Source organism: Lonchura striata, chromosome 15 (genome assembly GCF_050655825.1).
Source record: "Lonchura striata isolate lonStrDom1 chromosome 15, ASM5065582v1, whole genome shotgun sequence".
In the NCBI taxonomy this organism is placed as follows: Eukaryota; Metazoa; Chordata; class Aves; order Passeriformes; family Estrildidae; genus Lonchura; species Lonchura striata.
In genome coordinates, this window is record NC_140717.1 from 1,361,723 (window position 1) to 1,431,542 (window position 69,820).

A 69,820-nucleotide genomic window follows, 5' to 3' on the forward strand; every position below is an offset into this window, starting at 1 on the left:
TCTCCCCCTGAGGGGCCCAGCTCTGCCAGCCCCGTGGGCACAGAGGTGACAGCAGAGGCAGCCCCTGCCCTGCCCAGCGCCTCTCTTGCCCCAGGCAGTCCCACGGAGGCCGAGCCGGCAGCTGCTGCCCCGTCCAGAGCTGCTGAGGAGGCAGCAGTGGGGTCAGGGATGGCACTGCAGGACAGCATAGATGACGAGGATTGGGATATGAAATTTTGGCAATTAATTGATGACCTGGAGCCTTTCCTGCTTGGAGACCCTGAGCTGTCCCACGAAGAGGCCTACTGTGCACAATGCACAGAGAAAGATCTGCCCCACGGGGAAGTCACAAGTTATCACCAACTCTTTGAGTGGGAAAAATATTTCGACCAAGACCTGTCCCAGGGAGAAGTCAGAAGCTCCCAAAACCCCTCGGACTGGGAAGACTGCATGGAGCAAGTGCTGTGCGGAGGAGATGTCTTCAGCTGTGAAGAACTTTCAGACTGGGAAGAATACATTGGCCAGAACGTGTCCAGTGGGAATGGCAGCAGACCCTCAGGACACTCCAGCTGGGAAGACGACAGTGACACGGGGCTCGTGCAGGAGAACTGGCCTGAGCACGTGATCTTGGCCAAGCCCTTGTGCCCAGAGGACGATGAGTGGGATGATGTGAGCCTCCTGGAGCTGCCCCCAGAAGACAACAAGGATCAAAAATGGAAAGTTTTTGTGTCAGAGGGGCTCGCAGTGCCCGTCCCTCGGGAGGCCTGGGCTGAGTGCCCGGCACAGGAGCCGTGCAGCCGAGGGCCGGCGCCTGCCCCGCACAGCCCCCCCAGCCCCCGGCCTGCCCGGCTCGGAGCCCAGGCCCTCCGCGGGCAGCCGGCTGCCCCCAGGAAACGTCCCTCCCGCTTCAGGCGGGCGCTGCGGGCGCTGCGGGGGCTGTTCCACTGTCCCTGCCTCAGGCCACGCACTGAGGAGTGAAAGAGACCCGGAGAAAGGTGAAGAAGATGAAGAGAAGGAAGGTGAAGAACAGGAAGAAGATGAAGATCATCGCTCCTGCCAATCCCGCTCCTCTGTGTTGGAGCAGCAGCTGTCCTGTTCAGCTCGAGGGGCTCAGAGATTGCTGCTGCAGCTCCTCCAAACCAGGGAACAGAAAAGCCTTTGGATGGGCCAAGCAAGCCAAGCAAAACCCAACAAGGCAGAGCCACGAATGCCTGGGCAGTGGGGCTTGGAAAATGCCCACCCAAAGAACCCAAAGCTCCCCCATCCCTGCCCCGCACACACCCGGCCCCGGGCTGGAAGGTGCAGCAACCATTTCTGGGGCACAAAGCAGAGGCTCCTGGAACAGACTCTCAGCACAAACCACTCCAGGACAACGGCAAAGACGACAAAGACGACAAAGATGACAAAGACAAAGATGAAGACAAAGACAAAGAAAAAAATGAAGAAGATGAAGACGACCTATCAGATGAAGAAGACGAAGACAGTGAAGAAGATGAAGACAAATAGGATGGAGAAGATAGCAAAGAGGAAGAAGACAAAGATGAAGACTAAAAAGACAAGACAGAGAATGTTTCTTTAAGAATAGATAGAAGAAGTATAATAATAAGAATTTAGAGATACTTAGAAGAAGAGTCATAGGAATAGGAATAAGAATGTCAAAATATGTAGAAAAAGAATAGGAATAGGAATAAGGATTTAAAAATATGTAGAAGAAGAAGAAAAATAAGAATAGAAATAAGAATATAAAAATACATACTAGTAGCAAAGAAGTATAATAAGAGTAGGAAGAAGAAGAAGAAGAAGAAAACTATAAGAAGAATAAGAATTGATATATGAAGAGAAAATTGAAGGAATAAGTAAAACTAGCAAATAATTTATTTTTATTACATATTGTATATTTCTTTCACAGTTATGAAATAAAAACATTAATGTACATTATGTTCTAATCACAATTCATTCTAATGTCCCCACGCTGTTCTCGTGATTGAAGAATCTGTGTGTTTCTAATAAAGTCTGTAGGGCACCAGAGCAGAGTGCCCGGATTCCATGTCCTGTCTCCCCGAGGTGCCGATGGATTGTCCCAGCCCGAGCCACGGAACACCCCGCGAGCAGCGCGGGTTCAGCCCCGGCGGCAGCGGGAGAGTTCCCGGCTGGGCCGGTGGGGCAGGGCTGTCGCTGCTCTCTGCAGGCAAACGGGAGGCGCAGGCTGAGCCCGGCTGGCAGAGAGCTGTGCCGGGCAGCCCTTTGCAGCAGGGCTGTGCAGCCAGCACAGCCAAGGCAGCAGAGCCCCGCTCTGCCGCTGCCCGTGGCCGGGGAGCCGGGCCGGGGCTGTTCCTGCAGCCCTGCCTGCCTCCAGCAGCCCTGGGCCGGGCGGGAGGGGTTCCCCCGCTGCAGCCCCAGCTCAGGCAGCAGCAGCAGCTCTGTGCTGCTCCTGGCACATCCCTGCGGCAGCAGCTGCACGGGGCTGGGCAGCCGCAGAGCCCAAAGCAGCGCAGCAGCAGCGCAGCAGCAGCGCAGCTCTGGGGCTCTGCTGCTGCTGCTGCTGGGCAGCTCCACAGGGCTCAGGGCTGAGCAGCCGTGCCTGGAGCCCGCTCCTGGCTCCTCCAGCCTCGGGGCTGCTCCTCTGCTGCTCCAGGGCAGGGCCTTTCTCCGGGACTGGCTTTTCTTTCTGCTGGGAGTACTCTCACAAACCCCAGGATCCCTGGGGCTGGAAAAGCCCTCCCAGCCCAGGGAGTCCCAGCTGGGCCCCATGCCCACCTTGTCCCCAGCCCAGAGCACTCAGTGCCACCTCCAGGGGACACCTGTAGGGATGGGCACTCCAAAGCTCCCTGGGCAGCCCCTGCCAGGGCCTGAGCACCCTTTCCATGGGGAAATTCCTGCTGCTGTTCCAGCTGAGCCTGCCCTGGCCCAGCCTGAGGCCGTTCCCTCTCCTCTCCCTGTTCCCTGGAGCAGAGCCCGACCACCCGGCTGTCCCCTCCTGTTCCAGGCTACAGAAGGATTGTTCCTTTCCTAGGCGTTCTCCTCCTCGTGTTCTCTGCTTTCCAAAACTAAAAAGGAATCACTGAATGATGACAAATCCCACGCGAATATTTGGGACTGGATGTTGGCCTGTTTCTTGTGTCCACAGGGACAACCAAGTGTCTTCCTCCTCCCGTTCCCAAAATCCAACAGCAGAGAGTCTCTAGGCCAGCATTCTCTCTGTGGGAGCAGCAGTGTCATGGTTTGACATGGAAAAAGAGTTTTATTGGAAAGAAGAGGTCAATTTGGATATTGACCAATTGAAGGTGGACACGCCTCTGAGAACACAGAGGGGTTAAAAGCAGAATTCCCAGGAGAACTCGCTCTCTTTGGTTCTGGTCGGGGTGCAGTGCAGCCTCTCCCCTGCCCGGCCGTGGCTGGGTGGGGAGGGGAAGGCCCATGGCCTGACTGAGGTAGTCTCAAGGGTGGAGGTTGGAACTGGGCTGGCCCCTGCAGATGGAAGGGTGGAGCAAATCTGGGATGACTCCTTTCCCCCCCCAGGGTTTCTCTCCCGAGAGGGAGAGAGAAAGAGACAGCAGCAGTTTTGTCAGCAATTTCACTGTGGGGAAGGAGGAGCAGGGGGAGCCGCAAGGTGCCCAGCTGCCTGTGAGAGTCGGAGAATCTGGACATCGAGCCATCCTGGGAGTCAGGACTTTTAACCCTTCCTTGAGAAATGAAAGCTTTGTGAATTTTTTTTTTCCCCTCCTCAGTTTGAAAGAGAGGAAGAGGGACACCTTGGACCCTGGGATGTTAGAAAGAGAAATTCTAGATGGGAGGGGAACATGGAGTGGCTTTTGGCTGGACTTTTCTGTGTTGGCCACAAACTGAACCAATCTTCTCCTTCAAGAGAGACTGTATTTTAGGAGGATGCCAGAGCAAAGTCAAGAGACCTGCTTCAGCTGGGAAAAGACAGAAGTGGAGTGAACAGAGGAAAATTAGGGGGTTTGTGCTGGTGCACCCTGTCCTTAGAGAAGGAGAGAAGAAGATCTCAGTTCTTGGACTCTCGGCGCCAGAGGAAAATGGTGGGGGACTGTGGTCCCAAAAAATGAAAAACTGAACTGTTGTTTTCTCCCCTCTTGGCAGGGCATACTTGAAAGGAAATATCTTAAAAGCAGTCTGTCCATCCATGCATTGGTGGTGAGAGCACTGTGCATGAAAAGGAGAAGTGTCACCATGGCAAACTTTTTTTTTCCGAGCAGTGCCATGTGTGACATGGAAGCACAGGATGTTCCAGCTGTGTTTCTTTGGGGGTCTGTGGCACAGGAGAGACTCTGTTCCCTCGATGGACGGAGTATCGATTGTCTGGAGGGTGGAAACCTGATTGAGGTCCAGATTGTGTCTCACTGTGGTTTGTTGGAGTTGGGTGGTGGGAGGAGGAATGCTTTGCAAAGTTTTCATTTTGATCTCTGTGTGTGTTTTTTTTCCTTCCTTTCTTTCTTTTATACTAGTAGCTTAATAAAGTTTTTTCCTGTTATTAAGTTTGGCCTGCTTTGCTCTGTTCTCGATTCCATTTCACACCATTCAATTGAGAGATTACATTTTCATGGGTGCACTGGCATTGTGCCTATGTCAAACCATGAAAAGCGGGAAGGAAGTTTGAGGACTTCTGCAGCCCATGAAAGAGGGGAAGGCAGGAATTCTCCTTTCTTTCTGTCTTTTCCACACCAAAGGAGACTCCTGCAGTGGGAAAAGGAATTGTTCATGCTGGAGCTGCCCCGTGGGGCTCCAGCCCACAGGAGAGGCCTGCGGGATATCAGGTGTGCTCCCACCTGCAGGTTGGCACTTCATAGCTGTGCCAGGAGTGGAAAAATTGGAGAGAAAACAGATTGTCCAGAACCACACTTGATCTGTCTCCTCTCGGTCCCTGCACTTGCAGAAGGTGCTGGAAAAATGATGGAGGGCAAGTGTAGGAAATCGGGAGGAACTCTGATTTTACCCCCCGTGTGCTGCCGTGCAGCCTCGGAAAGGAGAGGAGCTTTTGTGCACGGCTGAAGCGTGCGAGTCCTCTGGGAGTTCCACAACCATTCTGAAGCCTTGGACCCAGCTGTTGGTTCTTCCCTGATGCTGCTCAGTTTTTCTACAATGTGCCAAAAATAAAGAAGGTCACAGGAAACAAATTTAAACATTGTAAAAGGCAAGAGCAACAGGTGACAGGACAGTGTAAATTTTTGACAGCCTAGCTTTTAGATTTATTGAATCTTTTGTCAGTAGAGATGTTGCTAACTACTTGTTTACGACTTTTGACACACAGGGACCTCTAATTATGACAGTTTAGTATTTATGATGTCTTTTCAAACCAGTGTACGACAGAACATTGCATACAAAAGCGGTTTTCTATCCCAAGGAGACTGAAACATTCATTTATATCTCCCAAGCAGACTAAAGCCTGTGGGCTTAGTGTCACATCCCACAGAGCTCAGGCCTGGAGCGCTGCTGCCGCGGCCGAGCGCAGCCCCGGGGCCGCTGTGCGGGTGCATTGGAAGGGCACGGACACAATGGCAGCGCCGTGTGTCTTTGTGCTCCAGGTTTGCGCTGCCCGTGCGGGCGGAGCGGGGCTGGCGGGAGCCGCGCTCCCCTCAGAGCCCCTGAGTGCGGCAGCGATGGTGGCGCCGCTCCCTCAGCGCCCGGCCCCGGCCCCGGCGGGCGGGGAGCCCTCGGCAGCGCCCGGCCGGCAGCAGGGAGCGAGCCCCGGCCCGGCCGCTCTGCCCGAGGGGCCGCAGGGGCGAGGGGAGAGCCGCAGGAGCCGCTGCCTCGGGCCCTGCCCCGGGCCGGGGGCAGCGGCCGGGCCCCGGCCCTGCGGCAGCGCAGGAGGCTCTGGCGGTGCCGCTTCTCCAGCTCGGCCCGGTGCCCGGGCACGGCCCCGGCCTCGGGGCTGCCCCTGCCCCGCTCGGCTGCCCGTGCCCTGCCCAGCCGCCGAGGCCGCGCTCGCTGCCCCCGGGTGCCGCTGCTGCGGGCAGGGCCGAGCCCCGGGGCCCGGGCACAGCCCTGAGGGACACCCCTGCTCCCCGGGCTGCCGCGGCTCCTGGAGCTGCTGCCCACGAGCCCCCGGCACGGCCGTGCGGCCAATTCCTCGTGCCCTGGGCAGTGCAGCCCGCACGGCCAGGGCTCGGCACTGCGGGGCTGGGCTGCCGTGGGCCAGCGGGGCCAAAGTCTCGCAGGGCTCGGGGCACAGCAGGGCCCGCCAGGACACCGCTCCGGGGATGCTCCCGGCCAGCTCCTGCCCGAGCCCCCGGAACCCGGGCTGGCTCTGTGCGCTCCGGCAGCCACCACGGGAACGGCCAACAGCCGGGGACTGGGCTTTGCCCACAGCTGAACCTGCAGAGCTGCAAGCTCTGCCCTGCACGCTGTTACAGCTACGGCAGGGACCAGGCCAGGGAGGAAGGAGGAGCCTCTTTGCCTTCAGCTTCCGCGGGGAAAGTTTATTCAAAGTGCAGGGAGCAGGATAAAAAAGTGCCCCTCACCCTCATTTGCAAGGGGTTTTGAAAGGAACAGGGTCTATGCTTTTATCAGTGTTCAGCTCTTTATTAAAAATTCAGCTCGGCAGGGGGGGTGTTGTAGCTTCTTCCAGTAGCCAAAGGGTAAGAAAGCGTGCTGAGTCTGTCCCTGGAGTCTCTGTGGCACAGTGGTAGCCAGAGGTGAAGAGGTGTCCAGTCTGTATCTGAAGTCCGGATCAGCATATCGTCCTCTCTCCTTTCCTCCTGGCACACTGGTAGCTGAAGGGTGGGGAGATGTGCAGAGCCTGCTGCCGAGGTCCAGCAGCAGCTATCCCTCTCCTTCCCTCCTGGTAAGACCAGGAAGAGTGTCTGTTTTCCTTGTGCCTGCTTCCCACAGCCCAGTACAGTCTGGTCCTCTGCAGGTTATGGTGACAGGTCAAACACAGATCTCCTACCTACACACCCATCTAGTCCCCTCTACTGTGCCCCTCTTATTCATTTTGGGGTGTTTTTCATCCCCAAAACCCCCTCCCATGATTCCACTGGGTTATTTTGCATCCCAGTCCTAGTTTGGGTGAGGGTGTAGGTGATTCCTAGGAGCAATTAGGTAATTAAAATTTCAATGTCCGTACATAGTTTAAGCCAAGTGTCATGGCCAGGCTGTTTTCTTCATAACACAGAGAGCAGGATAAAAAAGAGCCCTCCCCATTATTTGCAAGGGGTTTTGCTCACATCCAAGTCAGGCGGTGGGCACAAACAGTGAAGCAACAGGGAATCCTCAGGGCAGGAGTGAGGGGATTACATCAACACTGTGGGACCATCAGGATCAGGGGAGCAGAGGGAAAGGCACAGGGGCCAATGGGGCAACATGGATTAGGGGATTTCCAAGTGGGGGTTTCAATCAGGGGTTGGCCTTGGGGCTGAGTGGCAGGGAACATTCAGGAAAAAGGGGCAGGCTTGCCTGGACAGGCAGGGAAGGGACTGGGACAAAGGGAGGGGAATAACTTGGGGAACACCTATAATGGGAGTGTACAACTTAGGGAAAAAAAACAACTTGAGGAAAACATGGGCTGTCAACAGAATGTGACACTTAACAATAACTTAATGAAATAAACATAAACTGCAACAGGTTCCTGTCTGCTCCACTGCCGTTGGGGTGCCAGGGCTGGCCCTTTGTGATACGGCACATGGTGTCATGGCCCTTTGTGATGTGGGCCATGATGGTGGCCAGAGACCCTTGTGACATCAGGGAGCCCCACCCGGGCTGAGGGTCTCCAAGGGGCGCAGAGCCCTGGGGTGCCCAGTCCCAGGAGAGCCGCTCTCTGAGGAGGACGCAGCTCCCTGGCTCTGTCTGCGCCAGACGCCGACAGCGACAGCGGCCGACAGCGACAGACAGAGACAGCAGAGAGGAGAAAGCCAACTCCACCTCCCGGTCCCACAGCACCTTGCCCAGCTGGCTGGAAGCCACCAGCGAGCAGTGGTCAGGGGCAGTGGGCAGCTCAGTCCTGCCACTATCAGAGACTGAGGAGGAGGAGGAGAAACTTTTCACCAAAATGGACCGAGAGCTTTCCCAGAGGGAAGATGTGCAAGAGAACCGCCCAAGAGGAGTTCCAGGAGTCCAAGAAATGTCCCGGAGGGGAGCCAGGAGCAGCCAAGAGCTGTACCAAGGCCAGGTACGTGTGGGAGTTTGGGAAGTTTCTCAGTACAGAGGGGGGACACACCAAGACCTCAATGAATGGGAAGAAACCATCAGAGCTCAGGAGCTGTCCCAGTGGGTGGAGGACAGTGAGATGTACCAAGAGGGGTGGGAGAGGGAAGAACGTGTGACAACCCAAGAGATTTCCCAGTGGGAAATAGATGTGAGTGGGCGGCAGGAGATGGGATGGGGAGAAGACGAGAGATGCCACCAGGGCTGTCCCTGCAGAGAGATCTGAGTGTCCCAGAGGATTCCCAAGGGGATGATGTCCAAGACATGTCCTGGAGGGAAGGTGAGAGGTACCAAGACCTCTCAGCATGAGGAACAAGCTGTACACTCCCACATGTCCCAATGGGAAGACAGGAGAGAGCTGGAATTGTCCCAAGTGGGAGACAGCAGTGGCAGGGAGCTGTGCCAAGGACCAGGGCTGCAGCCCAAGAGCTGCCCCGGTGGGACGATGTGAGTGAGCGAAAGCTGTCCCAAAGGGAGGAAGATGTGAGCAGGCAGGAGCTGTCCCAATGGGGACACAACATCAGCTCTGAGATCTGGGACAGACCCTTGTGCCCAGGAAGGGACGAGGAGCCTCAGCCTTGTCCCCCAGAGGGGCCCAGCTCTGCCGGCCCCGTGGGCACAGAGGTGGCAGCAGAGGCAGTCCCTGCCCTGACCAGCGCCTCTCCTTCCCTGCAGAGTCCCACGGAGGCCGAGCCGGCAGCTGCTGCCCCGGCGGGAGCTGCTGAGGAGGAGGAGGAGCCCCCTGAGCCTGTTGTCCCTCAGGCAGAAAAGGCAGCGGAGCCTCCTGCCCCCAGGGAGGAGCTGCCATCAGCAGGGACACAGAGCTCGGTCCCTGCCCCTCCCAGCGCCCCGGGCTGCAGCCAGGCTCTGCTGGACTTGGCCTGGAGCATCAGCGGTAGGATCCTGAGCTGGGCACTGCTGCACATCCAGGGATGGAGGCAGCAGGAACAGAGGCAGCTGGGGGAAATGGAGGATCCAGCAGGGGCAGCAAGAGGCCCGGCAGAGAGGGCAGAGAGCCCGGTGCCTGCCCCACACAGCCCCCCCAGCCCCTCGTCTGCCCAGCTGGGAGCCCTGGACCCTGGGCAGGAGCCGGAGTGGTCACTGTTGGCGCTGCAAGGGCCAGTGCTGTCACAGCAATACAGCCTGGAGTCCTTGGCTTCGTACTGTGTCTGGGAATCTGACACTGAGGAAGAGAGCCCAGTGTCTGCCCCACACAGTCTCCCTGGCCCCTCATCTGCCCCGCTGGGAGCCCTGAACCCTGGGCAGGAGCCGGAGTGGTCAGTGTTGGCACTGCAAGGGCCAGTGCTGGCACAGCAATACAGCCTGGAGTCCTTGGCTTCGTACTGTGTCTGGAAATCCGATAGTGAGGAAGAGAGCCCAGTGCCTGCCCCACACAGTCTCCCTGGCCCCTCATCTGCCCCGCTGGGAGCCCTGACCCCCATGGAGGAGCCGGAGTGGTCAGTGTTGGCACTGCAAGGGCCAGTGCTGGCAAAGCAATACAGCCTGGAGTCCTTGGCCTCATACTGTGTCTGGAAATCTGATAATGAGGAAGAGGAAGGAGAAATAGAGCCAGAGCTGTCCCAGGGGACATTCTGTCTTGCCCAAAAGCTGTCCCAGGAGGAGGACAAGGTGAGCTCCAACTCTGGGGAGAAGCCTGTGGGCCCATTGAAGGAGGAGGACACCCAGCCTTCTCCCCCTGAGGGGCCCAGCTCTGCCAGCACCATGGGCACAGAGGTGACAGCAGAGGCAGCCCCTGCCCTGCCCAGCGCCTCTCTTGCCCCAGGCAGTCCCACGGAGGCCGAGCCGGCAGCTGCTGCCCCGTCCAGAGCTGCTGAGGAGGCAGCAGTGGGGTCAGGGATGGCACTGCAGGACAGCATAGATGACGAGGATTGGGATATGAAATTTTGGCAATTCATGGATGACCTGGAGCCTTTCCTGCTTGGAGACCCTGAGCTGTCCCACGAAGAGGCCTACTGTGCACAATGCACAGAGAAAGATCTGCCCCACGGGGAAGTCACAAGTTATCACCAACTCTTTGACTGGGAAAAATATTTCGACCAAGACCTGTCCCAGGGAGAAGTCAGAAGCTCCCAAAACCCCTCAGACTGGGAAGACTGCATGGAGCAAGTGCTGTGCGGAGGAGATGTCTTCAGCTGTGAAGAACTTTCAGACTGGGAAGAATACATTGGCCAGAACGTGTCCAGAGGGAATGGCAGCAGACCCTCAGGACACTCCAGCTGGGAAGACGATAGTGACACGGGGCTCGTGCAGGAGAACTGGCCTGAGCACGTGATCTTGGCCAAGCCCTTGTGCCCAGAGGACGATGAGTGGGATGATGTGAGCCTCCTGGAGCTGCCCCCAGAAGACAACAAGGATCAAAAATGGAAAGTTTTTGTGTCAGAGGGGCTCGCAGTGCCCGTCCCTCGGGAGGCCTGGGCTGAGTGCCTGGCACAGGAGCCGTGCAGCCGAGGGCCGGCGCCTGCCCCGCACAGCCCCCCCAGCCCCCGGCCTGCCCGGCTGGGAGCCCAGGCCCTCCGCGGGCAGCCGGCTGCCCCCAGGAAACGTCCCTCCCGCTTCAGGCGGGCGCTGCGGGCGCTGCGGGGGCTGTTCCACTGTCCCTGCCTCAGGCCACGCACTGAGGAGTGAAAGAGACCCGGAGAAAGGTGAAGAAGATTAAGAGAAGGAAGGTGAAGAACAGGAAGAAGATGAAGATCATCGCTCCTGCCAATCCCGCTCCTCTGTGTTGGAGCAGCAGCTGTCCTGTTCGGCTTGAGGGGCTCAGAGATTGCTGCTGCAGCTCCTCCAAACCAGGGAACAGAAAAGCCTTTGGATGGGCCAAGCAAGCCAAGCAAAACCCAACCAGGCAGAGCCACGAATGCCTGGGCAGTGGGGCTTGGAAAATGCCCACCCAAAGAGCCCAAAGCTCCCCCATCCCTGCCCCGCACACACCCGGCCCCGGGCTGGAAGGTGCAGCAACCATTTCTGGGGCACAACGCAGAGGCTCCTGGAACAGACTCTCAGCACAAACCGCTCCAGGACAATGGCAAAGAAAAGATAAAGACAAAGATGAAGACAAAGACACAGAAAAAAAATGAAGATGAAGACGACCTATCAGATGAAGAAGACAAAGACAGTGAAGAAGATGAAGACAAATAGGATGGAGAAGATAGCAAAGAGGAAGAAGACAAAGATGAAGACTAAAAAGACAAGACAGAGAATGTTTCTTTAAGAATAGATAGAAGAAGTATAGTAATAAGAATTTAGAGATACTTAGAAGAAGAGTCATAGGAATAGGAATAAGAATTTCAAAATATGTAGAAGAAGAATAGGAATAGGAATAAGGATTTAAAAATATGTAGAAGAAGAAGAAAAATAAGAATAGAAATAAGAATATAAAAATACATAGAAGTAGCAAAGAAGTATAATAAGAGTAGGAAGAAGAAGAAGAAGAAGAAAACTATAAGAAGAATAAGAATTGATATATGAAGAGAAAATTGAAGGAATAAGTAAAACTAGCAAATAATTTATTTTTATTACATATTGTATATTTCTTTCACAGTTATGAAATAAAAACATTAATGTACATTATGTTCTAATCACAATTCACTCTAATGTCCCCACGCTGTTCCCGTGATTGAAGAATCTGTGTGTTTCTAATAAAGTCTGTAGGGCACCAGAGCAGAGTGCCTGGATTCCATGTCCTGTCTCCCCGAGGTGCTGATGGATTGTCCCAGCCCGAGCCACGGAGCGCCCCGCGAGCAGCGCGGGCTCAGCCCCGGCGGCAGCGGGAGAGTTCCCGGCCGGGCCGGTGGGGCAGGGCTGTCGCTGCTCTCTGCAGGCAAACGGGAGGCGCAGGCTGAGCCCGGCTGGCAGAGAGCTGTGCCGGGCAGCCCTTTGCAGCAGGGCTGTGCGGCCAGCACAGCCAAGGCAGCAGAGCCCCGCTCTGCCGCTGCCCGTGGCCGGGGAGCCGGGCCGGGGCTGTTCCTGCAGCCCTGCCTGCCTCCAGCAGCCCCGGGCCGGGCGGGAGGGGTTCCCCCGCTGCAGCCCCAGCTCAGGCAGCAGCAGCAGCTCTGTGCTGCTCCTGGCACATCCCTGCGGCAGCAGCTGCACGGGGCTGGGCAGCCGTAGAGCCCAAAGCAGCGCAGCAGCAGCACAGCAGCAGCGCAGCTCTGGGGCTCTGCTGCTGCTGCTGCTGCTGGGCAGCCCCACAGGGCTCAGGGCTGAGCAGCCGTGCCTGGAGCCCGCTCCTGGCTCCTCCAGCCTCGGGGCTGCTCCTCTGCTGCTCCAGGGCAGGGCCTTTCTCCGGGACTGGATTTTCTCTCTGCTGGGAGAACTCTCACAAACCCCAGGATCCCTGGGGCTGGAAAAGTCCTCCCAGCCCAGGGAGTCCCAGCTGGGCCCCATGCCCACCTTGTCCCCAGCCCAGAGCACTCAGTGCCACCTCCAGGGGACACCTGTAGGGATGGGCACTGCAAAGCTCCCTGGGCAGCCCCTGCCAGGGCCTGAGCACCCTTTCCATGGGGAAATTGCTGCTGCTGTCCCAGCTGAGCCTGCCCTGGCCCAGCCTGAGGCCGCTCCCTCTTCTCCTCTCCCTCTTCCCTGGAGCAGAGCCCGACCCCCCGGCTGTCCCCTCCTGGCAGGGTCTACAGAAGGATTGTTCCTTTCCTAGGCCCTCTCCTCCTGTTCTCTGCTTTACAAAACTAAAAAGGAATCACTGAATGATGGCAAATCCCACACGAATATTTGGGACTGGATGCTGGCTCATTTCTTGTGTCCACAGGGACAACCAAGTCTCCCTGCTCCCGTGCCCAAAATCCGACAGCAGAGAGTCTCTAGGCCAGCATTCTCTCTGTGGCAGCAGAAAGGAAGTTTGAGGACATCTGCACCTCATGAGAGAGGGGAAGGCAAGAATTCTCCTTTCTTTCTGTCTTTTCCACACCAAAGGAGACTCCTGCAATGGGAAAAGGAATTGTTCATGGTGGTGCTGCCCCGTGGGGCTCCAGCCCACAGGAGAGGCCTGCGGGATATCAGGTGTGCTCCCACCTGCAGGTTGGCACTTCATAGCTGTGCCAGGAGTGGAAAAATTGGAGAGAAAACAGATTGTCCGGAACCACACTTGATCTGTCTCCTCTCGCTCCCTGCACTTGGAGAAGGTGCTGGATAAATGATGGAGGGCAAGTGTAGGAAATCAGGAGGAACTCTGATTTTACTCCCCGTGTGCTGCCGTGCAGCCTCGGAAAGGAGAGGAGCTTTTGTGCACGGCTGAAGCGTGCGAGTCCTCCGGGAGTTCCACAACCATTCTGAAGCCTTGGACCCAGCTGTTGGTTCTTCCCTGATGCTGCTCAGTTTTGCTTCAGTGTGCCCAAAATAAAGAAGATCACAGGAAACAAATTTAAAAGTTCAAAAAGATGAGAGCAACAAATGACAAAATTGTTAAGTTTTTCTAACATATTTTTTTGTCTGCCTCTCTGAGATCCTTCCCCTGGTAGGGGATATACAGTTGTTCTTGCTTGAGATCTGAGTACTGAGCTCAGCTTTGAGACACTTTGTCCCTGGGGCGTTTTCTCTGGGGCTGAATCCTATTTCCATGGTCAGACAGGCTGGTGGGAGGATCTGTTTGTGACCTTAACCAAGGAGGATGGAGGGAGAGAGAGGAGTATCCACAGTGCTGAGGACGGGGAGGACTTGAAGGGTGGGAGGCACCGAGGGGATGCTGCTGGGAATCCTCCGGTGACGGTGGAGGATCAAGGGGAACAGGGCAGCTGCAGGTCTGGCTGCCTCTTCCACCTCTTATGCTGTGCTTTAGGAGATCAGAAATCATTTGGAGCTGAAGCAGGAGCTGGAGGAAGATCCTTCTGGAGGACTCCTTTTGTGTGGGCAAACAGCAGAGTCTGACACGGTAAGGGAAAAGAATTCCACTGAGACGTCCCTCTCCAGTCTTTCTTCCAGCATCAGGAGTCCTTGAAGTTCTCTTTTTCTCCAGCAGCTCTGTCCCTCTCTCCAGCCTTCCCTCCTGGTCCAGCTTACTGACCAAATTTCCTCTCTTCCAGCATGCTTTTGCTTGGCTTTGCAAAAAACATCCTTAGTGTCCTCCCTGGGAGGTGGAATGGGAAAGTGAATTTTCCCCAAAGGGCTGGAGGCACTGCTCACTCTCACTGTCTTCCCAGCTGGGAACTTTAATTCATTCTTCTTTAGAAACTTCACAGAATTGTGAGATTATGGGCAGGGTGGGATGGGGGGGAGGGGGTGTGGGTGTGGATTGCTTTTAAAACCACTTTCCTTTTTATTGATAACTGTTGTACCATACTGGAGCCTCGCAGAGAGCATTGGTGCCCTTGTTAGAGACAGAACAGTTGTAACACATCTTCATATTCACAGCCACTTCCAGAGATTATTTCTCAGGCAGTGACAAAGGACAAAGCCTGACACTCTGGATTGTTACCCAACAAAAAGGCTAAGAAAAGTCTTTTGCAAGGAAATCAGTCTGTCCCTGGTAGAGCATGAAGCATGTGTTCTGTGTTTGTACTCCTAGAGCACAATAGCTTAAATTTAAAAGCAAATAACCCCCAAAACTCTGCAGTTCCAGGAGCTGGGCTCTGAGAATTCCTGACTTTGTACTTGGGCAATTCAAGAGCGATGAAACAGAGAGAGTTAAATTGGATTTTTTTGTGAGCTAAGGCGGTGTAATCCTGTCTCAGGAGCTCCAAGCACAATTCTAGCTGTATCACAGCTCTATGAACATCTTGCCTGGAATATTCTCCCTCAGTGTCACCATTTAGCTCCCATTTGCCTTCGGAAGCTGCACAATGAATTAAACCCAGGGGCTGTGATTCCTCAGGAGAAGGCAGCAGCACTTGCTGGTGTCTGTGGTACCTTTAATTTATGATCTCTCTCCTGGCTGGGGACTGGTTTCTCCATTAACACCCCTCTTAAAGGTCACATTCGGAGATGCATTTTTCTCTCTGACATTTGTCCACATGCAGCATATAGGGAGAAATTAAGTTTGCAGATGTGACCTATGATAACATTTCTGAAATAAATCCAAACTAATCTGCCACAAAATATTGCTGAGGAACTGCTTGAAATGTCAGTGTGCCAGTGAGATGAACAGTTGTCTTTTATTGAATGTGCTGCTCTGCTGAAGTGTCCTCCAAGCAATTGCCCGTGGATAAAATCTGTCCTAAAATCTGCCTTTGCCATTTATTGCCAAGCATGATTGCACTCTTAAAAGCTTCTAGACCAATCACAGCATTCAGAATGAAATATGTTTATATTAAATATGAAAAGAAGATCAACAATTACATTTTTATTTTTGCACATCTATTTATTATATAGTTATTCATTATATAGACATTCATTGCTTAGTTCTGTCTTATATATTTTATTATCACTTGTTTATTAGATATAAATTTCTTTATTTTTGTTCAGAAATAAATACATATATAACATATAAAATATATTAAAATATATTTTTAGAGCATTTGTATGACACTTTTATTCCTGTCCTGCGCAGTTGTACAAAGGACCCGATGAAACTTACTCAATTATTTCATATCTGTGTGTGCTTAAGAGATGAAATCTTGACTCTGCTGGAACAAGTGGGGACAATTCCCATTTGTTGTGTGCATTTCAACCAGATGTGACTGATGTGACCGATGTTTGAAGGAGCTGGGGCTGTTCAGCCTGGAGAAGAGGTGTCACCCTAATTCTTAAGATTTTCTAAAGCCTTCTGAGTTTACATTCTGTTGGAGATCTTTCCCACACAATTTCTATAAACAAGATATTGTTTTGCATTCCTTTATGGGGGTGTAGAAACTTGATGTACTAGCGGTTTGTCCAATGTCTTTGGACAGGTGGCTCATTCACTCTCCAATCCAATGTCACCTTTGGGAAAGTATAAAAGTTGGAGTCAGGGAATAAACTTTCTTCTTTACCTTGCAAATAGCAGGTGGCTCACATTGTGCTTTCACGTGTCCTATAGTGACAAAGAGGAAGCTCAGAGGTGCCCTCATTGCTCTCTACACTCCCTGAAGGGAGGTTCAGACAGGAGAGGTTGGTCTCTCCCACCAGGCAGCACTGACAGAACAAGAGGACACAGCCCCAGCTACTTCAGGGAAGGTGCAGGTTGGATATTAGGGAAAAATTTTCACTGAAAGAATAATAAAGCACTGGAATTGTCTTCCCAGGGAGGTGGTGGAATCACCATCTTTGGATGTGTTTAAAAAAAAGACTGGACATGGCACTTGGTGCTATAGTCTGGTTGAGGTGTTAGGCATGGGTTGGACTTGATGATCTTAGAGGTCTCTTCCAGCCTCATTATTCTAGGATTCTGTGATTCTCTGATTCTGTGACTCTGGAATTCTGGGATTCTGTGACTCTGGGATTCTGTGATTCTGTGACTCTAGGATTCTGGGACTCTGGGATTCTGGGATTCTGTGTCCATCCAGTGGCACCGCTGGCACAACCACCGTGTCCCGTGGCTACGAGCACCTTTGTGCCACAAACGGGGTTAAAATCACCTGGAACCTGCAGCAGTGGGTGGGATGTCTCTGTCTGGGCTCCCTGGTGAGGCAGTGGTGCTGCTGTGCTCCGCAGGGCCATGGCTGAGCGGGTGCTGGTGATTGGCAGCAGGGGCAGGGAGCACGCCCTGGCCTGGAAGTTGGCCCAGTCCCCACACGTCAAACACGTGTTTGTGGCTCCAGGAAACGCAGGCACAGCTGACAACGGGAAAATCTCCAATTCAGGTAAAAAGAAGGGGGTGAAATCCCAGAACAAGCAATCAGCACTGCAGCAGCTGGGACAAACCAGCTGTGCCAGAGCCCAGCACATCCCTCTGGCTGCCCTGGCTGGCTCCAGACCCTGGCACGGGGCTTGGAGACCCTGGCACAAAGTCAAAAATACTTGTGGCTTCAATTTTAGCCCATGGAAAAGGTTGCCAAGTTTATATGAGGAATTATAAGCCACAAGGGTTTGAGCAGTGTGATATTTGGATTAACACAGGGTGGAAAAGTAGAAATTTGGGGTTTTTAGAATGTAATTCAGGGGGTCAAGATGGAGGAATTTGGGCATGTCCTGACCTTCTTCTCCTTCTTCTTGCCCTCCATGTCTTGGTGTGATGGTGGCACTTTTCTGTTGGTTTAAGGTAGAGACACACTGTCCAACATAAATGATCGGCATTGGCACAATATTGTAAATATAGTACAGTAATTTTGAATATATAATATAAACTCCACCTGAGGCGAGAGGCAGATGGCCATGGCTTCCTTTCTAGACAGACTTGGGCAGGTCAGAGAAAGAATGTTACAGATAAGGAAAAGTAACCTTGAGAACTCGACCCTACACATTTCAGACTCCTCCTTTGGCTGCATGAGCTGGGAAACGAGGATTTGACACTCCTGGGGTCCCAACAGGCTGCCCCCGAGACAACTGGGCAGGTACCAGTTGCTGTCTTTTACTGGTGCCACAGATGATTGAGGGCACAGATTCCTTCTTCATTTTGTGCTTTGTTTCTGAATTTCAGAGCTGCCTCCTAAAACACCCTGCCCTGTTTGTTTTTAGCCTTGCTGCCTAAGCTAGCGAGGCTACTGCATTTCCACACCTCATCTCTTCCACGTTTGTGCTTGAATTCTGTGACCAGTTCCAGTGAAACTTAACCCAGAAGCAGAGGGCTCAAAGCTCTTAAATCTGAACAGAAACATCTCTGTGTCTGCCCAGGCTGCTCAGCGAAATTTAGCTGCACTATCCAATGCTTTAAGTGAATCTTTACTCAGCTGTTGAAATTGAGTTTCTTTCCCAATCTAAAAAATAAAATTGTTATTGTTAAAATTGTTATTGTTATGATAAGCCTCTTTTTTGTGATGTTGAATTGTTATTGTTCTGATAAGCAGCTTTTAAAAATATATCTTGATTACATACGGCAAGTAAAAGAGATTTAATCAGTTAGCAGATATGTATTAAAAACAGTAAATTGTGCAAATTGGAGCTGTTCCCGGGTCCTTTTGGACTCTGCTATTATTACATTGATATTCTACTTTGCCCTTAGTGGGCTGCTTCATGATTTTAATCACACTCTTAGGAGGATGGAAAAAAGACATTTTCATCTCCTGCCCCTTATTTAGGCTTTACAGCCATCAGTTAATTATTTTTCCTTTCCAGCTGTATTAGTGAGCAATCACACTATCGTTACCCAGTTCTGCAAAGACCACAACATTGGGCTTGTGGTAGTCGGCCCAGAAGCTCTTTTGGCAGCTGGTAAGTTAATAAAATAATTCAATAAACCTAATTTGACAGAAAAAATAAATAAACGGTATGATAATATTATAATATAGTAAATGAACGTAACATAATAATATCAAAGAATATATTAGGTTGAATTAAAATGGGGGGGTAACTTAATAAAATCATTCAATAAACCTAATTTGATAGAAAAAAGAAATAAATGCTATGATAATATAATCGTAACATAATAATATCAAAGAATATAATTAGGTTGAATTAAAATGGGGGGGGGGGGGTAACTGTGGGAGTGCTCAGGAAAGCACAGAGATAAAGAGCCCTAAAACCAGAGGCTGAGACGGGTCAGTGGATATTCAGAACCTCATTTGGAGGGTGAATGAATTACCTGAGAGTGGATATTCAGAACCTCATTTGGAGGGTGAATGAATTACCTGAGAGTGGATATTCAGAACCTCATTTGGAGGGTGAATGAATTACCTGGGTGGATATTCAGAACCTCATTTGGAGGGTGAATGAATTACCTGAGACAAAGGGAGGAGGAACACAGGGATGAAGGGAATCCCCTTTTGCCGCCCGGCTCCCCAAGAGCCCCCTTGGTGCTTGTGCTGTTCTGTGGCTCAGGGATCGTGGATGACCTGAGGGCAGCAGGAGTTCGGTGCTTCGGGCCCTGGGCCAGGGCAGCCCAGCTGGCCTCGGACAGCAGCTCCAGCAAAGCCTTCCTGGAGCGCCACGGGATCGCCACGGCGCGCTGGAGAGCCTTCAGCACGCCCCAGGAGGCCTGCAGGTTCATCACCAGGTACCCCTGCTCCTCTGCCTCCTACCTGAGCTTCCCACGGGGCTCGGGAGCTCCTCAGCTCTTGCCCTCCTGCAGCAGGTGTGGGTTAATCAGCTCTGTAATTAGAGACAGCTGATGGAGATGCAGGTGTGGAGCCAGCTGGGAGAGCTGGGGATGTTCAACCTGGAGAGGAGAAGCTCCAGGCAGAGCTCAGAGCCCTGCCAGGGCCTGGAGGGGCTCCAGGAGAGCTGCGGAGGGACTGGGGACAAGGATGGAGGGACAGGAGCCAGGGAATGGCTCCCACTGCCAGAGGGTAGGGCTGGGTGGGAGATTGGGAATTGGGAATTGTTCCCTGGCAGGGTGGGCAGGGCTGGGATGGAATTCCCACATTCCCCTGGATCCCTGGCAGTGCCCAAGGCCAGGTTGGACACTGGGCCTGGCACAGTGGGAGGTATCCCTGACATGGCAGGGCTGGCACTGGGTGGGCTTTGAGGTGTCTCCAACCCAACCCTTCCATGATTTCACAATTCTGTGAACTGCAGCAGGTTGATTTTTCTGTTCTGAATTCCCAGCTTTTCTTTTCCACCTGCTCCTTAAGGATACTCAATAAGTCATTTATAGACAAAAAATTGTCATAAAGAAAATATTTCAACGAATCTTTCAGTTAGTTAAGGGCTAAGAATGATTTCTACCCAGACAGATGCCAGCAAAACATTCTCTGAGGATGATTTGGAAGGTTTTGGTCAGATATCCATAACTAAAGGAGAACAGTCCCATTTCCTTGCCTGTGGGTTGCGTTCCCAGACTCCCTGTCCTTGCTGCCAAGTGCTCCATGTGGGATAAACTCATGGAACCTGTGGGGTTTTTTTTAATAAAACCCTTTTTATAAAGGTTGGGAATAAAACCAACTTTTTCACTGGTTTTGCTCTGTAAGAACACCCAGTTTATGTTGCTGCCACACAGAGACAAGGCCGACACCTTCTCTGTCAGCAAGTGCAAGGCTCCAAAGGGAAAACTGTCCCAGGTGTGCACAGCAAGATGGGGAGAAGGGGTGGGAGCTTGGGTGGTATAAACTGGGTTGAGGTTTAACCTAACAGAAATCATAGTGTGGAAAGGAGAGTGAAGTGTTCTTTCAGGAAAAAGGAAATTCAGCCCTTCAAAAAATGTTTTATTTGGCTGCTCACAAGCCAGAGGGTGAGTGGGTGAAGTTAAAATCCATTTATTACCAGGGTGATGCTTTGTTCTTTTTTAACTTCTGGATTTAGTTTGTGTTTTGGAGTAAGTGGGGAAACTCTGGAGGTACAGTGGGAGTGTGGGGGGGTTCCAGGAGCAGAGTGGTGCCTTCCCTGGATTCCCTGGATGCAGCAGGGATGTCTGACCTCTCTTCCCTTAAAGCACAGACTTCCCTGCCCGGGTGGTGCGGGCGCGGGGGCCAGCGGCCAGGAAAGAAGTGACCATTGCAGCCAGCAAGGAGGAGGCCTGCAGAGCTGTCCAGGAGATTATGCAGGTGGGAAAATCCTTAATTAATCCCTGCCAGTCCAAATCTTGGTGCTCTGTACTCTGGGAGTGTGTAATTCCTGCTGCAGGGGGCAAGAATTTCTGGGAGAAATTGGTTGTTCCACTCAAGAGTTTCCCTGGGTCTCGGATTCCACCTGTGTTATCCAGGCAGGGCTGGGAGATTTTGTGACTGAACTTCTGTTCCAGCCTCAGATGCCATTTCTCTGCCCCTCCAAATTGTAATTTTTCCTTGTCTCCCAGGCCTGATAAGGAATATTTCAGTGTTGCCTCCTTACGTCCAAATGAAATTCCATTGGCTTTCCCCACTGGCCTTCAAGCAAGCTGGCACTCCTCATACACATTGGTTTTTTGTTTGTTAAAAGAAAATTAAGAGAGTATTTAGGCAGTGGATTTATATCTGTTCACTGGAGGTTTCTTTTGTTTTGTTCTGTCTTTTACAGGACAGAATGTTTGGAGAGATGGTTGTTATTGAAGAACTTCTTCAAGGGGAAGAACTTTCTGTAGGTATTGATGGTGTGATGTGCTTTTATATTTTGGCATTATTGCTGTGCTTCTGTATAAACATACAAGTTTATTGTTTAAATTTTGTTTGTTTTATTTGCACCTTGAGAAATGTATACCTATTGCATATATATAGCATGCAATCTAAGCCGTGTCATGCTAACCAATGCATGTTGTCAGTAGATCTTTCTTCTACATTAATAATGACATTGCAGTGGTTATTTTAGGGGGGAAATGTGGGGTTTTTTCCCATAAAGTGACCTGAAAGTTTTTTTTATGGAATCTGCCTTGGTTATTTTTTGTTACATCAGTAACTTTGTGCTAATATTTAGTGCCTCTTTTAGGCTATTCACATGCCAGAGGACAGGCATGTGTCCATGCGACTCAAAATGTGATTCATCAAAAAGGAATTGTAATGAGAGCCGCCTTTTCTCTTGGTAATTTAAACATGAGAAAGGAACAATGAGAAAGAAACCTTCAGGTCAATGGGCTTGCAGCAGAATAAATGGATCCTATTGGATCTAAATGGATTCTGAGAAATTCTTTACTCAGAGCATAAAGGGCACAGGGTGCCCAGAGCAGCTGGGACTGCCCTGGATCCCTGGCAGTGCCCAGGGCCGGGTTGGATTTGGGGCTGGAGCAGCCTGGGACAGTGGGTGGTGTCCCTGCCCATGGCAGTGGTGGCACTGGGTGGGATTTAATATCCTTTGCAGTCTGGGCTTCTGCAATTTCTACATTTTCCAGCAGAACTGAGCCTCGCCCCGTGCCCAGGGTGTTGTCACCGCTGTGTCTGTGTCTCTCCCCGCAGTGCTCCTGCTTCACCGACGGTGTCACCGTGGCCTCCATGCCCCCGGCCCAGCCCCACAAGCGGCTGCTGGACGGGGAGCAGGGCCCCACCACGGCAGGGATGGGAGCCTTGTGCCCCGTGCCTCAGGTACAGCCCCTGCAGCTGCCCCTGGATCCCTGCAGCTGCCCCTGGATCCCTGCAGCTGCCCCTGGATCCCTGCAGCTGCCCCTGGATCCCTGCAGCTGCCCCTGGATCCCTGCTCCTGCAGCTGCCCCTGGATCCCTGCAGCTGCCCCTGGATCCCTGCAGCTGCCCCATCCCTCCTGCTGCCCCATCCCTCCTGCTGCCCCATCCCTCCTGCTGCCCCATCCCTCCTGCTGCCCCATTCCTGCTCCTGCCCCTGGATCCCTGCTCCTGCCCCTGAATCCCTGTTCCTGCCCCATCCCTGCTGCTGCCCCAGCCCTGCCTCGTGGCTTTCCTCTGGTTGTCAGGTTCCAGAAGCTCTCCTAGAGCAAATCAGGAGTGCAATCCTCCAGCACGTCGTGGACAGCTTGAGACAAGAAGGAGCAGCCTATGTAGGTGAGTGAGCAGCTGAAAACCAAGGTAAGCCCCTATCCAGGCCACTTCCATGGTCAGAGGCTACTTCTCAATGCCAGATGGTATTTGATTTAAAAAAACAACCCAGCAGCAGCTCATTTTTCATGCAGTGTTAAGCCCCACTCGTTTGGTTCACAGCTCTTTGGGAGAGTACTTTGGCCTCGTTTCCTTAAAACACCACGATTTTATGAAATTTTTTTTTAATAAAACAGATTTATTTGCAGTTCAGGGCAGAACATATACTTCAGTCCTGCAGTACTGCTCACTCCTACATACAACAATGTCCATTTTCTCCAGATCTTTATCCAGAGGCTGTTTTAGGAAAGGCAGGTGCCCACAGGTGTCATTTGATGCCAAGGGCTGCTGTTGACACTGAAGAGATCTCAGACCTCCAAAGAGTTGGGCTCCCACCCACATCTTCAGCTTCTGCTTTTTGGGGCCTTTTTTACAATGCCTGAGTAAGAGTGGAGTGGGAGTTGAGTAAGGATGGAGTTGGGTGCACGATGTCAGAGAACTTTGTGGCGTTTAAACTGTGGTGCCCTGCTCCTCTGGTGGCTGCTTGTCACCTTTATGGATATTTGGGAATTCTTATGGCTTGCAGAACTCTTGCCCCTAACGCCTTCTGATTTGCAGAATGCTCCAAAATATTTATTTTAACAGAGTTCTTGAAAGAAAGAAAGGAATGTTTAATTTCATTTGCTTGGCTTTGTGTCCAGGTGTGCTGCAAACAGGTTTGATGCTGACCAAAGAGGGGGTGAAGGTTTTAAACTTTAAATGCCAGTTTGGGGACCCCCAGTGTCAGGTGAGTGGAACACACTGGAAAATTAAAGATGCTACATTCTTTTACCTCTTACTGTTGTAGTTTATTTCTAGGGAAAGATCAGGATGTGAACATCTGAGGTAACTTAACATTTTGTCAGCTCCTGTGAGCTTTTTTATTAGTTTAAAAAATCTGTTCCTCAGATTTTGTTTTTTCTGGCTAGAATCAGAATGGGAGGGGCCTAAATTAATGTTCCTTCTACAGAAGCCCACACCTTATGTTTCTAAATTTATGACTGGTGCCAAAAGATGCTGCAAATTAAATTAAAACCCAGAGTTTCCAACTCTACTGGCTTGGCACATACAGATTGTATTCCATCAACTGAATTTTCCCTAAGGTGAATTTCAACAAGCAAGCAAAATAAAAATTAACTTACATCACTCTGAAAACTTTTCTACAGGTAATTCTCCCTCTGCTTAAAAATTATTTGTATGAAGTGATTCAAGCAACAATTGATGGCAGACTCTGCAGCTGCATGCCAGCCTGGCTGGAGAACAGAACTGCTGTGTGTGTGGTCATGGCCAGCCCAGGATACCCAGGAGACTCTGACAAGGGCATGGAGGTAACAGGTAACTCTGGGGGCTTGTTAATTATTTAATTACTCACAGGGCTCCAGAGTCTGGGCAAGGTGGGCATTGGGATATTCTGTATTTATGTAGGTATTCAATATTAACTTAGATATTAGAGATAGGTATTCAGTATTCATGTAGGTATTAGAATAGATTTTCTATATAGATACATTAGCTATAGATAGTCAATATTCATTTGGATATTTGATATTAAATATTCATATATATTATACATATGTATTCAATATTTATATGAATATTTGATAGAGGTATTCAATATTAATATAGATATTTGATATAAATGTTTGGTATTTGCATAGGTATCCAATATCTATGCATATGTTAGATACAGATACTCAATTATCATATGGATGTTTGACACTGATATTCAATCTTCATACAGCTATTAGAAATATATATTCAATATCCATATATATATTCAACATAGATATTCAGGATTCTACAGGTATATTCAATATTCATTTAGATGTCAATAGCATTTGGATATTGGATACAGATATTCAGGATTCATACAGGTATGCAATATCCACTTAGATATCAATATCCATTTGGATATTGAATAAAGATATTCAGGATTCATGCAGGTATTCAATATTCTTTTAGATGTCAGTACCATTTGGATTTTGGATATAGAAATTCAAGATTCATGCAGGTATTCAATATCCATTTGGATATTGGATATAGATATTCAGGAGTCATGCAGGTATTCAATATCCATTTGGATATTGGATATAGATATTCAGGAGTCATGCAGGTATTCAATATCCATTTGATATTGGATATTGATATTCAGGATTCATACAGATATTCAATATTCATTTAGATGTTAATACCATTTGGATGCTGGATATAGATATTGAGGGTTCATGCAGGTACTCAATATCCATTTCGATATTAGAATAGATATTCAGGATTCATGCAGGTACTCAATATCCATTTGGATGTTGGATATGGAAATTCAGGATTCCTGCAGGTACTCAATATCCATTTGATATTGGATCTAGAAATTCAGGATTCCTGCAGGTACTCAATATCCATTTGATATTGGATCTAGAAATTCGGGATTCCTGCAGGTACTCAATGTCCATTTTCTCTGTTCAGTACTCCTGGTTCAGGATCTCCTGAGATATTTGCAATGTTTACAAGCAGAGGGAACTCTTGCAGAACCATTTCCTGCCCTCTCAGCTCCTGCCCTGCCAGTCCCACCCTCTCCTGGTCTCAGCTCCTGGCCAGGGCTCCTGAATTTTGGCAGCAATTTTTGGCATTTTCTCTCTGGGAACCCTCCATGAACCAGGGACAAGGCTGTGCACTGGTGCTTTGTCCCTGGCAGGGTTTCTGACATCAAATAAATAGAATTCAATCCATTCTTTTATTATTCCTTTATTTATTATAATCTTCTAGTATTTATTTTATTAATTATAATGATATCATTATAATTATTATTATTTATTGAATTCTTATATTATTATTCCGTTATTATCTTCCACTTCTGAGTTTCATGGGGTTTATTAGTTTTTATTCTCTTTTTCACACTGAATCACATATTTTTGGATGATGCTTCCAGGGTGGGATTGTTGGGGTGTCCTGTGCAGGGTCAGGGGTGGGACTGGGTGATCCCTGTGTGTGCTTCCAGCTCAGGATATTCTGTGATTCTCTCCTTTTAATGGCTTGGCAAACGTTCTGTTCTGTAGTATTCCTTAAAACAGGATGCAAAGGGATTGGATTGCAGCAGGGCCAGGGGGGAGAATCCCCTGAGCCTGTAGCAAGGAGAAAACTGTGCTTGGTTCTCATTTCCCCAGGCGATGGCAGCAGTTCCTCCTCTTCTCTTCCCTCAAAATAGGAATCTAAAAAACCCCAAACCTTGAACAGTTTTGCTTCCCTGTGTCTGAGCAGCCACCTGTGAGTGTTTGTGGAGCACCAGCTCCAGGTGTTGTAGGGAATTGTGTGGAGGGGGCAGGATGGAATAGTTGGGGAGAGCAGAGGTAACATCAGCACTGAAGGTGGAATGTCAGGGAGAGGGGAGAATCCAGGCAGGAAATGGCTGTGGATTGTGATTTCCTGCAGGAAAACCCTGCACAAATCACCCACAGCTCCCAGAGAGAGCACAGCTTTCCTGGCACAGGGCAGGGATATGTGTGGTGGCTCCTGCATCCCATATTTCTGTCCCTATGGGATTTCTTGCTTTACTTTCGGGGCGTCCCAGATGTGGACATGTAGGAGAGGGCCCAGAGGAGGCTCCAGGATGAGCAGAGGGATGGAGCAGCTCTGCTGGCAGGAAAGGCTGGCACAGCTGGGATTGTTCACCTGCACAGGAGAAGCTTTGGGCTGAGCTCAGGGTGGCCTGGCAGGGCCTGGAGGAGCCCCAGGAAAGCTGGAGAGAGACAATTTCCAGGGATGGAGGGACAGGACACAGGGAATGGCTCCCACTGCCAGAGGGCAGGGCTGGATGGGAGATTGGGAATTGGGAATTGTTCCCTGGCAGGGTGGGCAGGGCTGGGATGGAATTCCCAGAGTAGCTGTGGCTGCCTCTGGATCCCTGGCAGTGCCCCAGGCCAGGCTGGACACTGGGGCTGGAGCAGCCTGGGGCAGTGGAAGGTGTCCCAGCCATGGCAGGGGTGGCACTGGACGGGCTGTGAGGTTCTTCCCAGTCCAAACCAGTCTGGAATTCCTTGATGCCTTAGTGCATGGCTCAGAAGGGGATTCCTGGGGTCTGTGCAGTGGGATGTCTTTCACTGGTGATGAAGGTTCTCAGAAAAAAGCAAAGGTGAAAATTTCTGTTGTTCCTTGACTGAATACAAGACTTCAATTTTCAGTGTTTGGTCCACAGAAGGGAAAGGATCTGGGGAAAGGTCTGGAAAATACATCCTGGAAGGAGCAGCTGAGGGAGCTGGGAGGTATCAGCTGGAGATGAGGAGGCTCAGGAAGGACCTCACTGCTCTGCACAGTCCCTGACAGGAGGGGCAGTGAGGGGGTCGGGCTCTGCTGCCGTGTCCCAAGGGAAAGGAGAAGAGGAAATGGCCTCAAATGGCACCAGGGGAGGCTCAGGTTGGAGATTGGGAAAGGGAATTTCCCTTCAGGAGGCGTGAGACCTTGGGATGAGCTCCCAGGGAGGTTTGGAGTCACTGTCTGTGGGAGTGCTCAGGAGGAGCCTGGGTGTAGCCCCTGGGGACAGGGTTTGGGTGATGCTGGTGGGGCTGGGGTGCAATTGGATGACCCTGAAGGGCTCTTCCCACCTTAATTCAGGACTGTCAGCAGAGAATGCAATTCAGAAGCCTCAGAGGATCCCCTTTGTTTTTGCAGGGCTTCTGCAAGCCAAGGAGCTGGGGCTGCAGGTGTTCCACGGGGCCACAGCGCTGAAGGATGGCCGGGTGGTGACAAGTGGTGGCAGAGTCCTGTCCATCACTGCTGTCAGGCAGGACCTGATGGAAGCTCTGGGAGAAGCCAACAGAGGCGTGGCCACCATCCACTTCCAGGGGGCCACCTTCAGGAGGGACATCGGGCACCGGGGCCTGCGGCTGCTCCGCCAGCCCCTGTACGTGAGCGCAGCCCAGATGTTCCTCCCTGCCCCTCACATCTGGGCCACCTCTGCTGGGCACTGCAGAAGGGTCCCTGCTGCTGCCAGCTCGTCCTTGCCTCCCCACAGGGCCCTGGTGTACAAGGACAGACACGTGGGAGCTGGAAGCAGGGAGGTTTTGAGTCGTCTGCCACAAACATCTTCTGTGAGAGGCTCCAGGGCAGATAGGACTGGGAAGAATGTGGGAATTCCCTCAGTATACTGGTTTTTTTATCCCTAGAGGTTGGGCAATGCACTTGTGACATTGAAACTGAGCTTAGGGAAATTGGGCTGGCATCAGCACAAAGAAAGAAAATTGATTTTTTTCTTGCCACTCCTCTCATGATTAATTACCAAATGCCTGCCTTGCCATGGAGGCGATTGTGCTTCTTAGAGGTGCAGAATGGAGAGGAATATAATGGAAATAAGTGAATAAATAAAATAATAGTAATTAAAACCCTGGGGAAAAGGAGGCTCAGGGAGGACCTTGTGGCTCTCACAGCTCCTGCCAGGAGGGGACAGCCGGGGGGTCGGGCTCTGCTCCAGGAACAGGGAGAGGAGGAGAGGGAGCCGGCCTCAGGCTGGGCCAGGGCAGGCTCAGCTGGAACAGCAGCAGCAATTTCCCCATGGAAAGGGGGCTCAGGCCCTGGCAGGGGCTGCCCAGGGAGCTTTGCAGTGCCCATCCCTGCAGGTGTCCCCTGGAGGTGGCACTGAGTGCTCTGGGCTGGGGACAAGGTGGGCATGGGGCCCAGCTGGGACTCCCTGGGCTGGGAGGGCTTTGCCAGCCCCAGGGATTTGGGGATAATTTGCAGTTCTTTTCTTGGAGAGAGTTTTGGGGGTTTTTATCTCCCATAAATGCAGTCCATGCCGTGTTTGTACCTGGCAGGGGGGTGCTCAGAAGGAGGAGGCTTTGCTGCTTTCTTTGACCTGAGGGCATCTGGTTATGATGATCCCATCCTGGTGTCCCAGACCAAGGGCCTTGGCCCCAAACTGCAGGTTTGTAACTGGCAGCTCCTCTGCAGCAAAGCTGATGTCACCTGCTGCTGATTTTTATGATTTTTAAATTATTATTATTGATTTCTAAAATAATTTTTATCTCTAGGAATAGAGGACTTCTTCTCTCTTTGGGGGTATAGGGTCTTATCATTTTCCCCTCTTTCTCTTTTTAAGCTTCCTCTAGATTACAACGGCTTTATTTTCTGTTAACTTTGGTATGGAAGCTTTTGTTTGATATCAGTTTGATCACTTTCATCTCTCTATACTTTCATCTGTTATAGGGAAAAAGAGTTTTTCCCTATAGTTTTACAAGAGTTTTTCTTAAGCCTTAAGATTAAGACATTTCCTCATCCTCCCTATTTGGTATTTGACTTTTTCTTTACTGACTTCGATGCCTTTATGTTGTTTCTTTACATGTTTGTATCTTGTTGTATCTTGGACTGAGATGTTTATTAGTTTTTTATTTATGTTACAGTTTTACAAGTTGTGAGTTTTACAATGCAAGGTAAAAAATGGAGTCGTATCTCTCTTTCTATAAGGTTTTTTAAGGATAAAGTGTCTAATTAAGAAATTACACTTAAGTTATTTTTACTTTTAACTTTGTAACTAACTAGTGACTCATAATGTGGATTTTTTTATCTAATTGCACAATACTGCTTAAACCTATGAAGAAGGTGAAGAAGAAGGTAAAGAAGAAGGAGTAGCTTCTGCTTAAAAACTTTTATGTTGTTTTATATCTATTACTATATGCTAAAACTTCAAACTGTAGGTTTTTTACCATGTGATATTACACAATTCTATTTAAACGATGCACCCATCATTTCAGTTTTATCATTTAATTTTGGAAGCTTTCTCCACAGTTTCAGGTCAAATGCAGTGTTCTCTTGGGGGCCAGTGTTTGGTGGCACAGAAAGTCTGAAATTCTCAGCAGCCAGGGTTCCAACAAGCTGCCAGGGCTGTTGCAGTGTTCCAGTCCCACCACCTGCACCCTGCTGAGTTCTACAAACACTCCTGAGCCCACCACAGGGGCACCTGCACTTGGAAAATGGTGATTTGTGCAAGGCCTGGGCATACTTCACTGGGCATGTGGATATTTTGTGGTGAAATGATAGCAGCCCAAAATGTAGCTGCAAACCTGAGGCACTAAAGCCCAGAATTTCTGCTCTAAATTAGAGGTTCCATTGGCTTTGAGGAGGATCTGTGTGGAGGAGCACAGGGAGTTGTTGAAATGAGAACTGGCAGGCTCAGCCTAATACATTGTGTGTGGAGAGGGAGAACAGGTACCTCTGCCAGGGCACTGGGGAAAGGAAGGATGGAAAAAATAAACATTAAAGAAGCTGAGAAATAAAGAATTTTAATTAGCCAAGAGCACACAGGATAAGCTGAGTTAGGAATATATTTATGTAGAGAATTGGGACAAATTGAACCAGGGGTATATTTATGTATTGAATCAGGATAAGTTGACCTGGAGATTTATTTATCTATTAAATCAGAAGGTTTTCAACCATCAGGAGATCTGAAGCTCCTTTCACTGTCAAGCACAGCCATGTCCCTTGTTTCAAATGATTTCTGCCTTTAATGCCAGGACAACGAACAGCAGGAGATTGAGCAGAGTCATCCCAAAGGTTTTTGGCAGTCTCACACCCTCAGGCACCTCTGAGCATGAAAAAGTGATTGCTGCAGGCTCTTGTGGGTCTTTGTTCCAACTGCTTGGCACAGAGACATCCCCAGCTGTGTTCCCAAGGTTCTTCCTTGGCCAAGGAAAGGTTGGCTGCTGCCTGCCAGGATTGCTGCTGGAGCAGTGGGAGGGAGGTGTTGTCATGCACAAAGGCCGTGGGGTGCCTGTTTCCATAGCACTCCTAAATCCAGCAGCCAGGGAAATCAATCAGGAATCCAAGCCCAGCCTTTGTTTGGGTGCTGCTCCCTCACCATTTGGAATCCAGTGGTGTTTATCCAGGTTTTCCCCTCGCCCATCCCTCTGTCTTGGGCTTTTCTGCACAGCTGGAGCTGTGTCAGTGAAAGTTTATCCACTGATGATAAAGGCCTTTTACACCCTAAATAATTCTCTGATTTTATAATTCCGTGATCCCTGTGTCACCTTTGTCCATGGCAGCCCTGTGAGCTGAGCAGGACACTCCAGGGTACCCCTGAGAGCTGGAAATGTCAGAACTTCATGGGAGCCACAACACCTGAGCCAGGTTTTATTACTTGTGAAATGCAAACACCCTGAGGACTTCTAAAAACAGACAGGAAGTTCCCTGAGGGAACTGTCTGTGCTTGACCAAAGACCTGCCAGGGCCTGGAGGGGCTCCAGGAGAGCTGCAGAGGGACTGGGGACAAGGATGGAGGGACAGGAGCCAGGGAATGGCTCCCACTGCCAGAGGGCAGGGCTGGGTGGGAGATTGGGAATTGGGAATTGTTCCCTGGCAGGGTGGGCAGGGCTGGGATGGAATTCCCAGATTCCCCTGGATCCCTGGCAGTGCCCAAGGCCAGGTTGGACACTGGGGCTGGAGCAGCCTGGGACAGTGGGAGGTGTCCCTGCTGTGGCAGGGGATGGGATGGGATGAGCTTTAAGGTCCCTCCCAACCCAAATCATTCCATGATTCTGTGATAATATTTCAGAAAGCAAACAAACAAACAAAAAAAAAATCTCAAAATGACAATTTCTAGGTAGCTATGGCTGAAATTCGAACTAATATTGAAAGAAACAGCAAAATAGATTTTTCTTTTTCTGTCTGCAAGAAAACTAGCTGTTTTCTCTTGATTTCTAGCAGGTAATGCACCAGGTTCTATCTTCCATGTGTGTCCTGCAGTGATTTCTTTCAGAGAAAAGAAGGTTTCTGCTGTTTTCACTGATGAATAATTGAGTTTTGCCTGTTTCTCATTCCCACCATGTCTTGCAGGTTGCCCAGGTCTGTAAAAGACACGACACCATCGGGCAGGACCTGGTGGCTCTGTGTGTCAACGACCTCCTGGCCCAGGGGGCTGAGCCCCTCTTCTTCCTCAGCCATTTGGCCTGTGCCAAACTCAATGCTGAGGTGATGGAGACAATCAAAGAAGGAATAGCTGAGGCTTGCAGGAGTGCAGGCTGTGCTTTCCTGGGTATGGACCCTCCTCTCCTCTGAGATGTGAAGGGGCTGAGGTTGAATTTATCACCAGAGAAATGGACTTGGCAGGAGGCAGAGGCAGAATGTGGCCCTGGAATTGTTGGTTTCTGTTTGGTGGGAAAAAAACAGTTGAGAATTTGTGCTTCAGTTCTTCCTGCTCTGTAAAATGGGTCAGCACAGAAAGATGGGGTTTAGTGCTTGTGCACGTGGATCCTTGTTCTTCCTTCTTTATCCCTGAACAAAGGAGAACAGAACTGGAAGCCTCACATTCCTCAATATTAATATTTCCAAGCCCTCTCCCATACTCAGGGAGGTGCCATGTGAGTACCAGAAACAATAATGACAAAACCACTTCTTTCATGAAGCTTTGTTTTGTTGGAGTCTTGAGGTGAAGTAAGAAACCAAGAAGAATTTAATAAGATATCTGAATCTTCTTGGGCTGTGTGTCCCTGGATGTGCTGCTGACTTTAGGAGATGCCATAAATTTAAAATGGTGTTACAAGAATGGCTTTGAGCTTAGGGAGGGCTGGCTGGGTGGGAGATTGGCAATTGGGAATTGTTCCCTGGCAGGGTGAGCAGGGCTGGGATGGAATTCCCAGATTCCCCTGGATCCCTGGCAGTGCCCAAGGCCAGGTTGGACACTGGGGCTGGAGCAGCCTGGCACAGTGGGAGGTGTCCCTGCCATGGCTGGGGTGGCACTGGATGGGTTTAGGCTCCCTCCCAACCCAAACCATTCTGGGATTCTGGGAGTCCAAAACGAGCAGAAGCAGGAGGTGCTGACTGCTCTCTCCCCTTGCAGGTGCGGAGGTGACAGAAGTGGCAGCTCCGTGTCCCCCGGGCCACTGTGACCTGGCCGGGTTCGCGGTGGGCGCGGTGGAGCGGGGCCAGAGGCTGCCGGGGCTGCAGAGAGCCGAGGAGGGGGACGCACTCCTGGGGCTGGGCTCTGCCGCCATCCATGGCCACGCCTTCGGCGTGGTGCGGAGGATCCTGCTGACATCCTCCCTGCACTGCTCCTCACCTGCCCCGGGCAGCTGCGGGGACACCACGCTGGGTGGGCACTGCTGCTTCCCCGGGCTGTGCAGGGCCAGGGCTGCTCCCATCCGGCCGGGCTCCTCAGCCTTTGGGGTCCGCTGCTCTCCTGCAGCACCCCTGCCTCCTTCCCCAGGCCTGCTGCAAGGACTGGGAGAGAACCTGCTCAGGGAAGCATTCCCAAAAACACCCCACGGCCTGTGAAACAAATTCATTGATTTCAGCCTGGGGAATGGGAGGCTCCGGGATTGCTCAGAGCCCTTCCAATTCCTAAAGGGGCTCCGGGAGAGCTGGAGAGGGACTTGGGGCAAGGGATGGAGGGACACGACAAGGGGGAAGAGAGGGGACATTTAGGCTGGATATGGGGTTGGAATTGTTCCCTGGCAGGGTGGGCAGGCCCTGGCACAGGGTGCCCAGAACAGTTGGGGCTGCCCTGGATCCCTGGCAGTGCCCAAGGCCAGGTTGGACACTGGGGCTGGAGCAGCCTGGCACAGTGAAAGGCGTCCCTGCCATGGCAGGGGTGGCACTGGGTGGGCTTTGAGCTCCCTTTCAATTCAAACCAGTCTGTGGTATTTTGATTCTCAACCTCTCCTGAGGTTTTAAAACAGGACTGAGCTGAGGCTGTTGTTTGCAGGAGATGTTCTGCTGACCCAAGGGAAGATGTTCAGCCCAGCTCTGCTGCCCGTCCTTCGCTCGGGGCACGTGAAGGGCTTTGCCCCCACGGCTGAGGGGCTCCTGGGGGGCATCTCCAGACTCCTGCCCGAGCACCTCAGCGCTGTCCTGGGTGAGTACCTGAGGTGCTCCTGTGAGACAGAACTCGGGCCCAGCACGGCCTTGACCTCCCAGCTGCAGCTGGAATCCTCAGAAACGTCCCTGCAGAGGGGAACAGCCCCAGGTGGGTGCTTCCCAAAACCATTCCTATTCCAACTCACGAGCCCCATTGTTTGTTGAAGGGAAATTCCAGAGAAGATTAAGGGCAGCACATCTCTAGGACAAAATGTGTTGGAGAAGATCTTGTGTTCTTCAGGACACCTCTCCAAACAAAACATTTTGACAAAATACTGAGGTTTGGTAGGGCAATAAATTTGCATTATTTTCTCCACACACACACACACATACACATTTAATGCACTTTTTGGTAGCCTCCCCATCACATCTGACATCTATGAGTAAGGCAGGACTTTTTCTGATGAAGCCAAAACTGGGAAAAGAATTTAGACGTTTGAAATACTAAAGAAAACCATGTTCATGTGAGTATAAAAATACAGTGGGGAGGGGGAAAGAAAGGTGTCTTGGGTGTGTTGGGATTGTATTTCTCTAGAATGAAGTTGGAAAGAAAGAAATTTCCAAGGCCAGGTTGGACACTGGGGCTTGGAGCACCCTGGGATAGTGGAAGGTGTCCCTGCCCATGGCAGAGGATGGATTGAGATGGGTTTTAAGGTCCCCTCAGCTGGAACAGCAGCAGCAATTTCCCCATGGAAAGGGTGCTCAGGCCCTGGCAGGGGCTGCCCAGGGAGCTTTGGAGTGCCCATCCCTGCAGGTGTCCCCTGGAGGTGGCACTGAGTGCTCTGGGCTGGGGACAAGGTGGGCATGGGGCCCAGCTGGGACTCCATGGGCTGGGAGGGCTTTGCCAGCCCCAGGGATTTGGGATTGTGTGGCAGCAAGAATTGCTCTCTACCAGCTCTTCTGACACATCACTGTCATTGCAGACAGTAAATAATAAATAATAACAAACATTTGTGGTGCCCACACACCCATTTCAATCTTTCCCAGATGCTCTCAGCTGGAAGATCCCTGAAATCTTTGGCTGGCTCTACAAGGAGGGGAACCTCTCTGCAGAGGAGATGGCTCAGACCTTTCCCTGTGGGATCGGGGCTGTCTTGGTCGTGCAGAAGGAGCTGGCCCAGCACGTTCTCCAGGACATCCAGAGGCAGCAGGAGGCCTGGCTGATTGGGAAGGTGGTTGCCCCTTGTCACACAGGTGAGCAGTCCCTTGTGGGACTGAAGAGACTCCCTGTTCCGAAGTCTGTGTAGTTCACACCACTTTCCTGTTGTTTCACTAAGCTGGAGACTGCTGGACACCTCCACATTTACATTTCAGTATTAAATAAATGAGAAATGAGTTCTTGTTTCAGAGTGGCAGCACCTGGATAACCTCTTCCCCTCCCTGAGGCTTCAGGGAATCCCTGTGCTGATTGTTCCAAAAATCAGGGCATATTTTTCCACACTCATGATGATCAGCTCCCCTACTGTCCAGCCACTCCCAGCTCACACAGACCTGAGTAAAGGTTGAGGAGAGGCCACAGGTTTGTACAGTCATGTGTGGTGATGGTCAGTCTGAATCCTGGTGTGTCACTGATTGACAACCAGCAGGACATGAACCAAAATCCCTCTGGAAACCCAAGAATTTGGACAGCCAAAATGTCACCTCAGCTCATTTTTAGTGTCCTTTTGCAACATGGGAGGTATAAAAGATGGGACTAATCCTTGCAAAGGCCATGCCTGGGCCTTTGTGAACAACTCTGTGAGCAGGTAACACCAGAGACTAGCACGGCTCCTGAGACCTGGGATCCCTCTGGAGCTCTATCTGTGCCAGCATAAATTCATTGCAGGCACAATTTCCTGTCGTTAAAACATTATTAATAAACTACACCAAGTAAGTTTAGAAGGAAAGGTAAAATCTAACCATTTTCTCATGTGTTTGGAGCAGGTTCTCACATTGAAGTGGAGAATCTTGCAGAGGCCCTGCAGCTGAGCAGCCCCCAGCAGCTGCTGGACGCCAGCACTGCCAAGATCCAGCCCCAGCCCAGGAAGAGAAAGGTGAAGGTGGCTGTTCTGGTCTCTGGAGCAGGTGAGTTGTCACTTGTCCTGGCACAGAGAATGTCCTCACACAGGAGAGGCTGATTCAGGTGTGTCCACCTGGCCTTTCTTCCAGTGGACTCTCCAGACCCCTCAAAGTCCAGGGTTTCACTTTGCAAGTCAAGGAGTTGTGTTGCACTGCTTAAAAACTGAGCTTTATCAGCGCCCCCACCCTCAGTCCTGTTTGTGGACCAGCAGATCTTTGTCCATGCAGCAGCTGAGAGCCCCTCCCAGGGCTGTGGTGTAGCAGAGTGGGGTTTGGCTGGTGGGTGCTGCTGCCTGTAATCCCCATTAAGCATCTCCAGGAAAAGCTGCTTGGGGAGGCATTCAGGCAAGGCAGTCAAGCCACCTGTAAAAAGCACGTTCACTCTGCTGTGAAAATGTAAAAGTTCAATAAAGGACAATGGGAGACAAGGATCACAGAGCAAAGGTTATTACTCGGGCAAGAGCACCCCATTATCTTCGGGGACACCCCTTAAATACCTTTTCATTACATCAGCCCTTTGCATATTCATAGACCCTTATGCACAGTAAACTTCTCCCCAAAGTTTATATGTTCCAAGAATTGTTTATTTTATCTTCTTGGAGGCACTTTTTTAGAGCATGTTTACTCTTTGATTGTGCTTTTAGTCCTTTTTTACATCCCCCCCAGTTCTGGGCCCTGGCCCACTCTGCCTTCAGAGGGTGAGTGCTGATGGCTGGCACATCTGTCCAGGTGTGCTCATCCTGTGTCCTTTGGGTGTTATCCCATCCCAGCAGGCATTTTAACACAGGCACACTGATAGCAGCTATTGCACTGAGCTTCATTACCAAGAGAAATAAAAACCATCTCTTTATAACAAAGTTGCTTTAACACCGCACATATGGAATACACTTTAATATCTGTGAAAAGCCAAAATTATAATGTGTATCTATAACATACCACAGCCAGCTCAGCCAAGAGGGGCAAAAGGGCCTTTTGCAGGGTCAGTTCCAGCGAGGTTTATTTCAGCAGGCTGAAGGGAAACCAGGGACAAAAGATGAGCCCATGTGCTGTGCACAAGGTTTAAGCAGGGGATGGCACAAGGGGCAGGGCAAAGGGCCTCGCCCTACAGGGAAGATGGGGCCACCCACCAGGGATACCACAGCCAGTGAGGGAACAGGGAAAGGAGAAACCAGGAGAATTTGGGACGTACGGGGAAGGGAACTGGGATGGATCCTGGTGTTGTACAAGACTCCATGAGGAAGTACTTTCCAGCTAGGGTGAACTCTACTGAAGTCTCTCCAAGGCAGGGCTCTGGGATTTCCCTGAGGGGAAAGGACTCGGAGGACTCCCCAGCGTGGGTGCTGAGGTGTCCCCCACCCTCTGCTCTCTCCCCGCCGGAGGCACGGCCCTGCCGGCGCTCATCGGCTCCGCCCGGGAGCCGGGCAGCTGTGCCCAGCTGGTGCTGGTCATCTCCAACAGACCCGGCGTGCAGGAGCTGCGGAGCGCCGCCCGCGCCGGGATCCCCACCAGGGTGAGTGCCGGGAGCGACCGCTCACTCGGAAAGTGTTCAAGGCTTTGTTAAACCTCAACAAAAATTACAGCACAAGGACTAAATAAGGGGAAATTGTAGCGCTGGGAGCTGCCCTCGTGGGTACCCGGGTACCGCCTCGTGGGTGGCTGGCTCATCTTCAAGATGGGTGCTCAGTCTTTTATACCCCTGGGGGTTGCATCAGCCACCCCGAGCCCTTCCCAAAGTCTGTCAGTCAGCTCTTCTTTGCTGTATTTCGGTGGATTGCTTTCTTGTAACTTGATTGGAGGTCAGGTGTTGTCATACCCTCCCCCAGCAACAAGCTTTTCCATTCCCAGCTGCCCCATGGAAGGGGTGTATGTACATGGCTTCTTTCTACCTGTCCTAAACAACCCAGGTGGGAACAATGCAGAGGGGGAGAAAAGGGGACTCTGGGGACAACAGAGGACATTTAAATAATAATAACTATACATCAACAAAGCCTCTCTTAATATACACACAGTATTCATCCCTTAATTGGGAGAGCTAATCATCTCATTATCCATCTGTAACAGTAAGGACACATCCCCTTCTCCTTTCTGTTCCCAGCTGCTGAGCCTGTGGCTGCGCAGGAAATGCTTCCTGAGCGTTGAGGTTTCACTTCAAAGTAAAACTTTCCCCCTGGATGCAGCACAGAGCTGGGAGTCCTCACTGGGCTCTGGCAGCTTTTCCCAGCTTGGCAATGAGTGCTGCATGCCAGGGAAGGGATTTCAATGGATGATTTGGGTCTGAGACTACAGCCCATGAGCCTCAAGCTTAAGCTGAAATCAGCCCAACTTCAGGTTCTGCAAAGCACAGGAATGTGTTGTCTCCTGGGTTTATCCCTCCTTGGAATCACAGAATCCAAAAATGCTTTGGGTTGGGAGGGACCTCAAATCCCACCCAGTGCCACCCCTGCCATGGCAGGGACACCTCCCACTGTGCCAGGCTGCTCCAGCCCCAGTGTCCAACCTGGCCTTGGGCACTGCCAGGGGTCCAGGGGAATCTGGGAATTCCATCCCAGCCCTGCCCACCCTGCCAGGGGACAATTCCCAATTCCCAATATTCCATCAAATCCTAATTTGAAGCCATTCCCTGGCTCCTGTCCCTCCATCCTTGTCCCCAGTCCCTCTGCAGCTCTCCTGGAGCCCCTTCAGGCCCTGGCAGGGCTCTGAGCTCTCCCTGGAACCTTCTTCAGGATGAAAACCTGTGTCTCACATTGTGCCCAGTCCCATACAAGTTTTCTCCTGCCTGTGGGCCACAAAGCAGCTCTTTGGGACAGGAATTTGTTCGGTTAGTTCCATAAAAACCCCTGGCAAGGACCATCAGCATTGTCTGAGAACATTCCATGACGGCATGTCAAAGGCAGGAACTCCCCCTTCTGACATCAAGTGGGTTTGAGCAGTTCTTACAGCTGTGCACAGGTGGAAATAAACTCTGCTAGAGGCTGTCCCTGCATGGAAAGGGTTCTGAAGCAGTTTCTTCAGCTCTTGGGTTGGATTCACATGATATTTTTCAAAATAAAAAAGTTATATCAAAATTCACTCACATTTTCACAGGTAAGGGCACAAAGTTTTGTGAGCCCCTTGTTTGCAGGTCCTCAGGAGAGTCAGGAATCAGCACTCACCTGGGGGGCTGAAAATGGGAGGTGGGGCAAGAATAAAGGACCTCCTCCTCCCCTTACCCAGAAGGCCTGGCCAACTGACTCCACTGCCTCCCTGGGCCACTCATTCCATGCCTGACCACTCTTAAAAGGGAAAAATTGTTTCTAATCTTCAATCCGAACCTCCCCTCGTGCAATTTAGGGCCAGTTCCTCTCAGCCTTTCACTTGGGACATGGCAGAAAGACTGACCCCACTTCACTGCACCCTCCTTTCAAATCATGGAGCATCCTGGAATTAATCTGGTTTGTTCCTCACTTGTTGCCCATTCCCACCTTTTGTTGTGTCTCACTGCTCCAGGTGATTGATCACAAATTGTACGGGAGTCGCTCGGAATTTGACAGCACCATTGACCGAGTCCTGGAGGAATTCTCTGTGGAGCTCATCTGTCGGTCAGGGTTCTTGAGAGTTCTGTCCAGCCCTTTTCTCTGAAAATGGAAAGGTAAGAAATTAAATGGAAAACAGAAACTAAAGCAGGGCTGGTTGGTCTCACCAGGATTCCACTGCCAGAGCTCCTTGTCCTTTGATTAAATCCCTCAGCCCTGCTGGCACTGCTGACATTCCGGGAAGGAAACCCTGTGCTTCCCTCTGGCAGTGGGGCTGTGGGAATTCTGGTGTGGGAATTCTCAATATGGGATTCTGCTTCCATTCCCTCTGGCAGTGAGGCTGTGGGAATTCTGAATATGGGATTCTGCTTTCCTTCCCTCTTTCAGTGGGGCTGTGGGCATTCTGGTGTGGGAATTCTCAATATGGGATTCTGCTTCCCTTTCCTCTGGCAGTGGGGCTGTGGGAATCCTGGTCTGGGAATTCTGCATGTGGGATTCTGCTTCCCTCTGGCAGTGAGGCTATGTTGGGATTCTGCTTCCAATCCCCCTGGCAGTGGGATTGTATTGGGATTCTGGCTGAGGATTGCCAAGGAACCCCTTGTGCTGCCTCAGCAGTGAGAGAGGGGCAAAGCGGGGCCGTGGGGTGGCTCTGTGCCTTCCCCAGGGAAGGACTTCAATCCCATCCTTTGCCAGGGAGCTGTGCTGGGGAGTCCTGCTGAACTCTGAGCCCCTGCAATTCCCACTCAGAGAAAAATGGGAGAAAGATGGATTTATCCATTCCCAGGAGGGAGTTCTCCCTCCCGTGGTGCCCTGCACACCCTGACACAGCTCCGTGGGTGCCCCAAGTGAGTGAGGGGTGAGCAGTATCAGCTCCTGAGGCCTCGCTCAGGAGTTACTCACTCACTGACAGCTTGGACAGGCTCCTTTGGGAATGTTGCTGCATCCATGCTTCTGAAAGAGCAGAATTCCCCCAGAGCAGAGCAGTGCTGCTCAGGGCTTGGACTGATGAACACATCTCATTTTATTTTTAAGAAAATTCTGTTAAAATTATCTTCTTTTTTTCCTTTTTTTTTTTTTTTTTTTCTCTTCTCACATTGATGTCCAGGGAAAATTTTGAATGCTTCTCCATCACTTTTTCCACTCATCAAGGATGGAAATGCCCAGCAAGAGCCCCTGGAAAGTGGATTCAAAGTCACAGGCTGCACTGTGCATTTCGTCCTGGTGAGTAGCCTCAGAACTGGGAAAATTAGGAAAATTAGGAAGTTAGCAATTTGCTTTTTTCCTTTTCTTTTTGGGGGCAGAAACAGGCAGAGGTAACAGCTGTGGGAAGGGGTGGCATTGTTACCGGTAAAGACCAGGCACAGCTGGGGTTGCTTGAAGCCTTGTCTTCTCCCCTTGCATTTTGGGGTGGGTTCTTCCCATTTCTCCTGCTGGCAGGAGGAGACGAAACCTTTTCTTCCCGCATGCCCACACCGCAGCCCTTGCCCCGCTCTGTGCCCGCAGGAGGAGCCGGGCGCCGGCGCCGCGATCCGCCGGGAGCCGCTGCCGGCGGCACCGGGCCACCCGGAGGCAGCGCTGGGCGAGTGGCTGCAGGAGGCCGAGCTCAGGGCGTTCCCCCTGGCCCTGCAGCTGGTGGCCAGCGGGGCCGCCTGGCTGGGAGCCCACGGAAGGACGTACTGGAGGAGGCGGGAGAGCCGCGGGATGAGCCCGGAGCGGGGGCACGGAGCGGCCTCGCCCGAGGAGCTGCTGGAACGCGAGGGGATCTGGGCGGGTCCCTGAGGGGCTGTGGGGGACCCTGAGGGGATCAGGGCAGTCCCTGAGGGGCTCTGGGCGGGTCCCTGAGGGGATGTCGGGGATCCTGAGGGGCTCTGGGAGACCCTGAGGGGATCAGGGCAGTCCCTGAGGGGATCTGGGCGGGTCCCTGAGGGGATGTGGGGGACCCTGAGGGAATGTGGGGGAACCTGAGGGGATGTGGGGGATCCTGAGGGGATGTGGGGGAACCTGAGGGGCTCTGGGAAGTCCCTGAGGGGATCTGGGTCAGTCCCTGAGGGGATCTGGGCAGTCCTTGAGGGGCTCTGGGCAGTCCCTGAGGGGATCTGGGTCAGACCTTAAGGGACTCTGGGCTGAACCTTGTGGGACTCTGTGCAGATCCCTGAGAGGATCTGGGCTGGACTGCGGAGTTGCGTTATTTGTATGTTTTATTATCCCTATATTATGTATCAGTTTGTTCCTTTGTACCCCCATGTACAACTTGGTTTGTCCCCAGTTTTCCTGCCTTGTCCTCCCTTCCCGCCTCTCCAGTGGCTGTCCATCACCCCGGAAGAGGCGCGGTCCTTCCCTCTACCCCCCCCGGGTGCCTTGTCTATCACTCGGTGCCCCTTCCCATCCATCCAGAAGCTTCTACTCAGGGCACCGGGTGATTGGGCGAAGACCTGGGGCTCCCCCCGTATCCTTCTCCCACTGGTCCACAGGTGCATTACCCCGTCCAGGAACCACTCCCTACCTCCATCCCTATTGGTTACCGGTTTTCCCCTCCCTTACAGTTTATAAGCCGGTGCGAGCACCTTGTGCTTGTTCCTGTTGGCCGGCACCATTCTAGGATATTCGGCCCCGTTGGGCTGCAATAAACTCGGACTTAGCCCCAGCAGGATCCGCTCTTCATTCACCACCGCGAGGCTTGCTAGCGCTGCCCAGAACCCACAAAGGCACTCTCCAAACCCCAACTGGGAGCGGCGGAGGGTGCCTCAATCGCCCACTCTCGCCCCAGGAAGGGAGCTAGCCGGGGCTGAGACAAAGGGAGCCGGGGCGGGAGCGCGGCAGCTGGCGCCCAACATGGGGCCCCGTTTTTGTGGCGTTGGACCCCTCGTTTGAGGATCTTAGGGTCGTGCGGACCCGAAGAATCGTCCTCCCTGGCCGTCAGCTACCCTGGCAGGCAGCAGACCCACGTTCTAGTGGGTGGCACTGTCAGGGACAGGATCGGCAGCTCCGGAAGGCACCGCCGGAGTCGGTCCTCTCGCGGAGGAATCCTACGATTGGATTTTTTTCTTTTCCGCCCTTCCCTCTCGGACCCCCTTGGTTTGTGAGTATAGGGGCCCCTGGGGCTTTCCCGGTCCTTTTTTAGTTAGTTCCTTTCCCCTAGGGTTTAGGGAAAGGATTCCTTTTTGGTGGGTTTCTTTTTCCCTGGGGTTCGGGGAAAAAGTCCCTGTTTTTCGTGCTTCCCTTCCTGGGCGGGAAGCTTAAGGACTGCGGCAAAGCCAGAAGTGTGGTCTTTTGTTTTTCGTTCGTGTTTTCCCAATCGTAGGCGCTGTGGCACGATTTAACATCTAACAGCATGGGTGCAAGGCTGTCCGTGCCGCAGAAGAGCATTTATTCCCAAGTTGTGGGTATCCTTTTAGTGGGGGGAATTAAGGTTAAAAAATCTGAAGTTAAGAGGTTCGTTCAGTGGTTATCGCAGACTTTCCCTGATATTTCGGCAGCTAAATTATACCAAGCCCCTTTTTGGGAACAGGTAGCGGGGGAGATCCTGCGACAGTCGGATCTCTCTCTCTCCATATTCACCCATTTGGCTCTCCAAATTTGCGATATTATTAAAAATCGCTACGAAAGTCTGCCACAGCCAGCCGCAAACAAACCGATCCCCAGTTCGGCTGTTAGCTCTGAAAATCCTACTCCGCTTTCCTCTCCCTCTTCCCCAAAGTCGGGTATTATCAGACAGGCATCCCGGCATTGCCCACAGGCAGATTCTGGCCCCTCTGAGAATACCCTAGACTCCCCGCAAAGCGGTGCAGGCACTGTCTCTGCTTCTACCCCTTCCCCTTCTTCCCCGCGCTGTACAGCCCCGTCCCGTAAAGACTCTGTTCGGTTTCAGTTATTCCAGACCCCCAAAGATCCCTCATTCCCTACCCACCATCCCCACACCCCCCAAAATGGCTCCCCTTCTCCCCCCTTCCCCAGGACACAAGATGGCGGTGACCGCGTGGGTTTTCCTGCCACTCGTGCTTCTTCTTCCCATGATCTGTCCTCCCCCCTCCCATAACCCCTTCCGGCAGACCAACCCTTTCTGCTCCCCGGATTTCTCCGCCCACCTCCCTCCTCCACCCCCCGCCGACTCCTCCTGTCTTGAATTATTCAACACCCCACCCCTCAGCTCCACCCCCGGGGGGGGGAGTCCCCACCATACCACTCCCCCTGCTCCAAACCACGCCTCGTCCCCTGGTTCCCACAACCCTACTTCCAGTTCCCACGCTTTCGGTTCCGGGGGGGGGGAGCGTGGGAACCCCGATCCACCCCAATCCCTACCTGCCTTCTCGGCCGCACCTGTCACCTATACCCCGCGGCGGGGGGGTAGGCCCCTTGCACAGTGGTCCCCCATCCCCCAGCAGACCATCAAAGAGCTCTGCAAGGCCTAGAAGGAGTTCGGGAGGGAAAGTGAATACTTCCGAGGCTTATTAAAAGCAAGCCTCTCCTCCAAAGAATATGTCCCCGCGGACATTCGAACTCTCTTCTCCTGTTTAATTACCCACGGAGAATTCCTCATCTGGGAGTCCGAGTGGAAGCGGGAGATACAGGAGGTGTTGCCTGATCTCTGGGCCAATGCAGATAGCTCTAGGGATGAGGATGGGGCTGTAATATCGCTAGACCACTTGTGCGGGGAGGGGGATTGGAAAATGGGGACCAAGCAGGCGGAAAAAATCCCCAGAGAGGCGCTGCAAGTCAGCACCAGGGCGGCAGAGAAAGCGTTTTTTAAGTTAAGACCCAGCGGTACGGTTATTAACTTCTTGTCCCTAAAGCAGGAACCCCTAGAACCTTTTGTCGCGTTCGTGGATCGCTTGCATCACGCGATGGAGGCTCAGGTCCTGGACGAGAGGCTGCGAGAGGGGATGCTTGCCACAGTTGCGAGGCAGAACGCCAACGACGCGTGCCGGCAAGCCATCCTCAGCCTGCCCCTGGATCCTGAGCCTACCCTTCAAAGTATGCTGCAGGTCTGCGCGTGAAAGGTGACAGCCCCTGCTAGGGACACTCCAAGGACTCCTGAACAACCTACTAGGAGTGTAGCCTTCGTTGAAGCCGTAACACCGCCAGCCACCCCTTCTCCAGATCGCCGCCCTACAGGAGCACCCCCGAAGGGACAACAGCACCATCAGGCCTGCAATCTATGTAGGCAGAAGGGACATTGGGCTTCCCAATGCCCGCTGAGGGACGAGTTTTTTAAGTTTAAGCAGCAGCGACAGGGGAGGAGTGCCCCCAACTCGGGGGGAAAACAAAAAAACTGAGTGATCAGCGCAGTCCCTCCCTGCGCGAGGACATAAATATGGTGGGCTCTATAACATCAGAGGAGGGGAGGGATGACTACCTGCAATGCCCACCTGAGGACATTTCACTGGACTTGACACACCGGACTATGGCTGACAAACCAGTCTATATGAGGGAGGATGTGGATTTCATTCCCACTGCCTGGCTGGGTCGAGGCCCGAACCAGCCCAAGCCGGTACTTAACACCCCATCTGATTTCTCCCCATATAGGTTGGCCCTGACTGAGGCACTGCACCTAAGGGACAGCAACTGGCACTCCATCACTGTCGACACAGAGGACCCGGGAACCTGGAGGAACCTCCACAGTAAGTATATCGTTCTTGAGGACACAAAATTCACGCCTCTCGAAGTCACTATTGCACCATCCCTAACATCTAGGAACACCGAGCAATTAGTGGTGTGGCTGCACTGCCCCCATCCTCCAGTCTTCCTTCCCAAGGGCCAAATCATCGCCCAGGCCATTCCAGCATCTGGGCCTCCGGTACACCCTGAGGATCTATGGAAGAAGTCAGCTAAGAAGAGCTACCAGGTGTGCCAGGCCCAGGTCATAGGGAAGGAAAGACCAAAGCTCTCCTGCTATATGCGGAAGGATGGAGAGTACAAACACCTAAGCGGTCTCCTGGACACAGGGGCAGACGTTACGGTCATCCCCTCATGGGATTGGCCATCATGCTGGGAGCTGCAAAACGTGGCAGGAAAAAATTCAAGGTGTAGGAGGCACCCAATTGGCCAAACAATCGAAAAACGTCATAAAATTTGAGGGGCCGAACGGACAATCAGCTTATTTACGCCCGTTCGTTTTGGACTACACGGAGCCCCTGTGGGGGAGAGACCTGATGGCCCAGTGGGGGGTCACAATTGACATCCCGACCCCTCAGGTTTTTCGGGCAACAGTCACTGAAGAGCGTCCTACCCGAAAACTTAATTGGCTCACAGATACACCAGTGTGGGTAGAGCAGTGGCCGCTCAATAAACAGAAATTAAAAGCGCTTCAGGAGCTCGTGAAGGAGCAACTCACCAAAGGGAATATCCAGGAAACAACATCCCCCTGGAATTCCCCCGTCTTTGTCCTGAAAAAACCTGGCAAAGACGAGTGGCGCCTCCTCCACGACCTTCATGCCATCAACAACGTAATAGAAGATATGGGTCCTCTCCAGCCAGGGATGCCGTCCCCTACGATGTTACCGGAAAATTGGGAATTGGCTGTGATTGATATCAAGAATTGTTTTTTCCAAATTCCCCTACACCCTGATGACGTGCCACGGTTTGCCTTCTCGGTTCCTTCCATCAACCGAGAAGCCCCAATGGAGAGATACCACTGGAAAGTTCTTCCCCAAGGCATGAAAGTCAGCCCAACCATCTGCCAGTGGTACGTCTCTTCATTGCTGTCCCCTGTGCGTGCAGCCACCGAGGGCGTGATCATCCAGCATTACATGGATGATATCCTTATTTGTGCCCCCAACAGCGATCTACTTACGCACGTGCTTGAACTGACAACCAGTGCGTTGGTTGCTGTAGGGTTCGAGCTGCGAGAAGATAAGATTCAAAAGATGCCACCTTGGAAGTACCTAAGTTTGGAGATAAACAAGCGGACCATTGTTCCACAGAAATTGGCAATAAAAAATTCAATTAGGACTCTAGCTGACGTGCAGCAGCTGTGTGGGTCTTTAAACTGGGTAAGACCCTGGTTAGGTATTAACAACGAAGACCTAGCCCCTCTTTTCAATTTATTGAAAGAGGGGGAAGAGCCTAGTTCTCCCAGGGTACTCACTCCAGAGGCCAAAGCTGCTTTGCAGAAGGTCCAGGAGGCAATGTCTGCCAGGCAGGCCCACAGGTACGATCCGGGCCTGCCCTTCAGATTCATCATATTGGGCAGACTGCCACACCGCCACGGAGTCATCTTCCAGTGGGCAGACACCCTAGGAAAGGGCAAGGATCAGGACAAAAGGGACCCACTCTCCATCATAGAGTGGGTTTTCCTGAGTCACTCCAGATCCAAAAGAATGACACGGCCACAAGAGCTGGTGGCAGAACTAATCCGCAAGGCAAGAACGCGGATTCGGGAGCTGGCGGGGTGTGACTTTGATCACATCCACATTCCTTTGAAATTGGAATCGGGCCAATTCACAAAGGCAATGTTAGAACACCTGCTGCAAGAGAATGAATCATTGCAGTTTGCACTAGACAGCTACACCGGAAAAATTTCTGTTTTGAGACCGGCCCACAAAATTTTCAATTCGGAAATCCAATTCACTTTAACAACAAAACAGATTCAGAGTAAAAAACCCTTAAAGGCTCTAACAGTTTTTACGGACGCGTCCGGAGGGTCCCACAAGTCAGTAGTGACTTGGAAAGATCCTCAAACTCAGCAGTGGGAGGCAGATGTTGTTGAGGTGGAAGGATCCCCTCAAGTAGCTGAGTTGGCCGCAGTCGTTAGAGCTTTTGAGCGGTTCTCTGAACCTTTCAATTTGGTCACCGATTCGGCCTATGTAGCAGGTGTAGTGTCCAGAGCACAGGATGCAATCCTGCAAAGTGTCTCCAACGATGCCCTCAATAGGTTGCTCTCAAAGCTAATAAGGCTAGTCTCCCACCGAGAGCAACCATTTTATGTGATGCACATCAGGTCACACACCGACCTGCCAGGGTTCCTGGCCGAGGGCAATCGGCGTGCCGATTCCCTCGCTGCCGCCCCTGCACAGCTGGCGCCGCTCCCGGACAAATTCCAGCAAGCAAAAATAAGCCACCAGCTCTACCATCAGAATGCGCCTGGTCTGGTCCGGCAGTTCCATCTAACCCGGGACCAGGCCAAAGCCATTGTGGCCACATGCCCGTCCTGTAAGTCGCTCCCTCTACCATCGGTGAGCGCAGGGGCTAATCCTAGGGGTCTGAAGTCCTGTGAGGTGTGGCAGATGGACGTTACTCATATCCCCTCCTTCGGGAGGATGAAGTACGTCCATGTCTCCGTGGACACCTTCTCTGGAGCAGTTTTCGCCTCTGCCCACACAGGGGAGAAGGCCAAGGACGTGGAGAAACACCTGATACAAGCCTTCTCCATGCTGGGCGTCCCAAAACTGATAAAAACAGACAATGCCCCTGGGTACACGTCCAAGGAATTCGCAGGCTTTCTGCAGCAATGGGGAATAGAACATAAAACTGGCATCGCCTATTCCCCGACAGGTCAAGCCGTAGTGGTGGAACGGACTCAACAGAGCATTAAAAGAATGCTCAAACAACAACAAGCGTCAGCTAAAAATGAGTCCCCACAGGTTCAGTTAGCGCGGGCCCTTTTTACCATCAATTTCTTAAACTGTTCCTTCGAGTGCCTCACCCCCCCCATCGCGAGGCACTTTAATTCCTACGAGCAGAGCAAGGTCAGGGAGAAGCCGCCAGTTCTCATTAAAGACCCTGAGACCTGGCAGCAGGAAGGACCCTATGACTTGGTCACCTGGGGACGAGGGTACGCTTGCGTATCCACACCCTCAGGCCTGAGATGGGTCCCTTCCAAATTCGTCAGACCATATGTCCCTAAGACCCAGAAGAGAAAACCGGACAGTCCTCAGGTTCGGCACGCCGCCCTCAGACGGCGGAGAAGGTCCCCCTCACCTGATCCCCCCTCTTCCCTCTCTGGCTCCTGGGATTCTCTGTTCCCCTTTGAGTTAGAACTCCCCTACCTCGATTATTGATTTATATTTCAGTTGTTTTCCAGACACACACTCCACCCTAAAACCACCCAAGATGCTGTCATCTATGAGCCTCATCCTTCTGGGCATCACCATCGCCCTAAGACCCCCCAGCATGCGTGGATCGTTCCTCAGCCTCCAGCAAAAGTTCCAGGGCTGAGGACGTCCGCACTTCCATCGCTTCAGGATGGCTGGGGTCGCTGTTTGAAGGATGAGGACTCTCTGGGTGGGTTCAATCAATTTTAAAAACAGGACTCCTGCTGCTGCTAGGACTCATTGTGTTTATCATAAGCTTCAGCGTGGTGAAGAGTTTAATTTTAAAAGCAATTAACTCCACCATCAGTGTCAACCACGCTGCACTGACAGTGCCTTACAAACTGGAACCATTAAATCAGGAAAGGTTCAAAAAGAAGAATTCCTGAAGAAGACAACATCTAGTTTCAGGATGAGCCCAGAGACTGTGCAGCCCCCGTTTAAAGACTCATTTTGCCCATTTCCTCTTTCTTTTTAAACAAAAAAAGGAGGAGATGTGGAGTTGCGTTATTTGTATGTTTTATTATCCCTATATTATGTATCGGTTTATTCCTTTGTACCCCCATGTACAACTTGGTTTGTCCCCAGTTTTCCCGCCTTGTCCCCCCTTCCCGCCTCTCCAGTGGCTGGAAGGGGCGTAGTCCTTCCCTTTACCCCCCCCCCGGGTGCCTTGTCTATCACTCGGTGCCCCTTCCCATCCATCCAGAAGCTTCTACTCAGGGCACCGGGTGATTGGGCGAAGGCCTGGGGCTCCCCCCATATCCTTCTCCCACTGGTCCAAAGGTGCATCACCCCGTCCAGGAACCACTCCCTACCTCCATCCCTATTGGTTACCGGTTTTCCCCTCCCTTACAGTATATAAGCTGGTGTCAGAACCTTGTGCTTGTTCCTGTTGGCCGGCACCATTCTAGGATATTCGGCCCCGTTGGGCTGCAATAAACTCGGACTTAGCTCCCAGCAGGATCCGCTCTTCATTCACCACCGCGAGGCTTGCTAGCGCTGCCCAGAACCCACAAAGGCACTCTCCAAAATCCCAACTGGGAGCGGCGGAGGGTGCCTCAATCGCCCACTCTCGCCCCAGGAAGGGAGCTAGCCGGGGCTGAGACAAAGGGAGCCGGGGCGGGAGCGCAGCAAGACGCTGCAGCCCAAGAGCTGCCCCGGTGGGACGATGTGAGTGAGCGAAAGCTGTCCCAAAGGGAGGAAGATGTGAGCAGGCAGGAGCTGTCCCAATGGGGACACAACATCAGCTCTGAGATCTGGGACAGACCCTTGTGCCCAGGGAGGGACGAGGAGCCTCAGCCTCATCCCCCAGAGGGGCCCAGCTCTGCCAGCCCCGTGGGCACAGAGGTGGCAACAGAGGCAGTGCCTGCCCTGACCAGCGCCTCTCCTTCCCTGCAGAGTCCCAGGGAGGCCGAGCCGGCAGCTGCTGCCCCGGCTGGAGCTGCTGAGGAGGAGGACGAGCTGGGCTGGGCAGTGGCAGAGCAGACAGGGGCAGAGCTGGCAGAGGAAGACAGCGTGGAGACCTTGACTTCTGACAGTGATTGGGATGCCGATAGTGAGGAAGAGAGCCCGGTACCTTCCCCGCACAGTCCCTCCGGCCCCTCGTCTGCCCCGCTGGGAGCCCCGGCTCCCGGGGAGGAGCCGGAGAGTGCAGTGGCAGAGCGGAGAGGGGCAGTGCTGGCAGTGGAAGACAGCGTGGAGGCCTAGGTTTGGGCAAGTCTCTGGGAGTCAGACAGTGAGGAAGAGCTCTGCCAGGAGACATTCTGTCTTGTCCAAGAGCTGTCCCAGAAGAACGATGATGTGAGCTCCAGCTCTAAGGAGAAGTCTGTCAGCCCAGTGAAGGATGGGGACACCCAGCCTTCCCTCCCTGAGGGGCCCAGCTCTGCCAGCCCCATGGGCACAGAGGTGACAGCAGAGGCAGCCCCTGCCCTGCCCAGTGCTTCTCGTACCCCAGGCAGTCCCACGGAGGCCGAGCCAGCAGCTGCTGCCACGTCCGGAGCTGCTGAGGAGGCAGCAACTGGGTCAGGGATGGCAGTGCAGGAGAGCATAGATGACAAGGATGAGGAAATGAAATTTTGGCAATTCATGGATGACCTGGAGCCTTTCCTGGTTGGAGACTCAATAGTGTCCCAGAAAGCATCTGTCTCTGAAGAGTGCATGGGGGAACATCTGCCCCACAGGGAAGGTGTGGAAGTCATGAGGAGCCACCACATCTCTGGCCCAGAAGAATATTTAGAGCAAGACCTTTCCCAGGGAGAAGTCAGAAGCTCCCAAGACCCCTCAGACTGGGATGAATGCATGGAGCAAGTGCTGTGCGGAGGAGATGTTGTCAGCTTTGAAGAATTTTCAGACTGGGAAGAATACATTGGCCAGAACGTGTCCAGAGGGAATGGCAGCAGACCCTCAGGAGTCTCCAGCTGGGAAGACGACAGCAACACGGGGGTCGTGCAGGAGAACTGGCCAGAGCACCTCATCTTGGCCAAGCGCTTGTTCCCAGCTGACGACGAGTGGGATGAGGTGAGCCTCCTGGAGCTGCCCCCAGAGGATGGCAAAGTCGAAAAACTGAAAGTTTTTGTGTCAGAGGGGCTCGCAGTGCCCGTCCCTCAGGAGGCCTGGGCTGAGTGCCCGGCACAGGAGCCGTGCAGCCGAGGGCCGGCGCCTGCCCCGCACAGCCCCCCCAGCCCCCGGCCTGCCCGGCTGGGAGCCCAGGCCCTCCGCGGGCAGCCGGCTGCCCCCAGGAAACGTCCCTCCCGCTTCAGGCGGGTGCTGCGGGCGCTGCGGGGGCTGTTCCGCTGTCCCTGCCTCAGGCCACGCACTGAGGAGTGAAAGAGACACGGAGAAAGGTGAAGAAGATGAAGAGAAGGAAGGTGAAGAACAGGAAGAAGATGAAGATCATCGCTCCTGCCAATCCCACTCCTCTGTGTTGGAGCAGCAGCTGTCCTGTTCGGCTTGAGGGGCTCAGAGATTGCTGCTGCAGCTCCTCCAAACCAGGGAACAGAAAAGCCTTTGGATGGGCCAAGCAAGCCAAGCAAAACCCAACCAGGCAGAGCCACGAATGCCTGGGCAGTGGGGCTTGGAAAATGCCCACCCAAAGAGCCCAAAGCTCCCCCATCCCTGTCCCGCACACACCCGGCCCCGGGCTGGAAGGTGCAGCAACCATTTCTGGGGCACAAAGCAGAGGCTCCTGGAACAGACTCTCAGCACAAACCGCTCCAGGACAATGGCAAAGAAAAGACAAAGACAAAGATGAAGACAAAGCCACAGAAAAAAAATGAAGATGAAGACGACCTATCAGATGAAGAAGACAAAGACAGTGAAGATGATGAAGATGACCTCTCAGATGAAGAAAATGAAGACAGTGAAGAAGATGAAGACGACCTATCAGATGAAGAAGACAAAGACAGTGAAGAAGACAAAGACAAATAGGATGGAGAAGATAGCAAAGAGGAAGAAGACAAAGATGAAGACTAAAAAGACAAGACAGAGAATGTTTCTTTAAGAATAGATAGAAGAAGTATGGTAATAAGAATTTAGAGATACTTAGAAGAAGAGTCATAGGAATAGGAATAAGAATTTCAAAATATGTAGAAGAAGAATAGGAATAGGAATAAGGATTTAAAAATATGTAGAAGAAGAAGAAAAATAAGAATAGAAATAAGAATATAAAAATACATACTAGTAGCAAAGAAGTATAATAAGAGTAGGAAGAAGAAGAAGAAGAAGAAAACTATAAGAAGAATAAGAATTGATATATGAAGAGAAAATTGAAGGAATAAGTAAAACTAGCAAATAATTTATTTTTATTACATATTGTATATTTCTTTCACAGTTATGAAATAAAAACATTAATGTACATTATGTTCTAATCACAATTCATTCTAATGTCCCCACGCTGTTCTCGTGATTGAAGAATCTGTGTGTTTCTAATAAAGTCTGTAGGGCACCAGAGCAGAGTGCCCGGATTCCATGTCCTGTCTCCCCGAGGTGCCGATGGATTGTCCCAGCCCGAGCCCTGGAGCGCCCCGCGAGCAGCGCGGGCTCAGCCCCGGCGGCAGCGGGAGAGTTCCCGGCCGGGCCGGTGGGGCAGGGCTGTCGCTGCTCTCTGCAGGCAAACGGGAGGCGCAGGCTGAGCCCGGCTGGCAGAGAGCTGTGCCGGGCAGCCCTTTGCAGCAGGGCTGTGCAGCCAGCACAGCCAAGGCAGCAGAGCCCCGCTCTGCCGCTGGCCGGGGAGCCGGGCCGGGGCTGTTCCTGCAGCCCTGCCTGCCTCCAGCAGCCCCGGGCCGGGCGGGAGGGGTTCCCCCGCTGCAGCCCCAGCTCAGGCAGCAGCAGCAGCTCTGTGCTGCTCCTGGCACATCCCTGCGGCAGCAGCTGCACGGGGCTGGGCAGCCGCAGAGCCCAAAGCAGCGCAGCACCAGCGCAGCAGCAGCGCAGCTCTGGGGCTCTGCTGCTGCTGCTGCTGCTGGGCAGCCCCACAGGGCTCAGGGCTGAGCAGCCGTGCCTGGAGCCCGCTCCTGGCTCCTCCAGCCTCGGGGCTGCTCCTCTGCTGCTCCAGGGCAGGGCCTTTCTCTGGGACTGGCTTTTCTCTCTGCTGGGAGAACTCTCACAAACCCCAGGATCCCTGGGGCTGGAAAAGTCCTCCCAGCCCAGGGAGTCCCAGCTGGGCCCCATGCCCACCTTGTCCCCAGCCCAGAGCACTCAGTGCCACCTCCAGGGGACACCTGTAGGGATGGGCACTGCAAAGCTCCCTGGGCAGCCCCTGCCAGGGCCTGAGCACCCTTTCCATGGGGAAATTGCTGCTGCTGTCCCAGCTGAGCCTGCCCTGGCCCAGCCTGAGGCCGCTCCCTCTTCTCCTCTCCCTCTTCCCTGGAGCAGAGCCCAACCCCCCGGCTGTCGCCTCCTGGCAGGGGCTACAGAAGGATTGTTCCTTTCCTAGGCCCACTCCTCCTCTTCTCTGCTTTCTAAAACTAAAAAGGAATCACTGAAGGATGACAAATCCCACACAAATATTTGGGACTGGATGTTGGCCCATTTCTTGTGTCCACAGGGACATCCGAGTGTGTCCCTCCTCCTGTGGCCAAAATCCAACAGCAGAGTCCCTAGGCCCGCATTCTCTCTGTGGGAGCAGCAGGAAGGACGGTTGAGAACTTCTGCAGCCCTGAGAGAGGGGAAGGCAGGAATTCTCCTTTCATTCTGTCTTTTCCACACCAAAGGAGACTCCTGCAGTGGGAAAAGGAATTGTTCATGCTGGAGCTGCCCCGTGGGGCTCCAGCCCACAGGAGAGGCCTGCGGGATATCAGGTGTGCTCCCACCTGCAGGTTGGCACTTCATAGCTGTGCCAGGAGTGAAAAATTGGAGAGAAAACAGATTGTCCAGAACCACACTTGATCTGTCTCCTCTCACTCCCTGCACTTGCAGAAGGTGCTGGAAAAATGATGGAGGGCAAGTGTAGGAAATCAGGAGGAACTCTGATTTTACCCCCCGTGTGCTGCCGTGCAGCCTCGGAAAGGAGAGGAACTTTTGTGCACGGCTGAAGCGTGCGAGTCCTCCGGGAGTTCCACAACCATTGTGGAGCCTTGGACCCAGCTGTTGGTTCTTCCCTGATGCTGCTCAGTTTTGCTTTAGTGTGCCCAAAATAAAGAACAGCACAGGAAACAAATTTAAACATTGTAAAAGGCAAGGGCAACAGGTGACAGGACAGTGTAAATTTTTGATAGCCTAGCTTTTAGTTTTATTGAATCTTTTGTCAGTAGAGATGTTGCTAACTACTTGTTTAAGACTTTTGACAGCTTTTGACCCACATGGACATCTAATTACACCGGTTTAGTATTTAGGATGTTTTTTCAGACCAATGTACGAGAGAATGGTGAAATCAAAAGCGGTTTTCTATTCCTAGCAGACTGAAACATTCACTTCTCTCTCCCAAGCAGAATAAAGCCTGTGGGTTTAGTGTCACATCCCACAGAGCTCGGGCCCGGAGCGCTGCTGCCGCGGCCGAGCGCAGCCCCGGGGCCGCTGTGCGGGTGCATTGGAAGGGCACGGACACAATGGCAGCGCCGTGTGTCTTTGTGCTCCAGGTTTGCGCTGCCCGAGCGGACGGAGCGGGGCTGGCGGGAGCCGCGCTCCCCTCAGAGCCCCTGAGGGCGGCAGCGATGGCGGCGCCGCTCCCTCAGCGCCCGGCCCCGGCCCCGGCGGGCGGGGAGCCCTCGGCAGCGCCCGGCCAGCAGCAGGGAGCGAGCCCCGGCCCGGCCGCTCTGCCCGTGGCGCCGCAGGGGTGAGGGGAGAGCCGCAGGAGCCGCTGCCTCGGGCCCTGCCCCGGGCCGGGGGCAGCGGCCGGGCCCCGGCCCTGCGGCAGCGCAGGAGGCTCTGGCGGTGCCGCTTTTCCAGCTCGGCCCGGTGCCCGGGCACGGCCCCGGCCTCGGGGCTGCCCCTGCCCCGCTCGGCTGCCCGTGCCCTGCCCGGCCGCCGAGGCCGCGCTCGCTGCCCCCGGGTGCCGCTGCTGTGGGCCTGGCCAAGCCCCGGGGCCCGGGCACAGCCCTGAGGGACACCCCTGCTTCCCGGGCTGCCGCGGCTCCTGGAGCCGCTGCCCACGAGCCCCCGGCACGGCCGTGCGGCCAATTCCTCGTGCCCTGGGCAGCGCAGCCCGCACGGCCAGGGCTCGGCACTGCGGGGCTGCGCTGCCGTGGGCCAGCGGGGCCAAAGCCTCACAGGGCTCGGGGCACAGCAGGGCCCGCCAGGACACCGCTCCGGGGATGCTCCCGGCCAGCTCCTGCCCGAGCCCCCGGAACCCGGGCTGGCTCTGTGCGCTCCGGCAGCCACCACGGGAATGGCCAACAGCCGGGGACTGGGCTTTGCCCACAGCTGAACCTGCAGACCTGCAAGCTCTGCCCTGCACGCTGTTACAGCCACGGCAGGGACCAGGCCAGGGAGGAAGGAGGAGCCTCTTTGCCTTCAGCTTCCGCGGGGAAAGTTTATTCGAGGTGCAGGGAGCAGGATAAAAAAGTGCCCCTCACCCTCATTTGCAAGGGGTTTTGAAAGGAACAGGGTCTATGCTTTTATCAGTGTTCAGCTCTTTATTAAAAATTCAGCTCAGCAGGGGGGGTGTTGTAGCTTCTTCCAGTAGCCAAAGGGTAAGAAAGCGTGCTGAGTCTGTCCCTGGAGTCTCTGTGGCACAGTGGTAGCCAGAGGTGAAGAGGTGTCCAGTCTGTATCTGAAGTCCGGATCAGCATATCGTCCTCTCTCCTTTCCTCCTGGCACACTGGTAGCTGAAGGGTGGGGAGATGTGCAGAGCCTGCTGCCGAGGTCCAGCAGCAGCTATCCCTCTCCTTCCCTCCTGGTAAGACCAGGAAGAGTGTCTGTTTTCCTTGTGCCTGCTTCCCACAGCCCAGTACAGTCTGGTCCTCTGCAGGTTATGGTGACAGGTCAAACACAGATCCCCAACCTACACACCCATCTAGTCCCCTCCACTGTGCCCCTCTTATTCATTTTGGGGTGTTTTTCATCCCCAAAACCCCCTCCCATGATTCCACTGGGTTATTTTGCATCCCAGTCCTAGTTTGGGTGAGGGTGTAGGTGATTCCTAGGAGCAATTAGGTAATTAAAATTTCAATGTCCGTACATAGTTTAAGCCAAGTGTCATGGCCAGGCTGTTTTCTTCATAACACAGAGAGCAGGATAAAAAAGAGCCCTCCCCATTATTTGCAAGGGGTTTTGCTCACATCCAAGTCAGGCGGTGGGCACAAACAGTGAAGCAACAGGGAATCCTCAGGGCAGGAGTGAGGGGATTACATCAACACTGTGGGACCATCAGGATCAGGGGAGCAGAGGGAAAGGCACAGGGGCCAATGGGGCAACATGGATTAGGGGATTTCCAAGTGGGGGTTTCAATCAGGGGTTGGCCTTGGGGCTGAGTGGCAGGGAACATTCAGGAAAAAGGGGCAGGCTTGCCTGGACAGGCAGGGAAGGGACTGGGACAAAGGGAGGGGAATAACTTGGGGAACACCTATAATGGGAGTGTACAACTTAGGGAAAAAAAACAACTTGAGGAAAACATGGGCTGTCAACAGAATGTGACACTTAACAATAACTTAATGAAATAAACATAAACTGCAACAGGTTCCTGTCTGCTCCACTGCCGTTGGGGTGCCAGGGCTGGCCCTTTGTGATACGGCACATGGTGTCATGGCCCTTTGTGATGTGGGCCATGATGGTGGCCAGAGACCCTTGTGACATCAGGGAGCCCCACCCGGGCTGAGGGTCTCCGAGGGGCGCAGAGCCCTGGGGTGCCCAGTCCCAGGAGAGCCGCTCTCTGAGGAGGACGCAGCTCCCTGGCTCTGTCTGCGCCAGACGCCGACAGCGACAGCGGCCGACAGCGACAGACAGAGACAGCAGAGAGGAGAAAGCCAACTCCACCTCCCGGTCCCACAGCACCTTGCCCAGCTGGCTGGAAGCCACCAGCGAGCAGTGGTCAGGGGCAGTGGGCAGCTCAGTCCTGCCACTATCAGAGACTGAGGAGGAGGAGGAGAAACTCTTCGCCAAAATGGACCGAGAGCTTTCCCAGAGGGAAGATGTGCAAGAGAACCGCCCAAGAGGAGTTCCAGGAGTCCAAGAAATGTCCCGGAGGGGAGCCAGGAGCAGCCAAGAGCTGTACCAAGGCCAGGTACGTGTGGGAGTTTGGGAAGTTTCTCAGTACAGAGGGGGGACACACCAAGACCTCAATGAATGGGAAGAAACCATCAGAGCTCAGAAGCTGTCCCAGTGGGAGGAGGACAGTGAGATGTACCAAGAGGGGTGGGAGAGGGAAGAACGTGTGACAACCCAAGAGATTTCCCAGTGGGAAATAGATGTGAGTGGGCGGCAGGAGATGGGATGGGGAGAAGACGAGAGATGCCACCAGGGCTGTCCCTGCAGAGAGATCTGAGTGTCCCAGAGGATTCCCAAGGGGATGATGTCCAAGACATGTCCTGGAGGGAAGGTGAGAGGTACCAAGACCTCTCAGCATGGGGAACAAGGTGCACACTCCCACATGTCCCAATGGGAAGACAGGAGAGAGCTGGAATTGTCCCAAGCGAGAGACAGCAGTGGCAGGGAGCTGTGCCAAGGACCAGACGCTGCAGCCCAAGAGCTGCCCCGGTGGGACGATGTGAGTGAGCGAAAGCTGTCCCAAAGGGAGGAAGATGTGAGCAGGCAGGAGCTGTCCCAATGGGGACACAACATCAGCTCTGAGATCTGGGACAGACCCTTGTGCCCAGGGAGGGACGAGGAGCCTCAGCCTTGTCCCCCAGAGGGGCCCAGCTCTGCCAGCCCCGTGGGCACAGAGGTGGCAGCAGAGGCAGTGCCTGCCCTGACCAGCGCCTCTCCTTCCCTGCAGAGTCCCACGGAGGCCGAGCCGGCAGCTGCTGCCCCGGCGGGAGCTGCTGAGGAGGAGGAGGAGCCCCCTGAGCCTGTTGTCCCTCAGGCAGAAAAGGCAGCGGAGCCTCCTGCCCCCAGGGAGGAGCTGCCATCAGCAGGGACACAGAGCTCGGTCCCTGCCCCTCCCAGCACCCCGGGCTGCAGCCAGGCTCTGCTGGACTTGGCCTGGAGCATCAGCGGTAGGATCCTGAGCTGGGCACTGCTGCACATCCAGGGATGGAGGCAGCAGGAACAGAGGCAGCTGGGGGAAATGGAGGATCCAGCAGGGGCAGTAAGAGGCCCGGCAGAGCGGGCAGAGAGCCCGGTGCCTGCCCCACACAGCCCCCCCAACCCCTCGTCTGCCCACCTGGGAGCCCTGGACCCTGGGCAGGAGCCGGAGTGGTCAGTGTTGGCGCTGCAAGGGCCAGTGCTGTCACAGCAATACAGCCTGGAGTCCTTGGCTTCGTACTGTGTCTGGGCATCTGACACTGAGGAAGAGAGCCCAGTGTCTGCCCCACACAGTCTCCCCAGCCCCTCATCTGCCCCGCTGGGAGCCCTGGACCCTGGGGAGGAGCCGGAGTGGTCAGTGTTGGCACTGCAAGGGCCAGTGCTGGCACAGCAATACAGCCTGGAGTCCTTGGCTTTGTACTGTGTCTGGGCATCTGACACTGAGGAAGAGAGCCCAGTGTCTGCCCCACACAGTCTCCCCAGCCCCTCATCTGCCCCGCTGGGAGCCCTGAACCCTGGGCAGGAGCCGGAGTGGTCAGTGTTGGCACTGCAAGGGCCAGTGCTGGCACAGCAATACAGCCTGGAGTCCTTGGCTTCGTACTGTGTCTGGAAATCCGATAGTGAGGAAGAGAGCCCAGTGCCTGCCCCACACAGTCTCCCTGGCCCCTCATCTGCCCCGCTGGGAGCCCTGACCCCCATGGAGGAGCCGGAGTGGTCAGTGTTGGCACTGCAAGGGCCAGTGCTGGCAAAGCAATACAGCCTGGAGTCCTTGGCCTCATACTGTGTCTGGAAATCCGATAATGAGGAAGAGGAAGGAGAAATAGAGCCAGAGCTGTCCCAGGGGACATTCTCTCTTGCCCAAAAGCTGTCCCTGGAGGAGGACGATGTGAGCTCCAGCTCTGGGGAGAAGCCTGTGGGCCCATTGAAGGAGGAGGACACCCAGCCTTCTCCCCCTGAGGGGCCCAGCTCTGCCAGCCCCGTGGGCACAGTGACAGCAGAGGCAGCCCCTGCCCTGCCCAGCGCCTCTCTTGCCCCAGGCAGTCCCACGGAGGCCGAGCCGGCAGCTGCTGCCCCGTCCAGAGCTGCTGAGGAGGCAGCAGTGGGGTCAGGGATGGCACTGCAGGACAGCATAGATGACGAGGATTGGGATATGAAATTTTGGCAATTAATTGATGACCTGGAGCCTTTCCTGCTTGGAGACCCTGAGCTGTCCCACGAAGAGGCCTACTGTGCACAATGCACAGAGAAAGATCTGCCCCACGGGGAAGTCACAAGTTATCACCAACTCTTTGAGTGGGAAAAATATTTCGACCAAGACCTGTCCCAGGGAGAAGTCAGAAGCTCCCAAAACCCCTCGGACTGGGAAGACTGCATGGAGCAAGTGCTGTGCGGAGGAGATGTCTTCAGCTGTGAAGAACTTTCAGACTGGGAAGAATACATTGGCCAGAACGTGTCCAGTGGGAATGGCAGCAGACCCTCAGGACACTCCAGCTGGGAAGACGACAGTGACACGGGGCTCGTGCAGGAGAACTGGCCTGAGCACGTGATCTTGGCCAAGCCCTTGTGCCCAGAGGACGATGAGTGGGATGATGTGAGCCTCCTGGAGCTGCCCCCAGAAGACAACAAGGATCAAAAATGGAAAGTTTTTGTGTCAGAGGGGCTCGCAGTGCCCGTCCCTCGGGAGGCCTGGGCTGAGTGGCCGGCACAAGAGCCGTGCAGCCGAGGGCCGGCGCCTGCCCCGCACAGCCCCCCCAGCCCCCGGCCTGCCCGGCTGGGAGCCCAGGCCCTCCGCGGGCAGCCGGCTGCCCCCAGGAAAAGTCCCTCCCGCTTCAGGCGGGCGCTGCGGGCGCTGCGGGGGCTGTTCCACTGTCCCTGCCTCAGGCCACGCACTGAGGAGTGAAAGAGACACGGAGAAAGGTGAAGAAGATGAAGAGAAGGAAGGTGAAGAACAGGAAGAAGATGAAGATCATCGCTCCTGCCAATCCCGCTCCTCTGTGTTGGAGCAGCAGCTGTCCTGTTCGGCTCGAGGGGCTCAGAGATTGCTGCTGCAGCTCCTCCAAACCAGGGAACAGAAATACCTTTGGATGGGCCAAGCAAGCCAAGCAAAACCCAACAAGGCAGAGCCACGAATGCCTGGGCAGTGGGGCTTGGAAAATGCCCACCCAAAGAGCCCAAAGCTCCCCCATCCCTGCCCCGCACACACCCGGCCCCGGGCTGGAAGGTGCAGCAACCATTTCTGGGGCACAAAGCAGAGGCTCCTGGAACAGACTCTCAGCACAAACTGCTCCAGGACAACGGCAAAGACGACAAAGACGACAAAGATGACAAAGATGAAGACAAAGACAAAGAAAAAAATGAAGAAGATGAAGACGACCTATCAGATGAAGAAGACGAAGACAGTGAAGAAGATGAAGACAAATAGGATGGAGAAGATAGCAAAGAGGAAGAAGACAAAGATGAAGACTAAAAAGACAAGACAGAGAATGTTTCTTTAAGAATAGATAGAAGAAGTATAATAATAAGAATTTAGAGATACTTAGAAGAAGAGTCATAGGAATAGGAATAAGAATGTCAAAATATGTAGAAGAAGAATAGGAATAGGAATAAGGATTTAAAAATATGTAGAAGAAGAAGAAAAATAAGAATAGAAATAAGAATATAAAAATACATACTAGTAGCAAAGAAGTATAATAAGAGTAGGAAGAAGAAGAAGAAGAAGAAAACTATAAGAAGAATAAGAATTGATATATGAAGAGAAAATTGAAGGAATAAGTAAAACTAGCAAATAATTTATTTTTATTACATATTGTATATTTCTTTCACAGTTATGAAATAAAAACATTAATGTACATTATGTTCTAATCACAATTCATTCTAATGTCCCCACGCTGTTCTCGTGATTGAAGAATCTGTGTGTTTCTAATAAAGTCTGTAGGGCACCAGAGCAGAGTGCCCGGATTCCATGTCCTGTCTCCCCGAGGTGCCGATGGATTGTCCCAGCCCGAGCCACGGAACACCCCGCGAGCAGCGCGGGTTCAGCCCCGGCGGCAGCGGGAGAGTTCCCGGCCGGGCCGGCGGGGCAGGGCTGTCGCTGCTCTCTGCAGGCAAACGGGAGGCGCCGGCTGAGCCCGGCTGGCAGAGAGCTGTGCCGGGCAGCCCTTTGCAGCAGGGCTGTGCAGCCAGCACAGCCAAGGCAGCAGAGCCCCGCTCTGCCGCTGCCCGTGGCCGGGGAGCCGGGCCGGGGCTGTTCCTGCAGCCCTGCCTGCCTCCAGCAGCCCCGGGCCGGGCGGGAGGGGTTCCCCCGCTGCAGCCCCAGCTCAGGCAGCAGCAGCAGCTCTGTGCTGCTCCTGGCACATCCCTGCGGCAGCAGCTGCACGGGGCTGGGCAGCCGCAGAGCCCAAAGCAGCGCAGCACCAGCGCAGCAGCAGCGCAGCTCTGGGGCTCTGCTGCTGCTGCTGCTGGGCAGCCCCACAGGGCTCAGGGCTGAGCAGCCGTGCCTGGAGCCCGCTCCTGGCTCCTCCAGCCTCGGGGCTGCTCCTCTGCTGCTCCAGGGCAGGGCCTTTCTCCGGGACTGGCTTTTCTCTCTGCTGGGAGTACTCTCACAAACCCCAGGATCCCTGGGGCTGGATAAGCCCTCCCAGCCCAGGGAGTCCCAGCTGGGCCCCATGCCCACCTTGTCCCCAGCCCAGAGCACTCAGTGCCACCTCCAGGGGACACCTGCAGGGATGGGCACTCCAAAGCTCCCTGGGCAGCCCCTGCCAGGGCCTGAGCACCCTTTCCATGGGGAAATTCCTGCTGCTGTTCCAGCTGAGCCTGCCCTGGCCCAGCCTGAGGCCGTTCCCTCTCCTCTCCCTGTTCCCTGGAGCAGAGCCCGACCACCCGGCTGTCCCCTCCTGTTCCAGGCTACAGAAGGATTGTTCCTTTCCTAGGCGTTCTCCTCCTCGTGTTCTCTGCTTTCCAAAACTAAAAAGGAATCACTGAATGATGACAAATCCCACGCGAATATTTGGGATTGGATGTTGGCCTGTTTCTTGTGTCCACAGGGACAACCAAGTGTCTTCCTCCTCCCGTTCCCAAAATCCAACAGCAGAGAGTCTCTAGGCCAGCATTCTCTCTGTGGGAGCAGCAGTGTCATGGTTTGACATGGAAAAAGAGTTTTATTGGAAAGAAGAGGTCAATTTGGATATTGACCAATTGAAGGTGGACACGCCTCTGAGAACACAGAGGGGTTAAAAGCAGAATTCCCAGGAGAACTCGCTCTCTTTGGTTCTGGTCGGGGTGCAGTGCAGCCTCTCCCCTGCCCGGCTGTGGCTGGGTGGGGAGGGGAAGGCCCATGGCCTGACTGAGGTAGTCTCAAGGGTGGAGGTTGGAACTGGGCTGGCCCCTGCAGATGGAAGGGTGGAGCAAATCTGGGATGACTCCTTTCCCCCCCCAGGGTTTCTCTCCCGAGAGGGAGAGAGAAAGAGACAGCAGCAGTTTTGTCAGCAATTTCACTGTGGGGAAGGAGGAGCAGGGGGAGCCGCAAGGTGCCCAGCTGCCTGTGAGAGTCGGAGAATCTGGACATCGAGCCATCCTGGGAGTCAGGACTTTTAACCCTTCCTTGAGAAATGAAAGCTTTGTGAATTTTTTTTTTCCCCTCCTCAGTTTGAAAGAGAGGAAGAGGGACACCTTGGACCCTGGGATGTTAGAAAGAGAAATTCTAGATGGGAGGGGAACATGGAGTGGCTTTTGGCTGGACTTTTCTGTGTTGGCCACAAACTGAACCAATCTTCTCCTTCAAGAGAGACTGTATTTTAGGAGGATGCCAGAGCAAAGTCAAGAGACCTGCTTCAGCTGGGAAAAGACAGAAGTGGAGTGAACAGAGGAAAATTAGGGGGTTTGTGCTGGTGCACCCTGTTCTTAGAGAAGGAGAGAAGAAGATCTCAGTTCTTGGACTCTCGGCGCCAGGGGAAAATGGTGGGGGACTGTGGTCCCAAAAAATGAAAAACTGAACTGTTGTTTTCTCCCCTCTTGGCAGGGCATACTTGAAAGGAAATATCTTAAAAGCAGTCTGTCCATCCATGCATTGGTGGTGAGAGCACTGTGCATGAAAAGGAGAAGTGTCACCATGGCAAACTTTTTTTTTCCGAGCAGTGCCATGTGTGACATGGAAGCACAGGATGTTCCAGCTGTGTTTCTTTGGGGGTCTGTGGCACAGGAGAGACTCTGTTCCTTCGATGGACGGAGTATCGATTGTCTGGAGGGTGGAAACCTGATTGAGGTCCAGATTGTGTCTCACTGTGGTTTGTTGGAGTTGGGTGGTGGGAGGAGGAATGCTTTGCAAAGTTTTCATTTTGATCTCTGTGTGTGTTTTTTTTCCTTCCTTTCTTTCTTTTATACTAGTAGCTTAATAAAGTTTTTTCCTGTTATTAAGTTTGGCCTGCTTTGCTCTGTTCTCGATTCCATTTCACACCATTCAATTGAGAGATTATATTTTCATGGGTGCACTGGCATTGTGCCTATGTCAAACCATGACAAGCGGGAAGGAAGTTTGAGGACTTCTGCAGCCCATGAAAGAGGGGAAGGCAGGAATTCTCCTTTCTTTCTGTCTTTTCCACACCAAAGGAGACTCCTGCAGTGGGAAAAGGAATTGTTCATGCTGGAGCTGCCCCGTGGGGCTCCAGCCCACAGGAGAGGCCTGCGGGATATCAGGTGTGCTCCCACCTGCAGGTTGGCACTTCATAGCTGTGCCAGGAGTGAAAAATTGGAGAGAAAACAGATTGTCCAGAACCACACTTGATCTGTCTCCTCTCACTCCCTGCACTTGCAGAAGGTGCTGGAAAAATGATGGAGGGCAAGTGTAGGAAATCAGGAGGAACTCTGATTTTACCCCCCGTGTGCTGCCGTGCAGCCTCGGAAAGGAGAGGAACTTTTGTGCACGGCTGAAGCGTGCGAGTCCTCCGGGAGTTCCACAACCATTGTGGAGCCTTGGACCCAGCTGTTGGTTCTTCCCTGATGCTGCTCAGTTTTGCTTTAGTGTGCCCAAAATAAAGAACAGCACAGGAAACAAATTTAAACATTGTAAAAGGCAAGGGCAACAGGTGACAGGACAGTGTAAATTTTTGATAGCCTAGCTTTTAGTTTTATTGAATCTTTTGTCAGTAGAGATGTTGCTAACTACTTGTTTAAGACTTTTGACAGCTTTTGACCCACATGGACATCTAATTACACCGGTTTAGTATTTAGGATGTTTTTTCAGACCAATGTACGAGAGAATGGTGAAATCAAAAGCGGTTTTCTATTCCTAGCAGACTGAAACATTCACTTCTCTCTCCCAAGCAGAATAAAGCCTGTGGGTTTAGTGTCACATCCCACAGAGCTCGGGCCCGGAGCGCTGCTGCCGCGGCCGAGCGCAGCCCCGGGGCCGCTGTGCGGGTGCATTGGAAGGGCACGGACACAATGGCAGCGCCGTGTGTCTTTGTGCTCCAGGTTTGCGCTGCCCGTGCGGGCGGAGCGGGGCTGGCGGGAGCCGCGCTCCCCTCAGAGCCCCTGAGGGCGGCAGCGATGGCGGCGCCGCTCCCTCAGCGCCCGGCCCCGGCCCCGGCGGGCGGGGAGCCCTCGGCAGCGCCCGGCCAGCAGCAGGGAGCGAGCCCCGGCCCGGCCGCTCTGCCCGTGGCGCCGCAGGGGTGAGGGGAGAGCCGCAGGAGCCGCTGCCTCGGGCCCTGCCCCGGGCCGGGGGCAGCGGCCGGGCCCCGGCCCTGCGGCAGCGCAGGAGGCTCTGGTGGTGCCGCTTTTCCAGCTCGGCCCGGTGCCCGGGCACGGCCCCGGCCTCGGGGCTGCCCCTGCCCCGCTCGGCTGCCCGTGCCCTGCCCGGCCGCCGAGGCCGCGCTCGCTGCCCCCGGGTGCCGCTGCTGTGGGCCTGGCCAAGCCCCGGGGCCCGGGCACAGCCCTGAGGGACACCCCTGCTTCCCGGGCTGCCGCGGCTCCTGGAGCCGCTGCCCACGAGCCCCCGGCACGGCCGTGCGGCCAATTCCTCGTGCCCTGGGCAGCGCAGCCCGCACGGCCAGGGCTCGGCACTGCGGGGCTGCGCTGCCGTGGGCCAGCGGGGCCAAAGCCTCACAGGGCTCGGGGCACAGCAGGGCCCGCCAGGACACCGCTCCGGGGATGCTCCCGGCCAGCTCCTGCCCGAGCCCCCGGAACCCGGGCTGGCTCTGTGCGCTCCGGCAGCCACCACGGGAATGGCCAACAGCCGGGGACTGGGCTTTGCCCACAGCTGAACCTGCAGACCTGCAAGCTCTGCCCTGCACGCTGTTACAGCCACGGCAGGGACCAGGCCAGGGAGGAAGGAGGAGCCTCTTTGCCTTCAGCTTCCGCGGGGAAAGTTTATTCGAGGTGCAGGGAGCAGGATAAAAAAGTGCCCCTCACCCTCATTTGCAAGGGGTTTTGAAAGGAACAGGGTCTATGCTTTTATCAGTGTTCAGCTCTTTATTAAAAATTCAGCTCAGCAGGGGGGGTGTTGTAGCTTCTTCCAGTAGCCAAAGGGTAAGAAAGCGTGCTGAGTCTGTCCCTGGAGTCTCTGTGGCACAGTGGTAGCCAGAGGTGAAGAGGTGTCCAGTCTGTATCTGAAGTCCGGATCAGCATATCGTCCTCTCTCCTTTCCTCCTGGCACACTGGTAGCTGAAGGGTGGGGAGATGTGCAGAGCCTGCTGCCGAGGTCCAGCAGCAGCTATCCCTCTCCTTCCCTCCTGGTAAGACCAGGAAGAGTGTCTGTTTTCCTTGTGCCTGCTTCCCACAGCCCAGTACAGTCTGGTCCTCTGCAGGTTATGGTGACAGGTCAAACACAGATCCCCAACCTACACACCCATCTAGTCCCCTCCACTGTGCCCCTCTTATTCATTTTGGGGTGTTTTTCATCCCCAAAACCCCCTCCCATGATTCCACTGGGTTATTTTGCATCCCAGTCCTAGTTTGGGTGAGGGTGTAGGTGATTCCTAGGAGCAATTAGGTAATTAAAATTTCAATGTCCGTACATAGTTTAAGCCAAGTGTCATGGCCAGGCTGTTTTCTTCATAACACAGAGAGCAGGATAAAAAAGAGCCCTCCCCATTATTTGCAAGGGGTTTTGCTCACATCCAAGTCAGGCGGTGGGCACAAACAGTGAAGCAACAGGGAATCCTCAGGGCAGGAGTGAGGGGATTACATCAACACTGTGGGACCATCAGGATCAGGGGAGCAGAGGGAAAGGCACAGGGGCCAATGGGGCAACATGGATTAGGGGATTTCCAAGTGGGGGTTTCAATCAGGGGTTGGCCTTGGGGCTGAGTGGCAGGGAACATTCAGGAAAAAGGGGCAGGCTTGCCTGGACAGGCAGGGAAGGGACTGGGACAAAGGGAGGGGAATAACTTGGGGAACACCTATAATGGGAGTGTACAACTTAGGGAAAAAAAACAACTTGAGGAAAACATGGGCTGTCAACAGAATGTGACACTTAACAATAACTTAATGAAATAAACATAAACTGCAACAGGTTCCTGTCTGCTCCACTGCCGTTGGGGTGCCAGGGCTGGCCCTTTGTGATACGGCACATGGTGTCATGGCCCTTTGTGATGTGGGCCATGATGGTGGCCAGAGACCCTTGTGACATCAGGGAGCCCCACCCGGGCTGAGGGTCTCCGAGGGGCGCAGAGCCCTGGGGTGCCCAGTCCCAGGAGAGCCGCTCTCTGAGGAGGACGCAGCTCCCTGGCTCTGTCTGCGCCAGACGCCGACAGCGACAGCGGCCGACAGCGACAGACAGAGACAGCAGAGAGGAGAAAGCCAACTCCACCTCCCGGTCCCACAGCACCTTGCCCAGCTGGCTGGAAGCCACCAGCGAGCAGTGGTCAGGGGCAGTGGGCAGCTCAGTCCTGCCACTATCAGAGACTGAGGAGGAGGAGGAGAAACTCTTCGCCAAAATGGACCGAGAGCTTTCCCAGAGGGAAGATGTGCAAGAGAACCGCCCAAGAGGAGTTCCAGGAGTCCAAGAAATGTCCCGGAGGGGAGCCAGGAGCAGCCAAGAGCTGTACCAAGGCCAGGTACGTGTGGGAGTTTGGGAAGTTTCTCAGTACAGAGGGGGGACACACCAAGACCTCAATGAATGGGAAGAAACCATCAGAGCTCAGAAGCTGTCCCAGTGGGAGGAGGACAGTGAGATGTACCAAGAGGGGTGGGAGAGGGAAGAACGTGTGACAACCCAAGAGATTTCCCAGTGGGAAATAGATGTGAGTGGGCGGCAGGAGATGGGATGGGGAGAAGACGAGAGATGCCACCAGGGCTGTCCCTGCAGAGAGATCTGAGTGTCCCAGAGGATTCCCAAGGGGATGATGTCCAAGACATGTCCTGGAGGGAAGGTGAGAGGTACCAAGACCTCTCAGCATGGGGAACAAGGTGCACACTCCCACATGTCCCAATGGGAAGACAGGAGAGAGCTGGAATTGTCCCAAGCGAGAGACAGCAGTGGCAGGGAGCTGTGCCAAGGACCAGACGCTGCAGCCCAAGAGCTGCCCCGGTGGGACGATGTGAGTGAGCGAAAGCTGTCCCAAAGGGAGGAAGATGTGAGCAGGCAGGAGCTGTCCCAATGGGGACACAACATCAGCTCTGAGATCTGGGACAGACCCTTGTGCCCAGGGAGGGACGAGGAGCCTCAGCCTTGTCCCCCAGAGGGGCCCAGCTCTGCCAGCCCCGTGGGCACAGAGGTGGCAGCAGAGGCAGTGCCTGCCCTGACCAGCGCCTCTCCTTCCCTGCAGAGTCCCACGGAGGCCGAGCCGGCAGCTGCTGCCCCGGCGGGAGCTGCTGAGGAGGAGGAGGAGCCCCCTGAGCCTGTTGTCCCTCAGGCAGAAAAGGCAGCGGAGCCTCCTGCCCCCAGGGAGGAGCTGCCATCAGCAGGGACACAGAGCTCGGTCCCTGCCCCTCCCAGCACCCCGGGCTGCAGCCAGGCTCTGCTGGACTTGGCCTGGAGCATCAGCGGTAGGATCCTGAGCTGGGCACTGCTGCACATCCAGGGATGGAGGCAGCAGGAACAGAGGCAGCTGGGGGAAATGGAGGATCCAGCAGGGGCAGTAAGAGGCCCGGCAGAGCGGGCAGAGAGCCCGGTGCCTGCCCCACACAGCCCCCCCAACCCCTCGTCTGCCCACCTGGGAGCCCTGGACCCTGGGCAGGAGCCGGAGTGGTCAGTGTTGGCGCTGCAAGGGCCAGTGCTGTCACAGCAATACAGCCTGGAGTCCTTGGCTTCGTACTGTGTCTGGGCATCTGACACTGAGGAAGAGAGCCCAGTGTCTGCCCCACACAGTCTCCCCAGCCCCTCATCTGCCCCGCTGGGAGCCCTGGACCCTGGGGAGGAGCCGGAGTGGTCAGTGTTGGCACTGCAAGGGCCAGTGCTGGCACAGCAATACAGCCTGGAGTCCTTGGCTTCGTACTGTGTCTGGGCATCTGACACTGAGGAAGAGAGCCCAGTGTCTGCCCCACACAGTCTCCCCAGCCCCTCATCTGCCCCGCTGGGAGCCCTGAACCCTGGGCAGGAGCCGGAGTGGTCAGTGTTGGCACTGCAAGGGCCAGTGCTGGCACAGCAATACAGCCTGGAGTCCTTGGCTTCGTACTGTGTCTGGAAATCCGATAGTGAGGAAGAGAGCCCAGTGCCTGCCCCACACAGTCTCCCTGGCCCCTCATCTGCCCCGCTGGGAGCCCTGACCCCCATGGAGGAGCCGGAGTGGTCAGTGTTGGCACTGCAAGGGCCAGTGCTGGCAAAGCAATACAGCCTGGAGTCCTTGGCCTCATACTGTGTCTGGAAATCCGATAATGAGGAAGAGGAAGGAGAAATAGAGCCAGAGCTGTCCCAGGGGACATTCTCTCTTGCCCAAAAGCTGTCCCTGGAGGAGGACGATGTGAGCTCCAGCTCTGGGGAGAAGCCTGTGGGCCCATTGAAGGAGGAGGACACCCAGCCTTCTCCCCCTGAGGGGCCCAGCTCTGCCAGCCCCGTGGGCACAGAGGTGACAGCAGAGGCAGCCCCTGCCCTGCCCAGCGCCTCTCTTGCCCCAGGCAGTCCCACGGAGGCCGAGCCGGCAGCTGCCCCGTCCAGAGATGCTGAGGAGGCAGCAGTGGGGTCAGGGATGGCACTGCAGGACAGCATAGATGACGAGGATTGGGATATGAAATTTTGGCAATTAATTGATGACCTGGAGCCTTTCCTGCTTGGAGACCCTGAGCTGTCCCACGAAGAGGCCTACTGTGCACAATGCACAGAGAAAGATCTGCCCCACGGGGAAGTCACAAGTTATCACCAACTCTTTGAGTGGGAAAAATATTTCGACCAAGACCTGTCCCAGGGAGAAGTCAGAAGCTCCCAAAACCCCTCGGACTGGGAAGACTGCATGGAGCAAGTGCTGTGCGGAGGAGATGTCTTCAGCTGTGAAGAACTTTCAGACTGGGAAGAATACATTGGCCAGAACGTGTCCAGTGGGAATGGCAGCAGACCCTCAGGACACTCCAGCTGGGAAGACGACAGTGACACGGGGCTCGTGCAGGAGAACTGGCCTGAGCACGTGATCTTGGCCAAGCCCTTGTGCCCAGAGGACGATGAGTGGGATGATGTGAGCCTCCTGGAGCTGCCCCCAGAAGACAACAAGGATCAAAAATGGAAAGTTTTTGTGTCAGAGGGGCTCGCAGTGCCCGTCCCTCGGGAGGCCTGGGCTGAGTGGCCGGCACAAGAGCCGTGCAGCCGAGGGCCGGCGCCTGCCCCGCACAGCCCCCCCAGCCCCCGGCCTGCCCGGCTGGGAGCCCAGGCCCTCCGCGGGCAGCCGGCTGCCCCCAGGAAAAGTCCCTCCCGCTTCAGGCGGGCGCTGCGGGCGCTGCGGGGGCTGTTCCACTGTCCCTGCCTCAGGCCACGCACTGAGGAGTGAAAGAGACACGGAGAAAGGTGAAGAAGATGAAGAGAAGGAAGGTGAAGAACAGGAAGAAGATGAAGATCATCGCTCCTGCCAATCCCGCTCCTCTGTGTTGGAGCAGCAGCTGTCCTGTTCGGCTCGAGGGGCTCAGAGATTGCTGCTGCAGCTCCTCCAAACCAGGGAACAGAAATACCTTTGGATGGGCCAAGCAAGCCAAGCAAAACCCAACAAGGCAGAGCCACGAATGCCTGGGCAGTGGGGCTTGGAAAATGCCCACCCAAA

At 53.7% G+C, this 69,820-nt stretch overlaps 1 protein-coding gene across 1 annotated transcript; it reads left to right on the forward strand.

The window, feature by feature from the left end:
• The first annotated feature begins 12,323 nt into the window (after positions 1-12,323).
• On the forward strand, positions 12,324-42,713 carry LOC146765964 (trifunctional purine biosynthetic protein adenosine-3-like). Its single transcript, XM_085592798.1, has 15 exons — positions 12,324-16,883; positions 18,295-18,390; positions 18,997-19,171; positions 20,546-20,657; positions 21,109-21,168; positions 21,978-22,103; positions 22,447-22,534; positions 23,269-23,354; positions 23,773-23,941; positions 27,263-27,494; positions 27,606-27,696; positions 28,377-28,511; positions 31,415-31,613; positions 32,418-34,627; positions 35,357-42,713. The coding sequence occupies exons 1-14, from the start codon at positions 16,739-16,741 to the stop codon at positions 32,849-32,851; spliced, it is 2,148 nt and encodes a 715-aa protein (XP_085448924.1). The 5' UTR covers positions 12,324-16,738; the 3' UTR covers positions 32,852-34,627; positions 35,357-42,713.
• The last annotated feature ends 27,107 nt before the right edge of the window (positions 42,714-69,820 follow it).

Bases quoted from the DNA above. Each gene is read 5' to 3' on its own strand.
- LOC146765964 (XM_085592798.1), top strand. From the start codon at position 16,739: ATGGCTGAGCGGGTGCTGGTGATTGGCAGCAGGGGCAGGGAGCACGCC. The intron at 21,169-21,977 runs GTAGGTATTGAT...CTCTCCCCGCAG, and splicing joins TTCAAGGGGAAGAACTTTCT to TGCTCCTGCTTCACCGACGG. The intron at 22,535-23,268 runs GTGAGTGAGCAG...CTTTGTGTCCAG, and splicing joins AGAAGGAGCAGCCTATGTAG to GTGTGCTGCAAACAGGTTTG.